At 37.8% G+C, this 60948-nt stretch overlaps 2 protein-coding genes across 2 annotated transcripts; both read right to left on the bottom strand.

Annotated features, from left to right (window-relative positions):
- Positions 1-1653: 1653 nt before the first annotated feature.
- Positions 1654-6420, bottom strand: LOC115927226. The gene is made up of 3 exons (XM_030992767.1): positions 6270-6420; positions 4384-4566; positions 1654-2098 (listed from the first exon to the last, which is right to left on the bottom strand). The coding sequence occupies exons 1-3, from the start codon at positions 6319-6321 to the stop codon at positions 1839-1841; spliced, it is 495 nt and encodes a 164-aa protein (XP_030848627.1). The 5' UTR covers positions 6322-6420; the 3' UTR covers positions 1654-1838.
- Positions 6421-12379: 5959 nt separating this feature from the next.
- Positions 12380-25127, bottom strand: LOC105442143. The gene is made up of 4 exons (XM_030993660.1): positions 24976-25127; positions 15019-15201; positions 13721-13905; positions 12380-12412 (listed from the first exon to the last, which is right to left on the bottom strand). Exons 1-4 carry the CDS (start codon positions 25025-25027, stop codon positions 12380-12382), a joined length of 453 nt encoding a protein of 150 aa, XP_030849520.1. The 5' UTR covers positions 25028-25127.
- Between the last annotated feature and the right edge of the window lie 35821 nt (positions 25128-60948).

Genomic DNA, 60948 nt, shown 5'->3' with positions numbered 1-60948 from the left:
TCACATATATCACTACACGGAACAACAAGCCGTTACTAATGAATTGCATTTTGTTTAAAGAAGATTTGTCTGGACGTCACTCAAGCGGGGTACTTCAAAGTTGCCGATATTTGTTTTTGTTGCGCTCCTATCAATTAATACAAAAGGGGAAAAGCGAAACAGCATTTTTTTGAGATCATGATTAATTTTTGATTTTTTTTTTCTTTCTTATTTACACTGTTACCCAAAAAGTTCGAATTTCTTTTCTTGCTTCTCATGTTTCTTTTCACTTTCATGAAATAACGGTGACAATATGATTTATCATTTTTATCAATAAAGTTTATATCTTTTCGGAAATTGTTTGATCAATCTCTACAAATCTTTTTATTATTCAATACAATTCTGCAAAGATATAGAATTTATCTATCAAGAAGTTCATGTTTTTTCCATTTTCGTCTTGAATTTTATTTAAAAATGAAATTGAGTTCTGGTAATGCGATAACAATGTGGAAAAAATAATTTTGTCGAGACGCTCTTTGAAATTAATTGCACCTTTTTCTTCTTTACTACATGAGGGCATTTGAGTAACATTAAATTCTTTCCTTGAAATTCTTACAAACTAACATAGATACAACAAGATAACTCGCCCCAAAATTCCTCATAGCCGATCATTTCTAACTTTAATGTGAGTTTGGTAAAGTTAAAAACCCAATCCAATGTCTTCATCTTATGTATTTAAACGAGTGTTCACGACATGTATACAGATATTGAAGAAATGAAAAGTACCAATTTACAAGAAACGATTGCATTATTTACGAAAGACACAGTTAACGACTAAATAGCTCTATAAATAGAAGATTTCCAGAGTCTGAGCTGTAGATGAACTTTTATATCTCAGCAAGAACATACCTCGAATAATAATAAAGCTTAAAACTACACAAATTATCCTTTGGAGAATCATGCATACACCATACAGTGTTTTATTTGTTAATTCGCTAAATGTTCTGTGCTATATAGAAAAAAGGTGTAGCAAATCCACGTAGGCCTACATCAAGATTATTAAAAACCATAACACAATTCCTTTCCAATCCAAAATGTGGACCTAAATTAACATTCAAAATTCGAGTTTGTGATACTAAAGTATACATGTATAAATCTTCTGCTAAAGAACAAGTAAATTACATCTACCTTTAATAGCAGTTTTTAATACGATATACATTCTACCATACAAAAAAACATACACCAACTATTACTCTTCTTTTTTAAATCAATTGTTACTTGATTATTTTTTACTTAAAATCCAGGTGGATTTCTCCTTTAATGGATCAGCTTAAATCTGAGGGGCGGTGACATTACTATCGGACAAGCCTCAACAACAAAAACAAAAAAATATTAAATTTGCTGACACGAGGGTGGGGTGTTTTGGAATGGGGATTTCAATTCCGTCACACCTTCCTTTGTATTACAATACTTTACAATACAGTGACAAAACGTATGCCCATAATTTTATTTTCTAACATTTTTATAACGACGCACTTATTTTCTAATTACGAATGTGCCCGTCTGCATCAACTTCTGTTGTAAAGTGATGTTTTATAAACCTGATGATTTTCAGAAATTGATTTATAACAGGTAATAGTACTTTTTGTATGTATTTGTTTATTTGAAGATAATGGAAATATTTTAATCTGTATTTGAATTTGAATTTGAATTTAAATTTGATTGAAACTGAATTCTTACTTAAGCAGTTTTTTAAAAACTTGGTCTGACCCCGCCCCCACCCCCTCCCCCTTCCCAATCCAACCCTAAAGTGACCTATTGATCAAGGCACTAGAATCGGAGTAATGCCAAATATCACTTTACCGTTTCATAGCAAGATAAGACACGAGTAGAGACGCAAGCAGGGCGCCAAGACTAAGCGTTGTTGTGTGGGCCCTGTTGCAGAGATTACCCGAGCACACGCAGGCAGCCCCACTCCCGGAGACGAACTGTATGGTATCGGGAAGCATGGAGTTGATTACGTCTCGTTGTGTGTTGATGGCTGCTCTGCTTGCGGTCTCGCAAACGTCCGCAGCTGCTCCGCAGGTCCGTATGACGAGTTCTGTTTCGACGTTACCCTCTGCAATACAAAATGGGGCATGTATGTATTCATATTCCATGCAAAACTAACAAATGCATAATACAAATTCTACTTACCATTAAAGGGATAGTTGGGTTCTGTTGCAGAGGGCGCTAGACAAAATAATTTCAGAGTCGGCTGAAATATAACGATTTCTAATACTTGTGTACCCCCACAAATTTTAGATATTTTGGAAAATTTGAAAAAAACAGTCGAAAAAAAACGAAATAACGCCTTTTACGTCGTATTTCAGCCAATGCCGATGTTGGCTTTTTTGTTGGCATTTTCATGTAGCTTATATTATTATGTTGCTTAAATAATTAATTAACGTTCATCATGTTTTTTTTTAAAGTGGAGCTGAATTGGTATGATCGTATTGGTGAAATTGTGGGGTCTAAAATTACCTTTATAGCAATTTTAGGTTCTAAAAGGGCACTAGAAATGTCATAGATAAAAATAAGAGCAATAACCATGCACTTTGAAGGCATTTGCGGTCTGAAAACAGAACTCAACTATCCCTTTAACATTTATTTGAGTAACATGGACTTAATTATCCTGAACCAAAGTAAATAATGACACGACAATATGTTCTTTAAATCATTAAAAAGCCTGTTCAAAGAAAATCACAAATATGGCAAATAACGTATCACTAGAAACTGGCAAGCTTACAGATGGCCATCGTATAAGTTTTAAGCCAACTACATATCGGGTGATTTATACAAATACAAATAAAACCACCTCAATTGCATCTGGGATAAGCAATTTACTCTTGAAACGCCTATTAACATACCGCGGTGTATGCAGCTAAAAATACAATGGCGTCTTATTTTGTTTACAAGCGATGGATTCTTTTTGAGTGAGGCAATAGATCATTTAGCCTGACGGTAGTGAAGTAAGAGAAATAACTAAATAGAAGATAACAAAACAGCCACTAAAGATGTGTAGATGTCATGATACATCGTCTGCATGTGCAAATCATGTTCAAGATGTGGCGTCACACATCTCAGAAGCGTTCGGAGGGCTCTTCGAGTGCTATGTCGGGGCTGTATTTAACCGTTTTGTAATTGATAATAATAATTAATTCTAATGTTTCCAAGCATTTAATTTTGATAACCTTGTCCCATCAATGTTTCATCTTTGCAATGATGACAATAAAGTTAGTATTTAAAATCGATGAACCTTCTCTTTAAATACGGAAATGAATACCAAATACACTGTTGAGCATAAAGGTGGAGAAAAAAAGGCAATAGATTATCAATAATTCATTGTATTTTCCCCTGGCCCCAACAGGAAAAAAATCGTCTGTACGGCCATGTGATTTTGTCATTTCTGAATTGGGAAAACTGACAATCCTACTAATTTGGGTGCAGACAATAAGCCAGTTCATAGTTGCAGTCTGAGCATAGGTAGATAAAGGTCATTGCAGACCAAATTATGAAATACACGGATACAAAATGCTGGATACGTCCTCATGAAAGTTATGTAATCATTATTCATTTATTCACTTATGCAAAAACAGTGCAGTCCAAGATACGCGTGTGGAAGTATTCTTTGAAAAGGGGAAACAAAAGCTATTTACTTAGCACCTCCATCGCAGTAGGAGTGATTATTTCACCATTTACAAAGTGAAACCTCTTCATGTTCAAAGATCTGTGGATATTCGGGGTCATTCGGGACATGTGTAAACCGTGAACTGGCCTTATTAGCGAGTTTTCGCTCAGCGACGGACAGACCTTCTACGACGCCGCAGCACTCAGAGTTACGGCCGTCGCACACAGACTGCCCTCGTTACAAAAAGCGGCTTTGCTTTTCGGTGAACGCGTACGTATAGTACGAAGGTATTGCAATGCAATGCCAATAGGCAATTTTCGTAATGTAACCAAATTGAATGCATACGTCTTTGTGAAGTGCTTCGATACAAACTATTTTATTCACCTGATAAGAATAATAGTATTTCAATAGACAGAGTCCAAACTGCATATATTAGTTGTTGCCAGGTTTGACAAACATTAGGGAGTTCTCGCAAGCTGAACGCGGATGGAGAATCTGCGGTTCGTGTGCAAAATTGAGAAGCTACTATAGTAACAGCCGGGTAGGTACTGAAATCCAGAACGGGTTTGGGCCAAATCTACGGGCGTTCATTTTGTGACATATTACAGCATACATTTAAAAGTATTCAAGAAAGGCCATTATTCTACCATTACACCTTTAATTCTTAAGAGTTACGAAAAAGGACAAACACACCACAATTAGCAAGGGGTCATAAGTATTGCTTTTGTACTTACGTCCCTCAATAGCGTATATAAAGTTGTAGTTGGCTTTCAGGCAACCTCCAGCTGCACTACAATCCATGGTACTCTGTTCGTAATTCTCGTCACAAGGAGCGAAGCCTGCCTCCATGCTCGGGAAGGCACTCATGTCACCGTCTGATGTGATGGAAAGACAGTTGTAGCATTGCTGAGCATGAACTGTGAGAAGTGAAAAACGAAGATTTATAAGTTCTTAATGTTTTGGGCCTGCAATTGGGACATGGTATCTTTATTAAAGGCGACTAAGAACAGATTTTTCTCGAATCCCCCCCCCCCCAAGCTCACTCGTATTTTTTCAAAATGAGACTATACTTACAACCCGACCAGGATTGATTTTATTCCTCTTTATATGATCAAATTGGTCACAATGCGACCTCAGAAATATTATTATTTTTCATTATTATTCAGACCATCACACCCAATCGCAAAGTATGATGTTTGAGCAGTATCTTTGGACCACGTAGAGATAGAAATGATTAAAGATGGGAATCATCCCTGATAATGTATTCATCACAATCTAGATGTATATATGAATATGCGAATTGCATAAGTTAATTAATGTCAAGTAGGACAAGCCGTACTGGTTGTCCTTCCTACCAACAACTAATGTAATGAGTATTGCGATACTGTGCAAATCCACTCTCAATGCAATCATTCAGTCACTCAGTTAAGGTATTTTTACCTTGCCGCTCTCTTTATTGCATCGTCATAGCTAATTACAGCAGTATTTGATGTAGTGTTTCATTGAAGTATTTATAGACTAGAGTTAAAAAAGTAACTTTCTTCTTCAAGCTTAAACCTATTAGTAGCTGGAGTGTTAACCCATTAGCCCCCATTTTCGTGTTGTGCCTGTATTAGATCTACAGGCAATATGTGAGTTCAGTGGTCAGCGGGTTAATGAGCTATAGTTTCAATTTGAGTACCGCATTCAAACACTATGAAGCATTTATAATTAACTAGAATTACGAGTGTATTGACACACACAAAAAGCTTATTTCAAGCTTAGATCTTTTAGCTGGAGTGTTAGCACATTACCCCCTGGTACTGGGTTGCTCCTGTATTGAACCTACAAGCAATGTGTGAATAAATGCCTAGATTCCATTTGCCGCGGCGGCCGTACGGTCAAAAAAAATTACGGCCAATAGCAATTTTAGGGGGGCCGCAGCTTTTACACGGTCACATACGGTAGCGGTCACCTATGTTAGGGTAGCCACGCGGCGTATTTTGAATTTGTGGAGACAGAAAATCTGCGACTACCGTAGGGCCGTTAAAGTGATGACGCACGGTCGCCCTAGGGAGTTTCTGCGGCGGCCGTAGCTTTTCGACAAAACAAAAATGCAGACGCAAGTTAGCCCGCAAGAGGCCCGCAAGGCGGCCGGAAGGGGGACCATACGGCGACCGTGCGGCCAAACTGATGCCCCCGCTACACCCTGGAGTATATAAAAACGCTACGGCTTGTCTAATCGCAACGGCCCTAGAAATGACAGCAGTTATCACTCCGCGTTATAATCGCACGGCGAGCCGTACGGCTTGTAAAGATAAGGATGCGCCATAGGGTGACCCTGAGGCGGCCGCCGATTAAATCTTTTTTTTCTCGGCGGCGGATTACCTTGTATCAGAACGAGCCTTCAGAGTAATATGCACTGCAACCAGCCATTTACCACGAAAGTCCCACCTCTATAGAATTGCATGTACTGCCCCTGCCCCTTCTAAATGTATCTCCCTAATTTAGGTAGTTGTCTGCAGGTCGCATTTTCCTTCTTTTAAACGAGATTTGAAACCCATGATTGGCGTGGGGTAAAAACGAATATATAGAAAAGGGGCCTTCGCGTTAGGGTTGATAAAGCTTATTTATAACTTACCCATTCCAAAAACCATCACCGCAACAAGGAGGAAAACTTGGGCCTTCATCATGGTAATAAAATAGACGTCGATCTGCAAATATCAGTCACAATTAGCAGTATATCTTCCACGATCTGAGTTCCAACTACAAGTGAAGTGTTCTATGAGGACTGTGCATATTCATACCAGCTCTGGTCTCTTAACCGTCCACCATCCACCAGCCACACCCATCCATCTTAGCGGTAGCGAATCACAGACTGGATACCGGGTGACGTGGTTGCGTATAGTAGCCAATCACCAAAATTGTACTGTGTCGCGTGACCAAGGCGTGTCGCTATTTTTAGCCGTGACATGCAAAGTGGAAACCTATTTTTTCTTGGCGTACATTCAGTCACGTGACCATACTATCATTTCTCGATTTGTTGTAGCTCAGATACGAATCACAAGCTCTTATTGAAATGTAAGGTAAACGTGTTATTACATCCACTCAAATTATCATGATGTGATAGTCATTTACGTCATATTATAGGAGATTGGGGAGGGCAAAGCCATAATGCCGTTAAAATAAACAGATTAAATCGAATCAGTTATTACTCGCCGAAGAAAAAGGTCTGATTTATGTTTGAACCAGTGCCCTGTTTCATCTAACTTAATATAATAAATAACAAATAAGTATAGCTGATTACAAGGTAATGAAATCATGGCATTTCATTGGCAGGGAGCTAAAATTTCATAGAAATTTAGCATTTATTATCAAAACAAAACAGGGCCCAGTTTAATCTGTATCCATTAGGCCACGTTGTGTAAACCAATTTGCCTGCTTTGTCACCGTTCTTGTTTGATCAGGCTTTCACCCAATATTCGCCATATCATTAATATGAGCGTGTAACACAATCAACTGAACAACACTATGTCTAAATAGGTATAATGTATACAGTTTACCGACAACGATCTTTGCCTGCTATTCCACAGTGCGTATCGAAAAATTAGGCCCGAATTGGGAAGCTTATGATTAAAAATTACAAATTCATGAGACCTTGAAGTCTATGTCATCGTAGTGAGTAAAGTGTTTTCTGTCTAATAAAATGATATTCATATTTTTCTGCCACAAATGAAAGAGCACCAGTATTTTTTTCAAAATGCGACGTCGTAATTTCGTTATAAAATGTTTTGTCAGGTCAGTGCCTTGCCTTGCGTTGCCGTTGGTCTTAAATCCTTTTAAATGTTAAATTCTGCTTTCATGCTTCAGTGTTTCATTGTTCAAAGTAGATCAATGTGTCTAAGCTTTCCACATGTAAGAAAGTCCGGATTTTGTCGTCGTTTATTCTCTCGATTCTGTGATTAAAAGGTCTGTAAGTGTACATGTATTCAGAAGAAAATTGAAAAGTATTATTTGAATACATATTGTCATTCCTGATTCCTGACTATTCTTGTCTCCAAACTGTATACTTTTGTTCATTACAATGAGTAACTAACGGTATGACCATGGAGATATAAGAAGAGACCATAACAACTATATTTATAATATAGTCATATCGAGAACAAATTATGTAGTAATATTGTTTCAATAAGCTGCAGATATATTCCCTTCCCTTTTCCTTGTCTTTTGTAGTTAATTGTGAGTATCGGTTCATGTATCCCTGTAATCTCCCTTTCCCTGTTTTAGCGTGTAGTTGTATTTTATAAACTTTAATTTAGTTAATTATGTCTTTTTTAGTTTAAGGAGCCTTTCCACAACAAGCTCTGCTTTTCCATAGGCTCCGCCACTTTATCTCTTAAGTTAAACTTAATGGACAATATTCTAAATAGTGTATTCCGGTATTGTATGTACATGTATGATGATAACTATACCAAAAGTAACGACAGTGGACTTTCATGAAAAAGATGGGTAAAAAGCACGCTTGTGAGTGTAAAGTTTGTCTATGTTAAATGACTAATGCTTACCTTAAATAAAGCATTCAAGAAAAGTCCGGATTTTGTCGTCGTAAGAAGGATAATATTACAAATGAACTTGTAAATGAGCCTTTTCTTGAGTCTAAATTGACAATATTGCCTTTTCTATTCTTAGGCACTAATTAACGCAAATACGTCTTTAATAGTTTTCGACTGAAAGAACAATGCGTTAGGGCTTTTGACCCACATTCATTGGTGCAGTTCAAAAGAGGCTGCTGCTCAGTCATCCGTGGCAGCAAAGTTGCGAATAAGATATCATTCGGCATAATATTTATTACTCTTAATATAATTCAAACTCATTCAAATTCTAAATATCAAATGGGAATCTTGCAAAGTTGGGTATACTTTTGTTTTTAATATGCATTGTATATATTAAGTATAACGTATATGGCAATTATCACTAGACTGGAATTAGTAATATGAGTTAACCGGCCAAAAAAGTGAGTGCTCAATTTATTTTTCTTCATTTTACCACCCGAATTTTAAAAAAAAGTGCCGGCCAATATTTCGGGGAGGGGGGGGGGGGAGGCGTGTAGAAACACTACAACAACAAATAATGGGCCCTCGACATATTAACAAAAAACAAAGACAAAAACAGAAACAAAACAATTTTTAATCGGGGGGCAGCCCAAGAGGGGGGGGGGGGTGGTTGAACTACCTAACCCCCCCCCCCCCCTATATCCGCCTCTAAGAACGACAACCTGTAAGATCGACGTCAGCAAAAGCTTCATTGGACCATCAACAGCGCGCCAGACCGATATCTATACAAAAGGTTCTTTAGCCCAACAGCCCATGAGATCGACACTTACAACAGGTTCATTAGACCAATACTCCCACGAGACCAATTTCCTACTAGACCAATAGTCCATGAGACCGACAGCCACTGGCGTACTGAGGAAGGGGTAGTTCCCCCCCCCCCCCCTCTTGGCACGATATGAGTAAATACAATTCAAACGTGGTTTATTTCTATTTCAATACCAGTGATTTACCAATGTTGCTGAAATGTCATGATATTTACCTGAGCCCCTGGATGCTCATCTGATTGTAATTTAATGCCTAACACCCCTAAGCTACTGGGGGCTCCCTGCACCCACTCAAATAAGTGACATACCAGTGTCACACAAAAATATCAAAGTATGCTCATCTGAATTATCTGACCGTTACGCTCATAACGCCACTGCCGACAGCCCCACAAGAACGACAAAACAAAGAACATATATTGGAATAAAGACAAATGTCGGCGTCGTGTGCTGCAGATCTTCAGTGACATTGTTCCACCTAATGAATGAGCTAGTGTAATGACATTTTCTCCATATTTGTTCATAAAATATTCCTGAGGACTTAACTTTTGATCAGTACAGGTGAACTAAAAGTGTTCAAATTTACGTCTACCTCGCCTTAACATTTGACCCAGTCCGTGTCAGAAGAGGGCGCTAAAGCTCCTAAAATTAGTCTAGACATTTTATTTTGTTGTCAGTTTAATACCGGCCGTGCACGTGTCCCCGTCTGCTCTGCAACGGTTAATAAACTGTAATAGACGAACTGATTGTAGACCAATCGGCAATTCACCGTTATTTTGAGAATAATATGTACTTGAGATAACATGACTGCATACGTCAGCATGCAGGCTGACATGTTCTGTATTGTTAATAAATCTTCCAATAAGAAATTATAAACAAAAAATACATAAATCAATCAGTTTAGTTTTTGTTCGGTATCATTAATTTCCATCAACGCACTCACCTTTTTCAATACTGTTTTAAAACGATTCCAAACAATACAAATCAATCACAAATGATACAAAAATCCAATCTGCGCGAAAACTTAATGACATCTAAAAAAAAAAGTATAAACAATGATGAAACTCGAGGTTGCTGTGCGGACGAGGGAATAGAAATTTGCAAGTAAGAGGATACTATAACTCATATCCAATCCAACGAACACCCTAGTTCTATGTTAAGTGAAGGAAGTAATTGAAACAAAAATATCATAACACTCACACTTTTAATACTTATTTTTTTAATAATTATATAATATGATTTGTATCAAATTATGCTTGGAAATGGAATATATTCAGAAACATGCCTGCACGAAAATTGTTTTTATTCCCATGGGTCTCAGATAACAGACTGCTCGATCTCTCCCAATTTTCCATGATAGACCAATGTATGTTCATATAATATTTATCTTATTATCTCGTCAGGGCCTCAAAATCTAGGAAGAACAGTTTGTTTGCTTGTATAATACTGTTATATTGAAGGAAAAAAATAGGAACTGGTCGGTGGAATTAGAGCTTAAAGATCAAAAAATTAGTTTTTAAAATAAGTTTTCAGTTTCATTTTGTTTTCGTTGTCCGTAGAATAACTGTACGTTGCCTTGAGATTGCTTTTTAACAAATTATTACGGGTTTGCAGTAGTGACAAGGGATTGTCGCGGAAGTTGTCGCTCATTTTGGCAAAGACAGTTATGTGAAACACTTAGCGGACAAGTAGAGCGACAACGGCGAGATGTCGTTGATCCTGTAGTTATGACGGTTTCTAGACCCCATGTTGTTCGCTCTCGTCTGGAGAATAACGCGTGTTACACTGAAAATAATTCTCGTCGCCTAGTTTCGCTCCTGACGCAGGCGGTACGCTATTGAAACCAATCTGCCGCTGTAAAAGGCCCTAGATGTGAATAACAAATCGTTTGAATAGGGTAGAATATTCATGTAACTAACAAAACATGAGTTATTTTCTTTTAAGTGAAAAATATAAAGAGTTGACTGCACCTTTCTACATATTCAATTTTTGTTTGATGCTTCCTACAGAAAAAAGAAAATTCTAAAACCTTTCAATTATAATGAAATGACGAAGGTCCTTTCTCAAGCGCAACAACCAACAAATCTTTTGAATACAAAAATATTTTTTCATGGGGAAAACCAGAGGTGGGGAAAACCAGATGTGGGGAATTCCAAGGTTTGATCAGTGTATTTTCAATGAAATTCGTGTCCCTTATGAAAGGCGTATTCATGCACAAAGACAAAAAATATCACTGATAAAGAAAGTAGCTGCGCTGTAAAAAATTGATTTAGTTATCATTATCCAATGCATTCGTGTGTGTCGGTGGGTGGTGTGTTATAAGGACTTGTTCTAATATGATGTGGTTAAACACCACAGAAAAAAGTCTTCCAAACAGCTTAGAATAACAATATTCTGTTTCCATATAGCTCATGTAAAATTGTGATACGAATATCCCTACCATGTCTATGTGCTCTCAAACAAAAATGTATTACCTTGTCTTCTGCTCCGACTGCCGGCTTATCAGTGCACAGAGTACTTCAATAAATAACCCCATCATTATCAGGAACAAACTGCTGCCAGGAACACATTTCCCTTACCTGGGTAGAGAGTGGCAAAAGTAGATTAAAGTCTCGCCAGATAATTTTAGTGCTGAGACAGAAATTCGAACCCCGTACCTTCTGACTCACAGTCTGGAGTTTTATCCACTAGTCCTCAACCCTTTAATAATTTGATTTATTTGATTTGATTTATTTATTTCTGTTTGATTTTCTTTTTCTTTTGCATTTTTACAAAATATATATATAACAAACAAACATTGCAAATTTACACATGACAAAATAATATACGTAGAATAAAGTAAGGCTGGCTGTAACTAATTGAGAATTACTGATGTTTTATTATAACTTAATCACATTTATAGCTTCAAGCAGAATTGACAAAAGAATAACTCCGTTTAGTTGACAATCAGCCTTGCATGAAGTCTTTCGTCTACAAAAATTTTCCTCAAATTCATTTCAATCCCTCATATACAAAAATATATGCATCATATGAGTTGCATCAAATGAAAGACGATCTAAGCTTTCCAAATATGTGTCATTTATCAATTATAATTGTGATTAAGTTATTATAAAACATCGATAAATCTCGGTTTCGTTTTTTTCTGGGACGCACTGTATAACAACTACTACTACTACTACTACTACTATTATTATTACTTCTACTACTACTACTACTAATATTTGTGCTCACAAGGAAGCAGCTATAGGACGGAAATAATCTTTTTCAGATTGGACAGCCTTATAAACCCAACATCAACAACTGCTTGAAGTTTTCATTGAAATGAGAACCAATGTCAAATCTACTTGGTTGTGCACCTGGATCAGGGGGCTACGAGGTCACTGCTCCACCACAAGGTCATCGCGCCTTCGCTATAAAAGAGGGGGAATAAAGGGGAAAAGAGAGAGAAAAAACAAACAAAAGAGAGGTGGCAGATTCGTAAAAAACGGACTCCTCTCATCAGCACATGCCGTCCAGTGACTTAGTTTCTCCCAGGCACCCGAAACCTATCACCTCGAAAAACTAATAAACAATTTTGATTTGTAAAAGTATTCAATTTTATTGATTACATTTGTGTACAATTTCCCAAATTTTCAATAATGTCTTTATTTGTATTATTATGTTGGTGATTAAAAAAAGATAACAATTGTATCACTTGCATATATTATTGCCATGAAATTAAAATGTTAAAGCTAATTTCTATTTTGTATCTACATGAGCAATTAAGTTTATTGCTGCAAACAGCGTTGTTCATTAAAACATTTATTTTAATTGAATTGAATATAATTGTTTTTCTCTCTTTTCCCCTATTTGGTCTTCCAATATTATGATATCCTTTACACTCAATATCTGGGACTCGTTTCACAAAGCCTGTTTACAATGACAAATGAAAATCAGTGACATATCTACTAATAAACAATCAGTAGCAAGTATATTACTGCCTTTAAACAAAAACTGTCATTTTTCCATGAAGACAAGTCTTCTTAAATGAGGCCCTGGGGAGTGTTTCACAAAGATCCTAAGTTGAACTTATCTTTAAATTGGACTTAACAATTATGGAAAGCCGATAGCATCTATGAAAATATTTTTGTAATAGTATTTTATAAGGCATAAAATGTTGATTCAAATCATCCATATTTTCTATTATTAAGGAGATTTCATGTTCATGATGTGGAATTTATAAAAAGTCTAAAATGCTTGAATTTCGCTTTTGAATATATTTTATTTCAAGGCTACAAATGGCTCTCCATAATATTTAAGTCCAAGTAAGAGTTAAGTTCACCTTTGGATCTTCGTGAAACACCCCCCAGATGTCAACTCCACTTTTATTCTTCCTCTCCTTCTCCTTTCTCTTCATTTTCTCTCTGTTTTGTCCTTTCCCTACTCCGTTTTTCTTTCATATTTGTTTCCTCCTCACTGATCATCACCTCACGTCTTTTCAGTAAACTTGCTCTTTCACCAGTACGTTTAAAGTCAAATTCAACACATCTTTTTCTTCAAGACTACACCAACAGTCATTTTTAGGACTACAAACCCTCAAGAAAGATTACCGACAGTCCTTTTCAGGACTCCTCTCTCTCACATGGTGCACCCGCAAGCCTACTGTATACATCACATCACATTTCATATTTACCCATTTTCGAGCTATACTGTTTTTTCTTCCCAAGATATAAATACACCATGATACCCGACATCGCATGATTCAAAGGAAAAAAAGAACTCCCGGAGACGAACTGAATGGTATCGGGGAGCGCGTTGTTGATCGCGTCTCGTTGGGCGTTGAGTTGTGATTCGGTGGCGCTCTCGCATGCATCCGCAGCTGCTCCACAGGTCCGTATGACTTGTGAGACGCTCACTCTACCCTCTGCAAATACAGAATGAGACATGTTTAAAGATAGTGGCTTCGTTGCTTTCGTGCATATTCCATGCAAAACTAACAAAGCATAGTAAACAAATGGGCAAGTGGGGCATCAGCAACAAAATACTGTACAAAAGTCCTATCGCAGGGAGATTATCTATCATTGATCATGTGACCTCGTTTAGACCAACCAGATTGCAATATTCTTAGTATGCGGGATAGTATACATTATACACATCATTTCTTTATGAAAGTAATGACTCGATAGAATGTCCTGTTTAATCACTAAATACGGAAATGGAAAATTAGCCTACATTACAGCAAGCTTTTTTGCGTGCAGGTTCACAGAATTAAAAAGAAAATGACCAATTCAAGGCCCAATCAGAATGAGACAAATGAAAGAAAATACCATGAAAATGACTATTAGTGCAAGATAATTAGTGTGGAGACAGGTACATAAACAGAAAGATTGAGAGATAAGTATATAGATAGATAGGTGGGTAGAGAGAGAGGGGAGAGAGAGATGAAGCAAGAAGTAAAACGAAGGAAACAAATAGCATTATAGGATAAGATAAGATGGTAAATTTCCGAAACATGCTAGGTGCGAGCAGAAGAATAATAACAGCAATGTAACAGTAAAAAGACCAAAGTCTTCTTAGGCCTGTACATGGTGTACATGAACAATTATATTAAAAACCTGATCCAGCAAAAGTATTTACAGAGCAAACCATCTTGTTTTCTTTACCCAGTGAAATAGAGTATATATATATATACAGTTTAGTATTAAATTATTCATACCCTTACCAAGTTTTGTAATTTGTAAGTATGTGACAAATGTATAACCGATGTATGTTTTTTTTTTTTTGAGGATGTGGGAAAGCCTACATCTAAAAGTATTCAACAAAGGCCGTAATTCTACCAGTACACCTTTTATTCGTTAGTTACAAAAAAGACCACAAAATCACAATTTAAAATGGGAGAAATTAGTAAACAGTAACTATTGTCAAATCTGACTGAAATGAGCGCTATACAAGAACCCTTTATTATTTATTATTATTATTTTATTGTACCGACGCTATAATATAAATCAATATCATAAGTAATGGCTATTGTACTCACCTCCTTCAACGTCGAATTCAAAGTCGTAGTTTGCTTTCAGGCAACCTCCCGCTACACTGCAATCCGTGGTACTTTCTTCGTAGTTCTCGTCACAAGCCGGGAGCTCTAAAGCCATGCTGTCAAAGGCGCTATTGTCACTTTCTGACGTGTATGAAGAACAGCTGTAGCACCGTTGTGCGTGGACTGTGGGAGGTGAAGAAGGTTAGTTTAAATGTTTTATTGGTTTCTGTTTCTGTTATTCATCAATTCACTTAATCATTACTATTTTTATTCATTAATTAGTTAATTTTTTTAATCATTCATTCATTCATTCATCTATTTTATGTCATAATATTAATAGTAATACTAAGATTAAAGATAATAATAATACTACTAAAAAAAAGTCAATTTTAAACAGAAAAGGTGCCCTTTCACTTTAGATAAGCGCCCGTGTTTAAGCATTACAAATGGCCTTGCCTGATGTTAAGTGACCCGTCCCACATTTTTTAATTTGTTTATATATTTATTAATTTTTTTAGGGGGAGGGGGGGGGGAAATGGATGTGTTGATATTTATATATGCATTTGAACAAAATTCATTTTCTTGAATAACAGTATTTTAAAAAATGCGCAACACTTTTCGATCTTCAATTGGTTATGGAGTAAACTTTTGAAAATACACAGAACAGAGACTTCATGAAACATAAGTTTTCGATTTCCTGCTTGCATAAATGTTAAATAAATTGATTATTTTGAGTGTATAATAAGAAAATTTAAACTTTGGAATATTTTATTTTTCAAGTTATAACTTTTACTTAAAACGAACTTGTCAAAATAAAAACCAACATTGTAAAGTTTTAGATTTATGTCTCCAAATCTTAACCAAAACAATATTGACCCTTACCCTATATCCCCTTTTCATGAATGCCCCCTTTAAACACGGCTGATATATGCCCGTATTACAATCTGAGAAGTGGCCTTTTTACTTCTTGAGCTTGATCAGGTATTAAAAAGTGCCCCTTTTCACCTCTGATAATTGACCTTTTTTTTTTATTCCAGCACGTGCTCATTTCCTTTTCTATTTATTGTCCTTTTCCCTTTTGATAAGTGTCCCCTTTTCCTTACCCTTAAACATGTGCCCCCTAACTTAAAGCGACTATGAACAGTCTTTTTCTCGAAATTCCCCCAATGACTTGCTCGCTTCTCTCGCGTGCATTTAATTCATCATGATCATGTGCTTACAACTCGAACAGGATTGATTTTATTCCTCTTTAAAAGATTTAATTGGTCACGATGCAACCTCACAAAATCTAAATTTCTGACGCTCACAAATGAATATTCAGACCATCACACCCAACTGCAGAGTATGATGCATCTTTAGACTATAAAGAGAGAGGGATGATAACAGATTGAAATCAATCATGATAATGTATTCATCACAAATACGAATATGCGAATTGCATACATGAATTGTTATCAGGTAGAACAAGCCATACTGTTTCTCCTACCTAGCAAACTATACCTAGCAATCAGTATTGTGGTATTGTCCTTGAAACTCCTCTCTCCATGAAAACGTTCAGTAATTGCATTTCAGCTGACACTATGCCATTTTTAATCCAGCATGTATTTATAGACTAGAATTAAAAGAAATATATTTATTCTGCAAGCTTAGACCTAGTAGCTGGAGTGTAAACCCATGAGTTTCTGATATCTGGTTGTTCCTGTATTAAATCTACGGGTGATATTTAAGTTCAGTTGTCGGCGGGCTAAGATGCTATAGTTTCAATTTTAGTACCACATTCAAACACTATGAAGCATTTATAATTAACAGGAATTACGATAAGTGTATTGACACAAAAAAAAGCTTATTTCAAGCTTAGGTCTTGTAGCTGGAGTGTTAACACATTACCCCCTGGTACTGGGTTGCTCCTGTATTGAACCTACAAGCAATGTGTGAATTAATGCCTATATAGATTCCATTTGCCGCGGCGGCCGTGCGGTCTAAAATATTTACGGCCAATAGCAATTGTAGGACCGCCGCAGCGGTCACATATGTTAGGGTAGCAACGGGGCGAATTTTGAATTTGTGGAGACAGAAAATCTACGACTACCGTACGGCTGTTTAAGTGATGACGCAAGGTCGCCTTAGAGAGTCCCTGCGGCCGCCGTAGCTTTTTGACAAAAAAAATAAGGCAGACGCAAGTTAGCCGCAAGAGTCCGGCAATGCGGCCGGAACAGGGACCATACGGCGACCGTGCGGCCAAACTGATGCCCCCGCTACACCGCTGGAGTATATAAAAGGCAACGCTACCGTACGCCCGACGTACGGTCGCCGTGGAACCGCTCTACGGCATGGCTACGGCTTCTCTAATCGCAACGGCCCTAGAAATGACAGCAGTTTAATATCACTCCGCGTTATAATCCCACGGCGAGCCGTACGGCCTGTAAAGATAAGGATACGCCCTAGGGTGACCCGAAGGCCGCATGAATCTCTTTTTTTTTTTTCTTGGCGGCAGATTACCTTGTCGTATCAGAACGAGCCTAAGATTAATATGCAACCAGCCATTTACCACGAAAGTCCCACCTCTATACAATTGCATGTACTGCCCCTGTAGTACAGCGGATTAGCTCCCCATATAACGAGAATTGTGCACTTTTTGATAAAAGCATGAAACTTCTAGCATAGTTAGTTTAGACCATAAGATTCATTTTCAGATGTGGAGGGAAGTCAGATTTGACCTCTGATGACCCTGAGAGGTCAAATTCAAAATGGCCGCCAGTCCGCATGGTCTAATGTACAAACACGCTTAACTTTTGAACCAAATAGTCCAGAAAAAACATTTAAGGTGTCGTTTCCAACTAAATTGAGGATGCCAATGCATTTGGTAATACTTTTGAGATCGCCAGATTTCGGGCTTTGGCATTTAGGTCAAGGTTAAGGTCAAAATTGACTAAAAATAGCAAGTTTTCAATGTTTACAACGAAACAAATCCCATTTATTTGTCATTTGTTCGCTCCTATGTTCTCAAATTTCTTTAAGAGTGGTTCCCCTGCAGACCATGAGATTCATTTTCAGATGTAGAGCGAAATCAGATTTGACCTCTGATGACCCTGAGAGGTCAAATCAAAAATGGCTGCCAGTCCGCCGCATAGTCTAATAATTGTCCAAACACGCTTAACTCTTGAACTAAATAGTCCAGAAAAACGTTTAAGGTGTCATTTCCAACTAAGTTGGGGATGCCAATTCCTTTGGTAATACTTTTGGGTTCGCCAGAACTCTGGGCTTTGCATGAAGTCAAGGTCAAGGTCAAAATTGACTAAAAAAAATAGCAAGTTTTGAATGTTTACAAAAAGTTTTCCCATTTATTTGTCCCCCTATGTTCTCACATTTCTTTAGGAGTGGTTCCCCTGCATAGTCTCCATCGTAATCCCTGTCAGTTAGTTTATTTCACTAATTATAGCACCAAACCAGTAGTTGTCTCGTAACTGACCATATGCATATAGCATGGTCAGTGGGCAGCTAGGCAGTATACGGTACAAACCTCAATTCAAGTCAGGGAAACTGCTCCTTTCCGTTACTGCTCAATAATACTGGTAAGATGTTCTTTAAGTTACTTTGTGTTTTATTTGGTTTAAGTAATTTAAATAATCGCTACAGAGTTTGAGGAACATGCCATAAAGCAAACTAACGTTTCTGCTAATACTATACAAACATCACCTTGACCAGCAACCTGGAGTGCAGGCAGCATTCTTGAGGGATGGGAACTTCTGACAGTACTGAAAGAGATGGGGAATCCATCTCTAGAACAAAGTCAAGACATACTAGTCATTGGCACAAGCGACATATCATGGACATCCAATTGGCTGAAACGGGGAGAAGGATTGAGACCCTAGGTGAGCAGTACACAAAGTTTGTGACAGAAAGGCTAGAGCAGTGTACGACACCTAGCTGTCACACAAACACTTCATACGAACAAGTTGCCATTTTTCAGTCGGCAGCCGGCGAAGGTTATATACCGTGTGTCTCAAAAAAAACGTAACACTTTTGAAATGGTTGCCAAATTGAGCATATATAATTTTATGAAAAAATGTCTATATGTATGGAAAGCTAAAGGACCAACCTTTCATATGATATGAAAAAATTAAAAAAAAAATCATGCTTCGATGGACAGTGTTCACTTAAGTTAGAGGTATGAAAATGGGCCTGCGCAGGATTTTTCCTTCCAATTTTGGACAGGTAAATTACTTGTAACTTACAAAATAAGGTCGATATGAGATATTCATGATCGATGGATCAAAAGGATATTTTGAATACCTCGAATACCATTCCTTTTTCAGTGTTATTTATCAATCCCGAAACACCACCGCCCACCCCCCCCACACACACACACACACACACACACACAACCTTCTTCCCATCCTCTCACCTACTCCTTGCTTTTTTATCAGTTTTCTTCCGAAAGTTTGGTGGATCATTTTTTCCATTAATAATCAAATTAACCAGTCACTCATTTTGATCATTGAAATCAATCGATAAATCACTGAAACATTAATTCCATCAAGCAATTGCTCAAACCAATTATCACACGCACACAAACCACACACACACGCACGTACACACACACACATATACGCGCACACACATACACACACGTGCACACACACACACACACACATTAGGGCAGACATGACAAAAAACAAGTTAAATCTTTTTTTAAAAGATTTTCATGTTTCTTTTATTTCTTTCTTATTTAAAACTGCTTTGTTCATCTTAAAATGAAAGATCTGACAAAAGTAATCAGTTCAGTAGTCCACATGGCTATCTTTTCTTCTTGATTGAATATCAAGGCTTTCAAAGTACCGACTGAGTAAGGGTACCGGTAAAGATAAAAGTCTTTCACATTAATGATCGACGTGTCCACCTTCTCTCTCGATACACGATCTTGCCCGTTTCAGCATGTCCAGAACAGCTCTCCTGACTGTGGCTCTGTCTTGACGAAGGACATCAATCTCATGGGTGATTCTCTCCTTGATATCATCCAGCGTGTCGGGAGGTGTGGTGTAGACCTTGGCCTTGAGCCATCCCCACAAGAAGAAGTCGAGAGGCGTCATGTCAGGTGAACGTGGAGGCCATTCAACTTCGCGGTTGAGGGATATCACTCGATCACCGAAGAGCTGGGTGAGGCGCTCTGTGACATCCCTGGAGCGATGGCAAGGTGCCCCATCTTGCGCCCACCATACGCGTTGAAACCGTCCATTCCTGCCACGGCGATACCTTGCAACTCTATCGAGGGCAGGGACAACATGTCCATCTATCATCTGGAGATAGGCTTCACCGTTGACATTGTTGTCAAAGAAGATGGGCCCAATGATGTCCCCTCTGCCAGTGAGACCGGCCCACACCGTCACCTTGGACCGGTTGTACTTCCTTTGGTAGTCGAACTCTTCTGGAGGATGCCCTTTATCCCGGTATGCCACAAGATTGTGCGTGTTGACCTGGGCATTGAGAGCGAAACCGGACTCGTCCCCTATCAACAAGTCATCTAAGAATCGCGCCGGCCTTCGGAGTAGCCACTCACAAAATCTTGTGCGACGCTGACGATCTCCTGGGAGAAGCTCGTGTCTCTTGATCATCTGGTAAGGGTGGTAGTGAAGATCAAGTAGCGTGATCCTGTTGAAGGTGGCGTGGGGTAGATCTGTAGGGTTTCGCCGACAGCTGATGTCTCCATCCTGATGATCCTGAATGGCTTGACGAACCACTTCAATATTCTCTGCCGATCGTCCAGTCCTGAGGCGTCCTGATCTTCCTCGGTTCAGATTATGGCTCGTCCCCGTTCCCTCGTACTTGGCGACATTGCGGTACACGGTAAGACGCGAAGGGCAGCGTACATCCGGGTAGACTTGTCTGAACCTCTGACAGACTGCTGTAACATTGTTAGTTCGATGATACTCAGTTACCATGAAAGCACGCTGCTGATTTGTGAATTGGGGTCGTTCCATACTGACAACATGGCATAAGATGGACTGTTTGAAGGCTATGTAACAACTTAATGCAGTTATTTTTACTCTTAAACCTGTAATGTGTAATACCATGTTTTTGCCTCTTTGTTTTAGTATTAAACAGTGATTTTGGATAAAGAGGATTATGTAACAGTTTCTGGCTACTCAGTGTTCAGGCCAATGAAGAATAACAATGCAATGTCATACGGTATTCCATGGACAGGTGATAACAAGTTCAAATGTGGGGAAAGAGAAGGGGTCTGGTATTTTCAATGCATAATGAATGATGTACTTAGCTATTACATGTTTGGGTCATTCATAAAACCTGAATAAAATGTGATTGATGATCCACCAAACTTACGGAAGAAAACTGATAAAGAAAAGGCAAGGGGTAGGTGATGGGATGGGAAAAGGTTGTGGGGGGGGGAGGAGAGTGGGTTTCATAATGTCAATTATGATTTTGAATACGGTATTTCAATTTAACATTTTCCCATTCTTCCTTAATCCCGTTCACATCTACCAGATCAATGATACAATGAGATGGGAGTGGGTGGAAGTGTGTGTGTGTGTGTGTGTGTGTGGGGGGGGGGGGTGGGCGGTGGTGTTTCGGGATTGATAAATAACACTGAAAAAGGAATGGTATTCGAGGTATTCAAAATATCCTTTTGATTCAAAATATCCTTTTGATCCATCGATCATGAATATCTCATATCGACCTTATTTTGTAAGTTACAAGTAATTTACCTGTCCAAAATTGGAAGGAAAAATCCTGCGCAGGCCCATTTTCATACCTCTAACTTAAGTGAACACTGTCCATCGAAGCATGATTTTTTTTTTAATTTTTTCATATCATATGAAAGGTTGGTCCTTTAGCTTTCCATACATATCAACATTTTTTCATAAAATTATATATGCTCAATTTGGCAACCATTTCAAAAGTGTTACGTTTTTTTTGAGACACACGGTATATGTTAAAACAGAAGGCACAGCTTGCAGCACTTAAGAGTGACTGTGGTCTCTTTTTGAGGATTTACATCTCGTGTCAGACAAGGGATGGAGATATGGACAATTTCTTCTCTCATGAAAACCAGGCAGTCCCGCCAGCTTTGTTAACTGGAGGTAAATGCGGTTTGGAGTTAAAGCAGATCTACTTCGATGCCTGGAATCAAATCTGCTCGAAAACAATAGTGCACCTGTGGCCCAAGCAATAATTATTGATGGTGAAGCTGTGGTTCAAATGCTCAACCCTGGAACATCAAGAACATTTCAAGAGTATGGAGAAAAAGTGTTTGCCCCATACATCTTTGCTCAACTCGAGAAAAGCATCCGCATCGACCTTGGCTATGGTGTATACTTACCTGCTAGCCTGAAAGCCTCAATAGGGCAGGAAAAGGGAAAGGGCACCAGGAAAAGGGTGACTCCTTCTATTTTGCTGCCAGAAAGCTGGAAGGACTTCCTTCGATTCAATGAGAACAAAACCGAATTGTTTGATTTCATGTCATGCGAAGCCGTTTACCTTCCTCTACCACAGGGCAAGGAACTGTATAATATGCAACAGATTGAAGTGGAGTAGTCTGCTCTGCTGCTGAGTCACACTTGGCAGGCCTTGTCCAATGGGTGTAAAAGGGTATCCATACGTATTGTTGGTACTGATGCGGTTGAACTGGCCGTGGCTTCATTTAGCAAGACAGCTCCTGATGCTGGGGATCGCTTTTGGTGTCAGATCAAGCTTTCGGTACAAGGCTTTTCATAAAATCATGATAGTTGCCACCATGAGTCTGACACCATGTATGACTCTTCCAATCTTTCATGCGTTCACCGGGTGTCACACTGTTTCTACATTCACAGGAAAAACTTAAAAGTCTTTCCCAGAGGTGAATGATTCCTTCAATGAACTCCTGTGCATGCCTAGGGAGGTCAGTGAAGGATCAATGTTACTGCCGGAGCGATTTGTGGTGCTCATATGACCGAACCAGTGAGAGCATGATAGTGAATGATGCCAGGAAACAGCTCTTCGCACAGAAGTCTAGAAACCTGGAGAACTTTCCTCCATCCCAGGCAGCACTCAAGCAGCACCTCAAGCGCACTTGCTACCAGGCCAACTGTTGAAACCAGATATTGGCCAAGAATCCAGAGATGCAGAGCCATCTGACTTGGGCTGGACATACGAAACAACTGGGTGGCAGCCTCTTTGGACCACTCTCCCGGAAGCATAAAAATTGTGGCATGAATAATCCACTGTCGCTGCAAGAAAGGATGCACTGAACTGTGATCTTGTTCTGGAGACTGTTAGATTTTGATCGTTACCATCATTAGGATATGCATAAGTTGTGGACAGTGCTAAATTCATGTAAATATCTATAGCTGTGGTTATGAACAGGTTTTAGGTCGTATTTGGAATAGCTTTTTTTGTCTTCTGGGCCCAATTTCATAAAGCTGCTAACCGGTAAGCAAATTTTCGTGCTATAACTGTAGCAGACAAATTTGGTTAGCAAGAAAACAAGGCGTCCACCTTGTACGTTCACAATGGATTGCATTGTTACAAAATTCATTTTCGTCTAGTAAGCAGCGTAAGGTTAATGCATTTTCGTGTGCTTATGGTTAGCAGTGCTTTGAAGTAGAAATTAATACGTAAGCATAGAACCAGCCGATAAGCAGCTCTATGACATTTGGCCCTGGATAGTCAAAGTGGTGGTACACGGGTCTTTTTATTAATTTTTAAAAGAATGAAACCTTAAGTATCAAAATAGAGGCAAAGTTTATTTTAAAAAAGAAAACAGCACTTTTTTGGCCTAATATGACCTTTAACTTGACCTTATTGCAAATCCCTGAGTTCTGGCGATCTCAATGTATTACGTAATGAATTGGCATCCCCAAGTTAGTTGGAAATGACACCTCAAACGTTTTTCTACACTTTTTGGTTCAAAAGTTACCACGTTTGTACATTAGACCATGCGGACTGGCGGCTATTTTGGATTTGACCTCTTAGAGTCATCAGAGGTCACATTAAACTGTTAAATAAACTAACTGAAAAGGATTAAGGTGGAGAACTCTGCAGGGGAACCATTCCTTAATAAATTTGAGAACATAGCTAGGAAGAACAAATGACAAATAATGGGGATTTAACCTTCTGTAACCATTCAAAACTTGCTATTTTTAGTCAATTTTGACCTCGACCTTGACATAAATGCCACACCCTGAGTTCTGGCGATCTCAAATGTACTACCAGATGAACTGGCATCCCCAATTTAGTTGGAAATGACACCTTAAATGTTTGTCTGGATTATTTGGTTCAAAAGTTACTGCGTTTATACATTAGCCCTTGCGGACTGGCAGCCATTTTGGATTTGACCTCTCAGTTTCATCAGAGGTCAAATCAAACTGAAATAGACTACCTGAAAAGGATTAAGGTGGAGGACTATGCAGGGGAACCATTCCTAAAGAAATTTGAGAACAAATGACAAATAAATGAGATTTAACCATTTGTAACCATTCAAAACTTGCCATTTTTAGTCAATTTTGACCTTGACCTTGACCTAAATGCAAAACCCTGAGTTCAGGCGATCTCAAAAGTATTACCAAATGAATTGGCATCCCCAAGTTAGTTGGAAATGACACCTTAAACGTTTCTCTGGACTATTTGGTTCAAAAGTTACTGCGTTTATACATTAGCCCTTGCGGACTGGCGGCCATTTTGGATTTGACCTCTCAGGGTCATCAGAGGTCAAATCTGACTTCCCTCCACATCTGAAAATAAATCTTATGGTGAAAGCAAACTATGCTAGAAGTTTCATGCTTTTATCAAAAAGTGCACAATTTTCTTGCTAAGCCGCTGCACTACTGCCCCCTCTCAATGTATCTTCCTAATGTAGGTAGTTGTCTGCAGGTAGCGTTTTCCTTCTTTTAAACGAGATTTGAAACCCATGATTGGCGCGGGGTAAAAACGAATAAATAGAAAAGGGGCCTTCGCGTTACTTACCCATTCCAAAAACCATCACCGCAACAAGGAGGAAAACTTGGGCCTTCATCATGGTAATAAAATAGATGTCGATCTGCAAATATCAGTCACAATTAGCAGTATATCTTCCTCGATCTGAGTTCCAACTACAAGTGAAGTGTTCTATGAGGACTGTGCATATTCATACCAGCTCTGGTCTCTTACCCCTTCCACCATCCACCAGCCACACCCATCCATCTTAGCGGTAGCGAATCACAGACTGGATACCGGGTGACGTGGTTGCGTATAGTAGCCAATCACCAAAATTGTACTGTGTCACGTGACCAAGGTGTGTCATTTAGGTGTTATAGTCGTGAGATGCAAAGTGGAAACCTTTTTTTGTTAGTGTTCAGTCACGTAATTCATATAATCATTTTTCGATTTGATGTAGCTAAAATATGATTTACGAGCTCTTACTAAAATGTACAGTATATGATCGCTCAACCGTTCATGGTGCAATAGTCATTTACATCATATTATCGAAAATGAGGGGGGCGGCGCGCAAAGTTGTAATGTCTTGAAAATAAACAGATCAAATTAAATCAGATCGATTCAGAAAAATAGATAGGAAAATAAAACTCACATGGTCGGATGTTTATATCATCAAACTGGACTATTATTACTCGCACAAAAAGTTCCATTTAACGTTTGAACCAGCCAGTGGCGGATCCAGGGGGCGGTGGCTCGGGAGCCTGGGCCCCTCCCTTGGGGGAAAAACAGGTAAAAACACGTTTATTTTACCTTTAATTGGTGCTTAAGAGGGGAGGGGTGCTATTTTCAAATTGCCGGTGGCCAAACAAAAAATCAGTGCTCACTACCCTACTTGAAGTCTATGTCATTGTAGTGAGTAAATTGTTTTCTGTCTAATGTTATTCTATTCATATTTTTCTGCCACGGATGAAAGAGCACCAGTCTTGTTTTCAAAAGGTGACGTCATAATCTCCTTATAAAAATTGGCGCTGAATATTTGTCACGCCAGTGCCGCCCGTTGCGTTGCCGTTGGTCTTAAATCCATTTAAAAGTTAAATTCTGCTTTCATGCTTCAGTGCTTCATTGTTCAGAGTAGTTCAATAAATCTAAACTTTCACAGGACCTCGTTTCAATCCACAGGATAACCTTCAACCGGGCATGGTGGCTCAGTGGTTAGAGCGCCCGCCTCATGAACGGGAGGTCGTGGGTTCGATCCCCGGCCGAGTCATACCAAAGACTTATTACAATAGGACCTTCTGCCTTCTAGCTAGGCGCTCAGGAAATTAGATTTGAGAAGGGTAGTAATAACATATTATGCTATGCAGGGCCCGCTGGAAGAGCAGTGTCACAACTGAAGTGGCTACCCTGGGTAAATAAGACGTTATTATTATTATTCAACCATTTTAAACACGTTTCTTACATCTTGTGTCATGATATCTTTAATTTCATTTCTAACTTGTCCATTGCACCATTTAAGAAAGTCATGATGATAGCTACCAAAGGTTTTGACAGTAGACTTTTAACGCAGATATCATCTATACTGTGTCTGTCACAAATGACTCAGTCTTACCTTATACAAGGAATTTTGTCGTCATAAGAAAGATAATGTCACAAATGAACTTGTAAATGAGCCTTTTCATGAGTCGAAATTGACACATTACCTATTTTAGTCTTAGGCACAAATTAATGCGAATATGTCATTAATAGTTTCCGGTTGAAATAACATTGCGTTAGGGCTTTCGACCCACGTTCATTAAAGCACGCGAAAAAAAGGCTGCTGTTCAGTCATCCGTGGCAGCAAAGTTTCGAAAAAGGTATCATCCGACAGAATATTGAATACCCTTTAAAATGCAATATAATTGACATAGTTCAGAGTCATTCAAATAATAAATATCAATGGGAATCTCGATGGTTGGTTACACTTTTGTTTTATTACGCATCGTAAATATTCAGTGTACATGTACCTTGTTTTTGCAATTATCACTGAACTGGGATAAGTAGTATTAGTTATATACCTCACTTAAGAAATCCAGCCATCTGATTGGTCGAAATTGCAGTCATAAGCTTTAACTATTCCTGTAAAATTCCCGGTAAAATTCCCGGTAAAATTCCAGTCTTGGTGAAATACCCATAGGTTCACATGTTAAAAACTGGTTTGAGCGATCGAGGATACCGTACGTGTGCGAAGAATTGGTCGGTAATTTAAGTACGGCAATCTCGATCGTACTAAATTCCAAACCGAAGGCAAAAATGGCTGAAGAAACTCTCCCAAGGTTTCAACTTCTTGATGATGATCAAATGCATGACTTGCTGACAGTAAGAACACCAAAAAGGGTACGTTAAATTCTCCATAATTTTTTTTCAAAGTAGATCTAGTAGGCCTTGATTCTAATAAGTAGGTCTAGTAGTGCTAAAATCCTTCCCGTAGAAATTGCACACATCCCTATGCATTGGCCATTGCCGTCTCGTGCTAAATTGGTCGATGTTTTAATTACCAGAGATTCAAACTAGTATTGCTTGTGATCCTGAAGGTGATACTCAATAAGTGAGGTGTCATATGAAAGCGCAGGTTTTTTTCCATATTCTCCACAGGGCCGGCTTACCCCCAAAATTGTAAAAATATCTTGCTTAGACTAGGATCTAGATCTAGTCTACTCTCAAAGATACACTCATAAAAAACAACCGTGCAGATAAACTAGAGAAAGGCCAAGGTGGTGTCATAAGTTGACTCTTTTGTTTTCGGCATATAAAAGTATTAATGACTGCTTTAATATTCGAGAAATAGTTGTTTTTATACGCTCTCGGGAAGTTTACAATTGGGCTATTGCCCTCGGCACGCCTCGGGCAATAGCACCATTCTAACTTTCACTTGAGCGTATAAAAACAACTATTTCTCTCAAAGTAGTCAGTAATACTATACTAGTTCATTGGCTAAAAACTGAAATGGCCCCACTCCCACAGACACAATCTTAAATTATTTTTCTGTTGTTTTAACTCCCTTCGCTATCAGAACGCACACCTCTGCCTCAAACTTGGCGGTGGGTATTACCAATGGGCTATTACCATGGTTATAGATCAAGAACATTACATTGATAGAAAACATCATGAAATTGACATTTAAATAAATAAAATAAATCGTAGGCATGTCTTTATAATGCTCTTTAACTTTCTCGTTAGATTACAACCCAAATGTGTCGATCATGTTTGAATAAGGCTGTAAATGTGGAAACATAACGGTAAAGAAGTTGAAAACTGTGAACCCTTCAATAAATAAATGTAACTAATCAATAGAACAATATAAAACAAGCATTATAACAATGTCAAACAAAACATAAATGCTTTCTAGTACCCTCAGCTTTCAAAACAATTATTTTACCATCAAATTGTAAGGGATGACACCGTCATGATCGTTACTAATTATAACTTTACCAAAATAGACCACATATTTATAATCAAACAACATATTCAAATTTAAGCATCTAAATATATATGATTTTTAGATATTCTGGATACCACATATTTATGATTGAACAAAATATTCAAATTTAAGCATCAAAATAAATATAATTTCTAGAATTGATATTGCCCTCATGTGCTCTAGATTAGGAGCACATGCAAGCGATCACAATGACGAATAGTTTGCTCTTAGGGCAGAATGGTTCCTGGTACTGGTAAACAATTTGTAATTTGTCGTAGTTACACACTTCTCCTTTAATGATATGTGTAATGTACATGATCTTGAAGTGATGTAAGAAGGGCAATTTCAATTACACATTGAATATAGAAAAAAATTGTGCTTGTATCACGTCATAAGTCATCATATTTGACGCCCTGGTCAAAAGTTGGTAGACAGTCTGTTTAAAGCTTATCAGTATAGTTTACAGGAGGGATAAGACCACCCTGCAAGGTCACTGGACAGGTGGTTATCTCATCAACTCAGCTCTCAGTTAACATAACAAAAAAAGGATCATGGGGTACCAATGGTCACCGATTAGGCATTGTTTGTTATATAGAGGGCGCAAGTAGCTACAAATAGTGCACTGGGCATTTAATTTCGAGAGTCTTTGCGATCGTGGCAGAGAGAAAATCTGCACCTTGGCATACATTGGACGATTATATTATATCATAGATTTATATGATTGAAAAATGTCAATTGCTGTTTTGCTCTCCAGTGGTTTAGCGCCCTCACTTGTTCGTAACATACACACACACGCGTGGTAGGCACTATTTATAATAGTCCTGTAGAAGTTTTTCAGACCTGGGAAGTTGTTAAGTACAAGTTTGTTTGTTTTTATTTGTGTTCTAGATGGGTATTGAAGTAAATTCAGCTTGGATGCCAGCTTGGCAACCTTGGGCAACTTTTTTTAATAGCCATATTAGCATAATCGTCTAATTAGCATATGTGCAATATGTAATAATGTTGCTAATCTCAATCCAGGTAGCCTTAAAACATGGATAATACGACTTTTAAAGAGTTTTCTATGACAAGGAATTCATTTATGACATCAATTTTTATTTTTAAGTAATACAATTGTCTTATATAACTTGGAAATATACCTTGGAAGTAGGCATTTAAAGTTAAAAACTTATTTGCCTCTCGTTGACATTCGGATGAAGAATCCATATTTTGACACATGTTTAGTGGCGCTATACAGCAATTGACGAACATGGACAATCGAAGGACTCCTCTGGGTCAAATTGATCTTTTCTTGACGACCAACATTTCAACAAATTGGATTTAAAGCTGTTTAGTGACGTGCACAACACAACTACAGAGGAGAGGTTGTTCCATTCATTGATACATCTCTGTGAAAATGATCCATGTCGAAGCTTTGAGTAGACTTTCTTCTTAACGATCTTGTATCGATGGCCACGGGTTCTATTATCGGTTGGATGGTCAAAGAAGTGTGCTAGATCCAGTTCATCTAGGCCATGCATTATTTTGTATATCTGTATCATGTCTGCTCTATGGCGTCTGTAGGCAAGAGATGGCAAGTTGAGATGTTTTAGTCTCTTCTCGTAACTCAAGTGTTGTAGCATGTGTATTTGGCGAGTTGCTCTACGCTGTACCTTTTCTATTTTCGTGCTGTCTTTTTTTCCATACAGAATGCCACACCGTTGAGCAGTACTCGAGTCTTGGTCTTATAATTGATTTGTATAGATGTATAAAGCCCGTTTTGTCCAAATTAGAAAATGTCCGCTTGATAATCCCTAGCTTGCGATTTGCAGCAGCACATACCCCATCCACATGACGTGAAAACTTCAATTGCTGGTCAAAGGTTACTCCAAGGTCTGTTTCTAGTTCAACGGCAGAAATAGGTGTATCTTCGTCTGACATGAAATAATCATAACAAGGATTACTTCGACCATGGTGGATTACCTTGCACTTCTCCTGATTAAATGGTAGTCGCCACTGATGGGACCATTTTGAGAGCTTTGTTAGATCTGCTTGTAGATTTTTGCCATCCAATGAAGAGTGAATTGGTGAGAAGATTTTGTTGTCATCTGCAAATAGTTTGACTTCTGATGCAGTGTTACATATAATATCTGGAATGTCATTAACATACAACAAGAACAATGTCGGCCCCAGCACGCTTCCTTCAGCTACGCCGCTGACAACTTCTGATGTACTCGATGGGGTACCGTTTATGACTACCCGCTGAGTTCTTCCAGTCAGGAAAGACTTGATCCATCTATGCATATTACCTGTTATACCGTAGGCCTCTACTTTTTTCAGAAGTCTAGCCTGTGGGACACTGTCAAAGGCCTTGCTGTAATCCAAGTAGATACAGTCAATACTTCCCTTGTTGTCTAATTCCTTTGTCCAGGTTTCAGAAACATTAAGCAACTGTGTAGCACAAGATCTACTTCTTCTAAATCCGTACTGCTCCTCCGTGAACAGTGAGTTCTCTTTCATATATTTGACAATTTCATCACGTACAATGGTCTCCATCAATTTGGAAAGAGAACTGGTTAGACTGACTGGACGAAAATTTCCTGGTTTCTTTTTATCTCCTTTCTTAAAAATAGGAGTCACATTGGCTTCTTTCCATGAGTCACATACCACACCACTCGACATAGATTTGTTAAAAAGATGGGCAAGTGGCCGGGAAATGTCGTCCCCTAATTCCTTAAGGATGCGATTGTGGATGTTGTCTGGTCCAGGAGATTTGATTGGTCCAATCTCATGATAGCTTTTTTGACATTTGCATAATTAAAACAGGCCGTATCCAGTTGCTTGTCACATTTCCATGGATCAAGGGCTGGTACAAGAGATAAATCCTCCTTATTAAAGACTGATGCAAAGAACAAGTTCAGTGTTTCTGCTTTATCTGCATCATCGTTTGCAATGGTTCCATCTGTCTTTTCCAAGTCACCAATACCCTGTCTAAATTTGTTTTGACTTTGAACATATCTCAAAAAACTTTTAGGATTGGATTTTATTTCTGAGGTCAGCTTACATTCAAATGACTTCTTTGCTATCTTTACTTTATTGGTTGCCTCATTTCTTGCTATATTGTAGGATACTCTATCGGACTCACTTCTAGACTTTTGAAAACGGTTCCAAGCTTTATGTTTACATTTGATTGCTTGACGTACATCGTTGTTCATCCATAGTGGCTGCTGATTATTCCTGGCTTTGACCTTTGGTATAAATTTGGCTGTTAACTCTTCCAAGCAATGCACAAGAATGTCATTATCCGTATTAACATCACCGTCCTGCACCATTTCTGAAACAAACATATCTTTTACTTTCCCATGCTTCCTCATACTCTCATAATCTCCTTTGAAGAATGCAAAGCGTTCTGTTACAGGTACACTTGTTACCCCACCAGGCAGAAAAAGTCTGAAGTCTAGCATCATGTGGTCACTTTTACCAATCGGTGGTGATATCACTAAACAGTCGACCATGTCTACTTGGTTTGTAATGACGAGGTCTAGAACGTTGGACTTCTGTCCGTCTCTCATCCTAGTGGGCTCTTCCACAAGTTGTGAAAGATATAGATTTTGTAGAACTTCCACAAAGTCTCTGGCAAATTTATTTCCAGTTCCAGATACGGACGGAATATCCCAATCTATCTTTGGTAAGTTAAAGTCTCCAACAATGAATATATTTGTGTGAGGAGAATTTTCGATCTCATTAAAGAGTTTCAAGAGAGCCTCATTATTTGGGTCCGAACTATTTGGGCTTCTGTAGACACATCCAAAGAGAAAATACTCTGATCCTGATGAAATTGCACACCATTCACTTTCCATGAATTCACTGTCCTTGAAAACTACTTGCTTTGATTGCAAGTTCTTTTTGCAGTAATTTATAACTCCTCTCTGACTTTCTGCTCGCAAAAACATATTGTATCCACCAATATGAAGTTCACAGTCATCAACTGGGTGAAAAAAGTTCTTTGGAAATATTTCCACTAAGGCTATGATGTCTGGGTTCCTCACAGAGATTCTTGCTTCTAGTTCTGATTTCTTGTTGAGTAAAGAATCTACATTGCTGTACATACAAGTTAAATGTCTATTATGAATAATACTATTTACATCTGAAGAGTTTCCTAGGTTGACTGCTGTGTTAGGCATCCTGAAAAGGCTGTGGGCCTTTTTGTTTTGTTGCTTGGCTGAGATGGGGGATCCTTTCTCTTCACAAGTTTTTTCACCCCGAATCATCCAGTTGTCGTCACCCTCACTCTTCCTCCTTTTCATTTCCTTGACGAGTTCGTTCCTTGCTGCACGTTCTGTTTTTGTGAGATCTGCTTGGATATATAGCTCTTTAAAGTCTTTTGGTCCTAAGCGAAGTTTACTAGCTTTCCTCTTTGCTTCCGCACTGGAGTCAGTATTTGAGAATTCCACAAGCACCGGTCTTGGTCTCGAGCTAGTTTCGCTTGCATCCAGTTGCCTTCTTCCCAATCTAATCACACGTTTCACCTCTCCTTCGATTTCCAGGTAATCAAGCATCCCTCGGGTAGAGGCTGTATCATAGTACTGCCTCTCTTTACCATCCTCGGAATCATTTTCTGCCAATCCATAGACAACTATGTTATGTTTTCTTTTATCTTTTTCACTTTCTTCCTTAACACAATCGTGGAAGATTGACTGGACAGATGAGGCCAGAACATCTTGAGCTATGTCACTTGGTTTCATTCTCTGCTTATCTGTAAGGGAACTCTTGATTTCTTTGACGTCAGATTCAAGCCGCGTGCATAACTCTTCCACCTTAGACCAACCGTTGCTCATTTGTTCAAGTTTTTCAAGTCTTTTCTGTGTTTCTGTGTTTTCTGTGTTTCTCCGAGAAATTTCTTGTCTTAAATAGCATATTAGCATAATATGTACAATATATGGACTTCATTGTCATTGTTTATCTATAAAGCCTAAAATGGTGCATTGAACATTGTAAATCACTTTTGAAAGATTAATCATTAATTCATGAGAAGATATTCCATGTATAATGTATAGTTAGCCTAATTTAACATAATAATATAATTAGCATATATGTGTAGTATGTAATAATGTTGCTAATCTCAATCCAGGCAGCCTGAAAACATGGATAATACGACTTTTCAAGGGTTTTCTATGACGAAAAATTATTCATTTATGACACCAGTTTTTTTATTCTAAGTAATGCAATTGTCTTAAATAGCACAATGAGCATAATGAGCTAATAAGCATGTATACACAGTTAGAATGGTGTTTAAAATATCACTGTTTAAAATAATGTTGTTTAAAAACGTAAACAACGTTGTTCAAAATCGAAAAATCAGTGCTCGATTGGCTTAAACAACTATGTATTGAAAAACAAAAAGATTTAGTAAAACAGAGTTGTTTAAAAAGTCCCGGGGGGAAAATCACGTGATAGATTTAACCAATCATGACTTCACTTTGACATTTTCTCGATACGCGATTGAAATTTGGGCGCACACATGCGATATGCACAAAGTACGTACATATGCATAGCGGATGCAGCATGCAATGCTAGTGCTAGTACAGTGCAGTGCAGATGAAAATGGCGGAACAAGGACAAGGCGACGACTTGGTTCTTTTCGGCTTCGCCGATAGGGTTTAGGTGAAGTTATAGAGACAAATAATAATATTGTCTGTCACTGTTAAATGAATATGATGAACAAATGTTGAAGTTAATTGGCAACAAGCTCTACGTGTTACAGTGTAATCTTTGTGATTATTGCAGGAGTGGTTCCGGTAGGTCATTTCACAAATTTAAACAAATGAGGTAATAACCATTAAACAGCTCTGTTTAAAATTTAAGCAACTCCTTTTAAACAACCCAGTTGTGCAGTAATATTGAATAAACAACAGTTGCTTAGTAATTTAAACATTATTGTTTAACATTTACACAACTTGCTTTAAACAACCGAGTTGTGCAATTTCATTACTAAACAACTGTTGTTTAAAAGTTTTTCTAATTTTTAAACAACTAAGTGTTCAAAACGTAAACAACCTTAAGTTGTTTAATTTTTAAACAACAGTTGAGCGATTCACCGGTTAACTTGTGGTTGTTTAAAATTTTAAACAACTTGTTTATTTTTTTCTAACAGTGTACAATATATGGACTTTATTGTCATTGTTTATCTATAAAGCCTAAAATGGTACAATGCAACATTGTAAATCTCTTTTGAAAGACTAATCATTAATTCATGAGTAGATATTCCATGTGTAGTATAATTAGCCGAGTTAGCAGATATGTGCAATACATGTATGTGATAATGTTGATAATCTTAATCCAGGAAGCCTGAAAACATGGATAATATGATATTCTACATAATTATATGCTAATTAGGCTTATTAGTACAATAATTACATATTAAGCCACAATAGAATACCCATCTGGAACACAAATCAACACAAAAACCTTGTACTTATTAACTTTTCCAGGTCATGTACATGGTATATGGTACCGTCTACTCGACTATAATGTCTATATTCTTTTTAGAAGATTCACACGACTGTTATCAAGTCAATTCCTGTTTTGCTCGCCAATGGTTTAGCGCCCCCAACTGTTCGTAAAAGACACACACCTGCATGCTAGGCATTATTCAATAAGTTTTAGAGGCATGTTACTAAAATTAGCCACAACACTAACCCTAAGCAAAACCCAAACCTTCCCTGATGCACACGGTACTGTATGCAACTGGATGCAAATTATCTAACTCAGCTACATAAAGTTTTGAATATTCTTAAAAAACATGCCTCGATCTATAACTTATTAAATGATACTTACCACAGAGGCATTCACTCACACGAACAAAAAACGACTCATGCCTGTCAATAGATGTTGAAAATCAGGGAAAGCCCCTTTCAGCTAACAAATGTGTCGTGATGAATCAAAAGAATAATCACATCAAGAATCGTCAAATATCATCATTTTAACAAGTGGATGAAAGATAATGACCGTTGCTCCTGATTAACCCTCTTAAAGTAAGAATAACTTTCTTACTTCTTTTAATGAAATCATTGTGACAATATGATTTGTTCTTGATATATCATATCTTTATGACTCATTAGATTAGTAACCAAAGATATGTGAACATAAAACCTTAGGCCTTTTCTCACAATTACTTCAAGAAAAGAGGTTAATAAATATATCATAACGTTAAATATGGACAATTTATTGGTTCCAAAGATGAAGTACAATGTTGCCCATGAACTTGGACTTTTTTTTTGTTCATTTTTATTTATTATTATTATTTATTTATTTTTTTTATTTTATTTTTTTTTTTTTTTTTTTGGGGGGGGGGGGGTCATTCACTTCACTCTCAATCCAAGAAAATGAGGGCTCAAATCCTTATTGTCCTCGGGAGGGAGTTGTCCTTAGGGGATTGTCCTCGGGGGGGGGGTTGTCCTGGGGGTAGTTGTCCTCGGGTAATTGTCCTCGGGGATAGTTGTCCTCGAGGGGAGTTGTCCTTAATTAGGGGATAATTGTCCTCGGGGGGGGGTTGTCCTGGGAGTAATATTCATCGGGGGGATTGTCCTGAGGGGTAATTGTCCTGGGGATAGTTTTCCTTGAGTAATTGTCCTCGGGGGTAGTTGTCCTCGGATGTACTTGACCTTGGGGGGGGGGGGTAATTGAACTTTGGGGCTTATTGTCCTGGGGTGGAATTTTCCGGGGGGTAATTTTCCGGGCGTGATTGCCCAGGGGGTACTAATCCTAGAACCGTTTAAATCCAATCCGAGAATTAACGTCTTTTGAAAAGACGTCAATCTACGTTTTTCACTCTCCACCCAGGTGTTCATTGGTACCCGATATGCCATAGCGCTTCCTTTTTAACATACATCTATATATTGAGCGGGGTAATAGGACTGGTATGCTATGAGAGTCCCAGCATAAGGACATGCGAACTATATCGGGTAGCAATATATCTTCTTCTTTTTTGTGGGGGGGGGGATGCGTGGGACGGTATTTTTCATCAGTAAAGGGGAAGAAATAGTTTTAGTGTTTGGGAATGATATAGCCTTACAAAGAAAAAACGCTTAAAATTCGACCATATGAGCTTCAATGTTGACTTTGGACTATCTATTCTGCATCAAGAAGGTATTTTTCTTTTAGTCGTTTTAATCGTATTTCGGTCTAAATCTAGACCTCTAGTGCATCTAATCTTTAGGATGTTCTGAATGTTTTGACATCATAATATTAATAGACTAGCCTAGACCTCATAGGCCTAGGGTATAGACTAGATCAAGTAGGACTTAGGAGTAGGGCAGAAATTGTAGAATTACTCAATTAGATCTAGATTCTACCCAAAACTGCTAGGTCTAGAGTTCCGACTTAATACGCTCGTTGGCTTTTTAATTAGAGTAATCCAAGATTGTCTTATAAATATAAATTTAGCTCTAGATCTACATTATTGATTAATTTACTCTTCACTCTAATCCAACTTACAATTTTATTTTAACTTGCAATTGTTTACATCGTTGGGACGCAATTAGAAAATTTGTATTGCACTCACGGTTTCAAAAGTACGTGAGCATAACGTCAAACTAAAGGTATGGGGCTACTATATTTGTTTTCCTCTGCAACAAAGTGATACGCGTTGATTTACTTTGGCAATTTTTTAGTTTCAAGGATTGTCGTACTATACAAATCACACATTCTTATATAAAATGTAAAATCGTAAGACTTACAAAATATGAGGCATAAAGATTCAATAAGCAAATGAAGTATCCAAATTAATGTTCAAACTTGCCGAAGGCATAAAATCGCAAGGCCCACTTTCATTCGCGATGTGTGTCTCTCTCTAGTGTTGGAGTCAGCTAGCTAGGAAGTGCAAATCGCTGTTTGTTTGGTATTTAAAAACGACAGCGATGCAAAAAAAATCATATTCGCCATGATTGTGAAAGGTTTTTTTATTCCACGAGAGGTCTCTCCGGTCTCATTATTTGCAATAATTCGTCGTAATATACCTTTTAACGGTGTATTCTTCTTCTCTGAGTATCCAACAAATATTAAGACCTGACTTAAGCCAAACTTAAACTAGGTGTCACCTAGATTTAAATATGTGTTCAATTTCCACAGAGTTAGACCAAGCTTAAACCTAGGTTTAAGTTAAACCTGACTTCAGAAACGCAAAATTAAACCTAGGTTTAAATCTGAGAGTTAGGCTAGGCTTAGACTAGACTTAAACCTTGTTTTAAAGTTAAACTTGACTTCAGAATACGGGCCTATGTGTTTTTCAAAATTTGGCAAGTTCAGATGAATGTCCACCGGTGTCCACTTCTTTAATAATCAGTCTCATATCACAAAATTGTCATAACTTGGGGTTCACTGCTCCTTTAACTGGTCTTAAATCACGATACTTTTCCTGAAACTACACTCTGGGCCCTGGCCCAGCGAAAAGGTAAGAGGATACTTCTTCTTTTTTTTTCGAAATTTGAAAATTAGACATTTTGCTCCGTTGGGGGGGGGGGGAGGGGTTCCTCCAAAATACACACATAACAAATACCAAAGGGGGGGACATGCATTTGAACCCCTTTACTGATAAAAATACAGTACTCAGGAATATTTCATGACCAAATATGGAGAAATCTCATTACACTAACTCGTTTTATAGTAAAGTTAATCCAAATTCCTTTACCTAAATTAAAATTGTGGACAATTCCATTGTTTTATCAGTGTATTTTCAATGACATTCGTGCCCTTATTTAACGTCAAAAACAACAAATATCACTGACAAAAAAGTAGCTGCGCTGTAAAAAAAAATGTCTAATTAGCATTATTAAATGTGTGCGTGTGTGTTGGAGTGTGGTGTGTTTTAAAGACTTGTTCGATTATGATGTGTTAAAAAACCATGGAAAAGAAGAAAACATGTTTGTCAAACGGCTAAGAATTAATAAATTATGTTCCGATATAGCGCATGTAAAATTATCATACGAATATGTGCTTTCGAAGAGCTCTGAAAATAATTACCCTAGCTTTAACTCCGGCTGCCGATTACCAGTGATCCGGGTACTGCAATAAATAATCCCACCAATATCAAGGAATAATCCTGCTACCTACCAGATTTTTCCTTACCTGGGTAGAGAGTGGAAAAAGTAGATTTACGTCTAACCCCGTACCTTGTGACTCATAGGTTGGTTTGTTATCCGCTATTCCTCAACGCATGTATAACTACTACTACTACTACTACTACTACTTCTTCTTCTTTTACTACTACTACTACTACCACTACTACTACTGCTGCTGCTGCTGCTACTACTACTACTACTACTACTACTACTACTCTTAATAATAATAATAACAGCGTTACTCATAAAGCGCTTACCACCGAAGTCTCTATTAAAGCGCTAGAGCAAACAAAAAAGACTGATAAACAATTACATATAAAGCAAATAAACCTACAAATTACAATACATATGAAATATACATCAATGTGAACAGAGTAAGTTGATCATCAAAAGCAATTTTGAATAATTGTGTCTTTAATGACATGTTTTGAATTGGTTAACAGTTTGAAAGTTTGACAGTTTTACTACTACTACTACTACTACTATTACTACTACTACCCGCTTGTGTATGCTTACAAGGAAGCAGCTAAAGGACGGCTTGAAATCGTCATCGAGGGACTTTCAAATGTGAACTAATGTCAAATTGACTTGGTTGTGAATTTGATCTCGGGGTACGAGGTTACTGTTCCATTGCTAGATAATTGCGCATTTGCAATTAAAGAGAGAAAAGAAAGAGAAAACAAAAAAAGGTAGAAATTCTTTAAACTAGCCTTGGGGCACAAGGAGTGATGATGTCTATTTGTATTGTTATTTTTCGGGCATATACAATTGCATATTCTAAGAGTTTTACCGAGGGACCCCTTGTTTTCTTTTTTCTTTTCTCGCAATTCCTTAAAAAAAATAAGGCTCCTCTCAGCACCCCTGATTCAGCCGCTTCCAGTCACCCATAACTTAAAAACTCGGTCACAGATACCCGAGCACAATGACTTCTGTTTATGCATAGAAACCTTGTAACTGCTGAGCAAATACGTGTTTCACCTCCATGACAAAGGCCTTCATTTTTGTGTTGTTTGGCTCAATATTGCTCTAAAATATATTTGGCACATGGCCATTAATTGAGAGAGTAACTCGACCTGTCAACTGATGTTTCATAGCAGTTGACATATGGTGAAAGAAACTGTCTAACAATTATAAACATTGAAGTCGGAAGACTGGCAAGATACTCAATGACTCAATATCACAATTTTCCCTTACAAACAATCTGAGAACAAAAATATTAATAAAAATGGCGACTTCTCAACTATTCCCATAACTTTTACTCATTATCTAACTTTCGTTTCTGTGCTAGTTTGGATTCTTCTTATGCCGTTGAATATTTCTCAGATGCAAGACTTATGATTTTAAAATAAATACCGATAGGAATTACAACAAAAAAAGTATGATTCAAATGTGAAAAGCCTGACGAATATAATTTTTAAAAGGTTGAACATTGATTGATATTATTTTGTTCGTTTGAGCATCACTAATTTTCAACTCTTCTCCCATTCTAAACGATATCGTTGCATGTACATCCTGGAAACTTATATCTAGCCATATGTTATTTCCTTTTTCCTCATTTGTACCATATCCGAATGCATTAATTTGATGGGTTTCTGTTGTTCTTTATCACATATACAGCCTTACAATTTGATTTAATAGAGTAATTGGTCTCAATAAACTCTGATTTGTATAGGTAACCAATGTTATTGATTATATTTGTATAAAACTTGTCCAGTTTTTTAAAGCAATGTCTTTATCTGTATCATTATATTGGCGGTTGAAGTAAGACAAGGATTGTATAACTTGCATTATATTGCCATAGAATTTGAATTTTAAATTCAATTTTCATCTCGTATATTATTGCTGGAAACCATGGTGTTTTATAAGCCATTTTTGAATTAATTAAATTGAATTGAACTGTTTGTCTCTCCATTCCCTTATTTGGTATTTCAATATAACTTCATCATTACATTGAACTTCTGATATCAATTCCACTTCTATTCTTCCTCTCTTTCTGCTTTCTCTTCATTCTCTATTGTCTACCCGTACTGCCCTTTCCCTTCTTCGTTTGTCCTTTTACTTTTTTTCCTCCTCACTGATCAGCGCCTCGCACCTTTTCAGCAAACTTTTTTTTTCACAATTACGTTTATTTATATTCATACTTGAATTTAATCATGATGTGATTCAGAATTGTATATATTTTAAATTCTTGCTATGTATACGTCATATAACTGTCTTCTGTTTTGTGCTGAAAGCCGGAGGACCGTACCTGCTCATAGACTTTTTAATTATAGAGTCTTGACGCCCTTCTGGCTTTCAGCACACGGCATCATGTGTTGGTCTTATGTTTTACATATTACATGTTACACCAATGGAAAAAAAAATCTGTATTATATATGGACAATAAAATCTTAAATCTTGAATCTTGAATCATAAAAGTCAAATTCAAGACCCCTGTGTTTATCACATTTTAAATTTACCAACATTCGAGCTTTACTGTTTTGTCTTCCCCATGATATAAATACACCATGATACACGACATCGCATCATTCAAAGGAAAACAGAGAACCCTTGTGCGGCTTATTCTCATATAAAAAAAGACATTGGAACTAAGTTGATTTAGTACGCTAAAATGTTTTATTCAATAAGTTGCAAAATTGCAGTTACAAAATACAATCGTAGATTTCTATCACATGCATATATCACTACACAGAACAACAAGCCGTTTTTAATAAATTGCATTTTGTTTAAAGAAGATTGGTCTGGACGTCACTCAAGCGGGGTACTTCAAAGTTGCCGATATTTGTTTTTGTTACGCTCCCATCAATTAATACAAAAGGGAAAAATCGACACTGCATTTTTTGAGATCTTGATTAATTTTATTTTATTTCATTTTATTTTTATTTACCTGATGCCCAAAAAGTTCAAATTTCTTGTCTTGCTTCTCATGTTTCTTTTCACTTTCATTAAATAACGGTGACAATATGATTTATCATCTTTATCAATAAAGTTAATATCTTCTCGGAAATTGTTTGATCAATCTCTATAAATCTTTAAATTATTCAATACAGTACTGCAAAAATATAGAATTTATCTATCAAGAAGTTCAATTTTTCACATTTTTGTCATGAAGTTTATTTAACAATGAAATTGAGTTCTGGTAATGCGATAACAATGTGGAAAAAACTAATTTTGTCGAGACGCACTTTGAAATTAATTGCAGCTTTTTCTTCTATACTACATGAGGGCATGTGAGTAACACTAAATTTTTCCTTGATATTCTTACAAACTAACATAGATACAGCGAGAGAATTCGCCCCCAAATTCCTCAAAGCCGATCATTTCTAACTTTAGTGTGAGTTTGGTAAAGGTGACAACCCAATCCAATGTCTTCATTTTATGTAACGAGTGTTTACGACATGTATACAGAAATTGAAGAAATGAAAAGTACCAATTAATAAGAAACGATTACATTATTTACGATTATTTTATATTTCAGCAAGAACATACCTCGAATAATAATATAGTTTAAAACTACACAAATTATCCTTGTGAGAATCGTGCATACACCATACAGCGTTTTATCTGTTAATTCGCTAAATATTATGTGCTACATAGAAAAGGGTGAAGCAAATCCGAGTAGGCCTACAAGAATATTCAAAACCATAAAACAATTCTTTTCCAATCCAAAATGTTGACCTAAATTAACATGCAACATTCGAGTTTGTGATACTAAAGTATACATGTATACATCTTCAGCTAAATGATAAGTAAATTACATCTACCTTCAATAGCAGTTTTAAATATGATATACAATCTACCATCTAAAAAACATACACCAAATATTACTCTTCTTTTTAAATCAATTGTTACTTGATTATATTTAACTTAAAGTCCAGGTGGATTTCCCATTTAATGGATGAGCTTAAATCTGAGGGCGGTGACATTATTTATTTATTTATTGTGGTATAAAAAACATTGTACATGGCAGCCTTTCGGCTGAATTGAGTGCGATTTACATAAGTATTAACACAAGGGTACTGCACAAAATACAATAGTATTACAAAGTCATTAAAAATAGTACATTCATAACAAACAATTATAGGTACACCTTAGATCAAAGAATATTGATGGTGGGATAACGGAAGTGGGTAATGGATGTGGGAAAATAAGTGTTTTATGATATGACTTTAAAAGCAAATTCATAGGAGGCATATAACAGTTAAATAAATTATGATCAGGGCTAGGAAAAATTATCTGTTTTGCATGCTTCAAAGTAGGCCTATTGTCATGTGGGTGCAAGGTACATGTATATGGAGAACAAAACGATCTGTCTTTACATTATTATATACTATCGGACAAGCCTCAACATATTTAATTTGCTGACACGAGTGTGGGTTGATTGGGAATGGGGATTTCAATTACCCCCCCCCCCCTCCCCCCCCCCACCAGCCTTCATTTTTATTAGAATACTTTACAATACAGTGACAAAACGTATGCCCATAATTTTCTTTTCTAACAATTTTATAACGACGCACTTCTTTTCTTGTCACGAATGTGCACGTTTGCATCCATTCCTGTTTTATAGTGATGTTTTATATACCTGACGATTTCATAAATTGATTTATAACATGTTATATTAATTTTTGAATGTATTTGTTTATTTGAAGATCATGGAAATATATTAATCTGTATTTAAATTTGAATTTAAATTTGAATCTCAATTTGATTGAAACTGAATTCTTACTTAAAGGTGAAATTCAAAGAAGAACACAAATATGTCAACTAATGTATCACTAGAAACTGGTAAGCTAACAGATGGCCATCGAACAAGTTTTAGGTCAACTACATATCGGGTGATTTATAAAAATACAAATACAACCACCTCCATAGCAGCTGGGATATACGAGAGATTCGCCGGAAAATAACGATGTTTTAATGACGTCACTATATGGACCAACACTGCCCAAGCAGACGACATTCCATAGAGAATGAACATATTTGCAAAGCTATTATTTCTCAAATTATAATGAGTTTAGTGTGTATAAATGTAATGGCATGTCAAACCATTCAAAAGGGGATATGACCCGATTCTGATAACTAAAATCTTTTGGTTGTAAATACACAGGATAGGGGTTAATTAACAATCAAAGAAACCAGACTTTTAAATTGAAAAAAACCCGGAATGATATTAAGGATGGCATTTGTTCCCTCTTGAAACGCCGAACATACCCCGGTGCGTGCAGCTGAATATACTATGGCGTCTTATTTTGTTTACAAGCGACATATTCCTTTATTTTTGTATCGATGCATGTGTCATCAAAATAAAAACATGCGCGGGGTTTAGAATGAGGCAATAGATTATACATTTAGCCTGACGGTAGTGAAGTAAGAGAAAGAACTCAAGAGAAGATGAAAACACAGGCACTGAAAATGTGTGAGATGTCATGGGACATCGTCTGCTTGTGCATGTCATGTCCATACTGTGATCTCACACATCTCAGCTGCGTTCGGAGAGCTCTTCAGGTGCTATGCCCGGGCTGTATTTAAGCGTTTTGTAATTTATAATAATCATTACTTCGAATGTTTCCAAGCATTGAATTTTGATAATCTTGTCGAATCAAAGTTTCACCTTTGAAATAATGAAAATAAAGTTAGTTTTTAAAATCAATGAATATCTACTTTAAACTTTTTTTAAAAACTTGGTCTTGGTCCCCCCCCCCTTTCCCCCACCCTATCAAACCCTAAAATGATATATTGATCAAGGCACCATACCAGCACCGGAGAAATTTTAATTCTCATTTTACCGTTTCATAGCGAGGTAAGACACGAGTAGAGACGCAAGCAGGGCGCCAAAACTAAGCGTTGTTGTGTGGGCCCTGTTGCAGAGATTGCCCGAGCACTCGCACACAGCTCCGCTCCCGGAGACGAACTGAATGGTAGAGGGGAGCATGGTATTGAAGGCATCTATTAATTCCTTGATGTCTGCACTGCTGACGGTCTCGCATTGGTCCAAAGCTGCTCCGCAAGTCCGTACGACGTATTCGGTTTCGACGTTACCCTCTGCAATAAAAAATGGGGCATGTATGTAGATTATTGCTTGGGTGCTTTTATTCATATTCCATGCAAAACTAACAAAAGCATAATCACTATGAAAATTGCGGACAATGAAAGAGTACAAAATATACAATTCCTCATTCTACCCTCGACAATTGCTGTGGTAGACAAAGGAACATCCCTTCACTGCTATTATGTAAAAATGTGTAGAACAGGTGTCACATGCATATTCACCTGTTCTACACATTTTTATATTTAGCAGTGAAGGGACGTTCCTTCGTCTACCACAATTGTTGAGGAAAGAATGAGGAACTGTATATGTTGTCCTCTTTCTTTGTCCGCCATATTCATAGTGAAGACAATTACTACAAACCATTAACATTTATTTGAGTAACATGGACTTAAATATCCTGGACCAAAGTAAATAATGAAACGACAGCATGTTATGTAAATCATTAAAGTGCCTGTTCAAAGAAAATCACAAATATGGCAAATAACGTATCCCTAGAAACTGGTAAGCTGACAGAAGGACATCGTACACGTTTTAAGTCAACTACATATCGGGTGATTTATACAAATACAAATAAAACCACCTCAATTGCATCGGGGATAAGCTAGACATTCGCCAGAAAAGTAACGATGTTTTTTAATGACGTCACAATATGAACCAATCTTGCCCAAACAGACGATATCCCATAAAGAATGAACATAATTGCAATGCTATTATTTCCCAAATTATAATGAGTTTAGTGTATATGAATGAGATGGCATTTTCACCATTCAAAAAGGGACATGAAACCTATACTGATAACTAAACTATTTTGTTTGTAAATACACAGGATACGGGTTAATGAACAATCAACGAAACCAAACTTTCAAAATGAAAACAAAAACGAGGAATGATAGCATGGACGGCATGTGTTCACTCTTTAAACGCCTAACATACCGCGGTGTATGCAGCTAAAAATACAATGGCGTCTTATTTGTTTACAAGCGATGGATTATTTTTTAGTTAGGCAATAGATCATTTAGCCTGACGGTAGTGAAGTAAGAGAAATAACTGAAGGGAAGATAACAAAACAGCCGCTAAAGATGTGTAGATGTCATCAAGGGTGTCGATTTGTATCCGTGGTTGGGGGGGGGGGAATGATAGGTGCTAAAATATTTTCGGCAATGGATCAAAGCAACCAAGAGATAGAAGCGTGTGGCAGGTTGCACCCCCCCCCCCCCCCAAGCGCGTAGCCAGGATTTCATTTTAGACCATTCTCGACTGAGAGAGTTCAAATGCAGAACGGAAAGGTTCAGAAACAGTGCTCTACCTTTTCTTGTTAGGCTGATAAATCGTCATTCCGAGTGAAACGTTATTTGATGAAAGACTCAGGCGCGTACGCAGGGGGGGGGGGGGTGGGGGGTTGAACCCCCCCCCCCTTTGGTATTTGTATGTGTGTAAACCCCCCTAAAACCCCCTAAACCCCACACCCTTTGTTTTGTTGTTGTTGTTGTTGTTGTTGTTGTTTTTGTTTTTCTGTTTTTTTATTATTAAAAAAATTATTAAAAAATTAAAAAATTATGACAATGACTGACCTAAACGAAGAGAAATGTCAAATTTTCTAATTTCGAGATCAAAAACAAAAACAAAATATCCAAAAAAAATGCAACCAAGAGATAGAAGCGTGTGGCAGGCTGCACCCCCCCCCCCCCCTCCCACCCAAGCGCGTAGCCAGGATTTCATTTTAGACCGTTCTCGACTCTTAATCCTTGTTTGAATCAAGTTCCCCTTCCCCCGCGCATAGCGCGGAAGCTCTGACGTTTCATTAGATTATTAACGAAAGAAGACGATTCGATGTACCATTCTCGACTCATTGTCCTTGTCTGACTTCATTTCCCTCTTCGCGCGGAAGCTTTGACGTTTCATTAAACTATTAGAGAAAGAAGACGATTCGTTGTACCGTTCTCGACTCTAAATCCTTGTCTGAATTCAGTTTTCCCGCTCCCGCGCGAAGCGCGGAAGCTTCGACGTTTCATTAGATTATTAAAGAAAGAAAGTGATTCGTTGTACCATTGTCGACTCTTAATCCTTGTCTGAATTCAGTTTTCCTCCCCCCCCCCTTCCCACGCGAAGCGTGGAAGCTCTGACGTTTCATTAAATTATTAGAGAGAGAAGACGATTCGTTGTACCGTTCTCAACTCTAAAGCCTTGTCTGAATTCAGTTTCCCCGCTCCCGCGCAAAGCGCGGAAGCTTTGACGTTTCATTAAATTATTAGAGAAAGAAGACGATTCGTTGTACCGTTCTAGACTCTAAATCCTTGTCTGAATTCTGTTTTCCCGCTCCCGCGCGGAAGCTTTGACGTTTCATTAGATTATTAAAGAAAGAAAACGATTCGTTGTACCATTTTCGACTCTTAATCCTTGTCCGAATTCAGTTCCCCCCCCCCCCCGGAAGCTCTGACGTTTCATTAGATTATTAAAGAAAGAAGACGATTCGATGCACCATTCTCGACTCTTAATCCTTGTCTGAATTTAGTTTTTCCACCACGCAAAGCGCGGAAGCTTTGACGTTTCATTAAATTATTGGAGAAAGAAGACCATCCATTGGACCGTTCTCGACTCTTAATCCTTGTCTAAATCAAGTTCCCCTTCCTCCGCGCGTAGAGTGGAAGCTCTGACGTTTCATTAGATTATTAAAGAAAGAAGACGATTCGTTTTACCGTTCTTGTCTGAATTCAGTTTCCCCGCTCCCGCGCAAAGCGCGAAAGCTTTCTCCTTGTCTCCGATCTCATCACGAATTCGTCACAGAGTTCATCTATGTTTACACTGTCCAGGATTGTCTGATGTGCATTGCAGATTGCTACTTTTGCGCTTCGTGCTTAACATTTAGCTCGTTTCTTTTTACCGCTGCGTCTTTGCATTTGGCGCACTGCATTTCTTTGATGCTGTTGATTGAACAAATTGAATAAATTAATCAATTCCTGATGAAACCGTAATATGAGCGAGAATTCAATTTATTCTTGTCTCATATACGATTGTCTCATTTACTTCGAATATAATTATGTACGTATAATGAAAATGAGATAGCAAAATGTGTATATTGATGGTCATCTTGCGAGTAATAACCATTAGCTACTCTCATCGGGCTCTTATCATTAATTTGTCTCTTGATTTTTTTTTTGATGGTGAATTATTGGGGAGGGGGATGATTGTACAGGCCACCCCCCCCCCACCTGAAATATAGGGGGGGGTATATCCCCCATCCCCCCCCCCCCCCGGGATCGACACCCATGGATGTCATGATACATCGTCTGCGTGTGCAAATCATGTTCAAGATGTGACGTCACATATCTCAGAAGCGTTCGGAGGGCTCTTCAGGTGCTATGCCGGGGCTATATTTAACCGTTTTGTAATTGATAATAACAATTAATTATAATGTTTCCAAGCATTTAATTTTGATAACCTTGTCGCATCAATGTTTCATCTTTGCAATGATGACAATAATGTTAATTTTTAAAATCGATGAACCTTCTCTTTAAATACGGAAATGAATACGAACTACACTGTTGAGCATGTATTATGTGGAAGAAAAAAAAAATGCAATAAATTATCAATAATTCATTGTATTTTTCCCTGGCCCCAACAGGAAAAAAATCGTCTTTACGACCAAGTGATTTTGTCATTTCTGAATTTGGAAAACTGAAAATCCTAATCCAATGTGGAAGTATTCTTTGAAAAGGGGAAACACAAGCTATTTATGTAGCACCTCCATCGCTGTAGGAGTGATTATTTCAAAATTTACAAAGTGAAACCTCTTCATGTTTAAAGATCTGCGGATATTCGGGACGTGTGTTAACCGTGAACTGGCCTTATTAGCGATTTTTCGCTCAGCGACGGACAGACCTTTTACGACGCTGCAGCACTCAGAGTTACGGCCGTCGCACACAGACTGCCCTCGTTACAAAAAGCGGTTTCTCTTTTCGGTGAACGCGTACGTATAGTACGGAGGTATTGCAATGCAATGCCAAAAGGCAATTTTCGTAATGTAACCAAATTTAATGCATACGTCTTTGTGAAGTGCCTCAATACAAACTATTGTATTCACCTGATAAGAATAATAGTATTTCAATAATTGAGAAGCTACTATAGTATTATTGAAGGATTTTATTGATAATTATCCATTCTCGCAGTCCAAAGACTGAATTGCAATGGTTACAAAAAGCGGGGTGACCGCTGAGGTACTGAAATCCAAAACGGGTTTGGGCCAAATTTACGGGCGTTCATTTTGTGACATATTACAGCATATATTTAAAAGTATTCAAGAAAGGCCATTATTCTACCATTACACCTTTAATTCTTAAGAGTTGCGAAAAAGGAAAGAAACACCACAATTAGCAAGGGGTACGAATAATTTAGTTTGTAACTACATGTATAATAGCTACGCTATGATATACATCATAATTATTGCTATTGTACTTACGCCCTTGAACGTGGTATATAAAGTTGTAGCTTGCTTTCTTACAACCTCCAAGTCCGCTGCAATCCGCGGTAAATTCGTTATTGTTCGCGTCACAAGCCTGGAGCCCTGGCTTGCTGTCTGAGAAGTCAAACGGGTTAGTGAACTTCAGACAGTTGTAGCATTGTTGAGCTTGAACTGTGAAAAGTATAACAAAAGTAGATGTATTAGTTCTTTATTTCATGTGTTGCTTTATTCATTCATCCATGTATTTATTCATTCATCAATCTATTTATTCATGAATCTACTTATCTTTTTGTTTTGCATGTCTTGTTAATTTTTAATTTGTGTTTATTTCTTATTTAATAATTCATTCATTTATCTATATATTTAATGATAATGATTTTTAAACTACTAATCAAGATAGTATTAATAATAATAATAATAATCGATATTTTCATAGCAAACATATCCACCAATCAAGTTCTAAAAGCGAAGGTATATGGGTTTTCCCGTTTAATTTGGAAGTTTGGTCATTCGGTTTTAATATTGACAGCGATTAAATTCACGATAGTTGTGATCGCCATGGCAAATTGTAATTTTGGTTCTCTTTATTGCATCGTCATAGCTAATTACAGCAGTATTTGATGCAGTGTTTCATTGAAGTATTTATAGACTAGAATTAAAAGAAATATATTTATTCTGCAAGCTTAGACCTAGTAGCTGGAGTATTAACCCATGAGTTTCTGATATCTGGTTGTTCCTGTATTAAATCTACGGGTGATATTTAAGTTCAGTTGTCGGCGGGCTAAGATGCTATAGTTTCAATTTTAGTACCACTTTCAAACACTATGAAGCATTTATAATTAACAGGAATTACGATAAGTGTATTGACACAAAAAAAGCTTATTTCAAGCTTAGGTCTTGTAGCTGGAGTGTTAACACATTACCCCCTGGTACTGGGTTGCTCCTGTATTGAACCTACAAGCAATGTGTGAATTAATGCCTATATAGATTCCATTTGCCGCGGCGGCCATGCGGTCTAAAATATTTACGGCCAATAGCAATTGTAGGACCGCCGCAGCGGTCACATATGTTAGGGTAGCAACGGGGCGAATTTTGAATTTGTGGAGACAGAAAATCTACGACTACCGTACGGCTGTTTAAGTGATGACGCAAGGTCGCCTTAGAGAGTCCCTGCGGCCGCCGTAGCTTTTTGACCAAAAAAATAAGGCAGACGCAAGTTAGCCGCAAGAGTCCGGCAATGCGGCCGGAACAGGGACCATACGGCGACCGTGCGGCCAAACTGATGCCCCCGCTACACCGCTGGAGTATATAAAAGGCAACGCTACCGTACGCCCGACGTACGGTCGCCGTGGAACCGCTCTACGGCATGGCTACGGCTTCTCTAATCGCAACGGCCCTAGAAATGACAGCAGTTTAATATCACTCCGCGTTATAATCCCACGGCGAGCCGTACGGCCTGTAAAGATAAGGATACGCCCTAGGGTGACCCGAAGGCCGCATGAATCTCTTTTTTTTTCTTGGCGGCAGATTACCTTGTCGTATCAGAACGAGCCTAAGATTAATATGCAACCAGCCATTTACCACGAAAGTCCCACCTCTATACAATTGCATGTACTGCCCCTGCCCCCTCTCAATGTATCTTCCTAATGTACACTGTTGGTCATAATGGTGGAATATTTATTTTTACCCCAGTTTAGGGAAGGATTTTTAAAAATTATTTATTTCTAATAGATCTAAATAATGGCATACATTCTCAGATTTTATTGAATATTAATTTGCGAGTGTTTGTTTTGCGTGACTGCTTAATCATATGTGTGCTACTATGCTAATCAGCTAAGGGACCTACGTCCTTAAGTCATAATTGACAGTAATGAGGATTAATGCCTCACAAAAGGGCACTAATATATAGCTGATCGATACGATTTTTATCCTGGGGCCTCACAGTAACGAGGCCACTGCTTAGCCCCTGAATCATGACTGTACGCAGTGTTTGCTAGGGTACGCGGCCCCTTCCACAAATCCCCCAAAACGAAGAAAATGCAATAAATTGTCAAAAATTCATTGCATTTTCCCCCGGCCCCCTACAGGAAAAATTCCTCTGTAGGGCCATGCATTATGGTTCAAGGCATGGCCACACAGAGGAATTTTTCCTGTAGGGGGCCGGGGGGGAATGCAATGAATTTTTGAAAATTTATTGCATTTTCTTCGTTTTGGGGGATTTGTGGAAGGGGCCGCGTACCCTAGCAAACACTGCGTACAGTCATGATTCAGGGGTTAAGCAATAGCCTCGTTACTGTGAGGCCCCAGGATAAAAATCGTGCTGATCAGCTATATTAGTGCCCTTTTGTGAGGCATTAATCCTCATTACTGTCAATTATGATTTAAGGACGTAGGTTCCCTAGCTGTTTAGCATAGTAGCACACATATGATATAGCAGTCACGCAAAACAAACACTCACAATTTAATATTCAATAAAATCTGAGAATGTATGCCATTATTTAGATCTATTAGAAATAAATAATTTTTAAAAATCCTTCCCTAAACTGGGGTAAAAATAAATATTCCACCATTATGACCAACAGTGTAGGTAGTTGTCTGCAGGTAGCGTTTTCCTTCTTTTAAACGAGATTTGAAACCCATGATTGGCGCGGGGTAAAAACAAATAAATAGAAAAGGGGCCTTCGCGTTAGGGTTGATAAAGCTTATTTACAACTTACCCATTCCAAAAACCATCACCGCAACAAGGAGGAAAACTTGGGCCTTCATCATGGTAAAAAAATAGATGTCGATCTGCAAATATCAGTCACAATTAGCAGTATATCTTCCTCGATCCGAGTTCCAACTACAAGTGAGCTGTTCTATGAGGACTGTGCATATTCATACCAGCTCTGGTCTCTTACCCCTTCCACCATCCACCAGCCACACCCATCCATCTTAGCGGTAGCGAATCACCGACTGGATACCGGGTGACGTGGTTGCGTATAGTAGCCAATCACCAAAATTGTACTGTGTCGCGTGACCAAGGCGTGTCGCTATTTTTAGCCGTGAGATGCAAAGTGGGAACCTATTTATTGTTGGCGTACGTTCAGTCACGTGATCATACTATCATTTCTCGATTTGTTGTAGCTCAGATACGAATCACAAGCTCTTATTGAAATGTAAGGTAAACATGTTATTACATCCACTCAAATTATCATGATGTGATAGTCATTTACGTCATATTATAGGAGATTGGGGAGGGCAAAGCGATAATGCCGTTAAAATAAACAGATCAAATCGAATCGGTTATTACTCGCCGAAGAAAAAGGTCTGATTTATGTTTGAACCAGTGCCCTGTTTCATCTATCTTAATATAATAAATTACAAATAAGTATAGCTGATAACAAGCTAATGAAATCATGGCATTTCATTGGCAGGGAGCTAAAATTTCATAGAAATTTAGCATTTATTATCAAAACAAAACAGGGCCCAGTTTAATCTGTATCCATTAGGCCAAGTTGTGTAAACCAATTTGCCTGCTTGTCACCGTTCTTGTTTGATCAGGCTTTCACCCAATATTCGCCATATCATTAATATGAGCGTGTAACACAATCAACTGAACAACACTATGTCTAAATAGGTATAATGTATACAGTTTACCGACAACGATCTTGGCCTGCAATTCCACAGTGCGTATCGAAAAATTAGGCCCGAATTGGGAAGCTTATGATTAAAAATTACAAATTCATGAGACCTTGAAGTCTATGTCATCGTAGTGAGTAAAGTGTTTTCTGTCTAATAAAATGATATTCATATTTTTCTGCCACAAATGAAAGAGCACCAGTATTTTTTTCAAAATGCGACGTCGTAATTTGAATACATATTGTCATTCCTGATTCCTGACTATTCTTGTCTCCAAACTGTATACTTTTGTTCATTACAATGAGTAACTAACGGTATGACCATGGAGATATAAGAAGAGACCATAACAACTATATTTATAATATACTCATATCGAGAACAAATTATGTAGTATTATATACCTCACTTAAGAAATCCAGCCATCTGATTGGTCGAATTGCATTCATAAACTTCAACTGTTCCTGTAAAATTCTCGGTAACCATGCATAAAACATTTCAATATTTTTAATAACCATGGTTATTAAAAAAAGTTGGTCAGCCTCCATGGTTACCCCATAGGTTTACATGTTAAAAAATGGTTTGAGCGATGGAGGATGCCGTATGTGTGCGAAGGATTGGTCGGTAATTTCAATACAATTGAATCTCGATCGATCTTACCGACAATTTTATCTTGCATTGTTGACATGAAGACGAAAATAAACTTCCAAAAACAAAAAAACAACATCTGCCGATAGATCTTGATCTAAGTTCGTGCCAATATGCATTGCAAAAGTAAAAGAAGAGTCCGTATATGGAGCTTTTGCGAAGCATTCATCACACGCGAAGCCGGTTTCAATCCATTTTAATGTATATATTGGAGAAAACTGCCAAGAATGTTAACGGCGGGCCATAGCCGAGTGGTCTAAGCGTTGGTTTTCGGTACACCTCTTGTTGTACGCAAGAGTTCGAATCCCGTCTTCGACAAAAAATGAGAAATATTTTTAATTTTTCATTTTTTAGTCTATTTTTTTTCGGCATATAAAAGTATTAATGACTGCTTTAATATTCGAGAAATAGTTGTTTTCATACGCTCTCGGGAAGGTTACAATTGGGCTATTCCCCTCGGCAAGCCTCGGGGAATAGCACAATTCTAACCTTCCCTTGAGCGTAATAAAACAACTATTTCTCTCAAAGCAGTCATTAATACTATAATATTGTTTCAATAAGCTGCAGATATATTCCCTTCCCTTTTCCTTTTTCTTTTACCAATGTGTTATAAGGACTTGTTATGATATGATGTGGTTAAACACCACAGAAAAAAAGTCTTCCAAACAGCTTAGAATAATATTCTGTTTCCATATAGCTCATGTAAAATTGTGAAACGAATATCCCTACCATGTCTATGTGCTCTCAAACAACTCTGCAAATGGTTACCTTACCTTCTGCTCCGGCTGCCGGTTTATCAGTGCACAGAGTACTTCAATAAATACCCCACCATTATCAGGAACAAACTGCTGCCACGAACACATTTCCCTTACCTGGATAGAGAGTGGCAAAAGTAGATTAACGTCTCGCCAGATAATTTTAGTGCTGAGATAAGAATTCGAACCCCGTACCTTGTCACTCACAGTCTGAATTCGTATCTGCTACTCCTCAATACATTTATAATTAATTCTTTACTATACTACTACCACTACTACTACTTTACTCCTTTACTACTACTACTTCTACTACTTCTACTACTACTAATACTACTACTACTACTACTACTACTACTACTACTACTACTACTTCGTATACTACTACCCTTACTACTACTACTACTACTACAACTACTATTATGACTATAACTACTGCTACTACTTATACTACTACTACTACTACTACTACTACAACTACTACTACTACTACTTATACTACTACTATTACTATAACTACTACTAATTATACTACTACTACTACTACTTCTACTACTGCCACTACTACTACTACTACTTCTATTTTACTTCTATTACTACTACTACTACTTCTTTTTCTTCTACTACTACTACTACTACTACTTTACTCCTTTACTACTACTAATACTACTACAACTACTTCTACTACTACTAGTTCTACTACTACTACTTTACTACTTGATTCTTTTATTTGTTTATATTCTTTATAAGTATTTTCTCTTTTTCATGTTGGTCTAACAGTTTTAATTCATAGTTAATTCGTTACAAATCAAAATTTGGACAAGTCATTGAAATGAGAACTAATGTCAAATCTACTTGGTTGTGCACCTGGATCACGGGGCTCCGAGGTCACTGCTCCACCACAAGGTCATCGCGCCTTCGCTATAAAAGAGGGGGAATAAAGGGGAAAAGAGAGAGAGAGAAAAAAGAACGAAACAAAAGAGAGGTGGCAGATTCGTAAAAAAAACGGCTCCTCTCATCAGCACATGCCGTCCAGTGACTTAGTTGCTCCCAGGCACCCGAAACCTATCACCTCGAAAACTAATAAACAATTTTGATTTGTAAATATAAGATATAAGAGATATAAGAAGAGACCATGAAAACTATATTTATAATATACTCATATCGAGAACAAATTATGTAGTAATATTGTTTCAATAAGCTGCAGATATATTCCCTTCCCTTTTCCTTGTCTTTTGTAGTTAATTGTGAGTATCGGTTCATGTATCCCTGTAATCTCCCTTTCCCTGTTTAAGCGTGTATTTGTATTTTATAAACTTTAATTTAGTTAATTATTTAGTTTAGGGAGCCTTTCCACAACAAGCTCTGCTTTTCCATAGGCTCCGCCACTTTATCTCTTAAGTTAAACTTAATGGACAATATTCTAAATAGTGTATACCGGTATTGTATGTACATGTATGATGATAACTATACCAAAGGTAACGACAGTGGACTTTCATGAAAAAGATGGGTAAAAAGCATGCTTGTGAGTAAAGTTTGTCTATGTTAAATGACTGGTGCTTACCTTAAAGAGGCATGTTCCCCGTATTCCAGAGGGCGTTCAAAATACGTACCCGCTGGCGGACGGTGCTAGCTGCCTATTGACACCAACAGAATACGGCTCTTACGCAGATGGCATGTTCCGAATGCCCGGACAATACCGATTATCGCATACATGTGCCGAAGTAATGCCAATCGCAGTTCGGCTCTAAGATTCGGCTGCTGTTTCCGCCCACTTTTGTGACGTCGCGATCGTCAGCGATCAGCTGGCTTGGCGAAGGCAGGCCAGGCCGCGCGTACTTTGATTGACAGCTGTATGCAAATTAGAAGTCGATCTTCGGAACCAAGATGGCGATGACTAGAGCAGCGATAACTACACTGGCGGGAACGTGCCACTTTAAATAAAGCATTCAAGAAAAGTCCGGATTTTGTCGTCGTAAGAAGGATAATATTACAAATGAACTTGTAAATGAGCCTTTTCTTAAGTCTAAATTGACAATATTGCCTTTTCTATTCTTAGGCACTAATTAACGCAAATACGTCTTTAATAGTTCTCGACTGAAATAACAATGCGTTAGGGCTTTTGACCCACATTCATTGGTGCAGTTCAAAAGAGGCTGCTGCTCAGTCATCCGTGGCAGCAAAGTGGCGAATAAGATATCATTCGGCATAATATGTATTACTCTTAATATAATTCAAACTCATTCAAATTCTAAATATCAAATGGGAATCTTGCAAAGTTGGGTATACTTTTGTTTTTAATATGCATTGTATATATTAAGTATAACGTATATGGCAATTATCACTAGACTGGAATTAGTAATATGAGTTCACCGGCCAAAAAAGTGAGTGCTCAAATTTATTTTTCTTCATTTTGCCACCCGAATTTTAAAAAAAGTGCCGGCCAATATTTCGGGGAGGGGGGAGGCGTGTAGAAACACTACAACACAAATTTATGGGCCCTCGACATATAAACAAAAACAAAGAAAAAAACTTTTAAAAAAATCTTTTTTGGGGGAAACCCAATGGGGGGGGTTGAACTCCCTAACCCCCCCCCCCCCCCCCTATAACCGCCTCTAAGAACAACAACCTGTAAGATCGAAATCAGCAAAAGCTTCATTGGACCAGCAACAGCGCGCCAGACCGATATCTACAAAAGGTTTACAAGCCCAACAGCCTACGAAACCGACATCTACAAAAGGTTCTTTAGCCCAACAGCCCATGAGATCGACATTTACAACAGGTTCATTAGACCAATACCCCCACGAGACCAATTTCCCACTAGACCGATAGTCCATGAGACCGACACCCACTGGCGAACTGAGGGAGGGGGTAGTTGACCCCCCTTGGTACGAAATGAGTTAATAAAATTCAAACGTGGTATTTTTCTATTTCAATACCAGTGATTACCAATGTTGCTAAAATGACATGAATTTAACCTGAGCCCCTGGATGCTTATCTGATTGTAATTTAATGCCTAAAACCCCTGAGCTACTGGGGGATCTGCCCCCTGCACCCACTCCAATAAGTGACCTGCCAGTTTCACACAAAAATATCTAAGTATGCTCATCTGAATTATCTGACCGTTACGCTCATAACGCCACTGCCGACAGCCCCACAAGAACGACAAAACAAAGAAAATATATTGGAATAAAGACAAATGTCGGCGTCATGTGCTGCAGATCTTTAGTGCCATTGTTCCACCCAATGAATGACTAGTGTAATGACATTTTCTTCATGTTTGTTCATAAAATATTCCTGAGGACTTAACTTTTGATCAGTACAGGTGAACTAAAAGTGTTCAAATTTACGTCTACCTCGCCTCAACATTTGACCCAGTCCGTGTCAGAAGAGGGCGCTAAAGCTCCTAAAATTAGTCTGGACATTTTGTTTTGTTGTCAGTTACCGGCCGTGCACGTGTCTGCGTCTGCTCTGAAACGGTTAATAAACTGTAATAGACGAACTGATTGTAGACCAATCGTCAATTCACCGTTATTTTGACACTGATATGTACTTGAGATAACATGACTGCATACGTCAGCATGCAGGCTGATATGTTCTGTATTGTTAATAAATCTTCCAATAAGACATTATAAACCCAAAATACATAAATCAATCAGTTTATTTTTTGTTCGGTATCATTCATTTCAATCAACGCACTCACCTTTTTCAATACTTTTTTAAAACGATTCCAAACAATACAAATCAATCACAAATGATACCAAAATCCAATCTGCGCGAAAACTTAATGACATCTAAAAAAAAGTATAAACAATGATGAAACTCTAGGTTGCTGTGCGGACGAGGGAATGGAAATTTGTAAGTAAGAGGATACTATAACTCTTTTCCAATTCAACGAACACCCTAATTCTATGTTAAGTGAAGGAAGTAATTGAAACAGAAATTTCATAACACTCACACTTTTAATGCTTATTTTTTTAATAATTATATAATATGATTTGTATCAAAGTATGCTTGGAAATGGAATATATTCAGAAACATGCCTGCACAAAAATTGTTTTTATTCCCATGGGTCTGAGATAACAGACTGCTCGATCTTCTTCAATTTTCCATGATAGACCGATGTATGTTCATATAATATTTATCTTATTATCTCGTCAGGGCCTTAAAATCTTAGAAGAACAGTTTGTTTGTTTGTATAATACTGTTATATTGAACATTTTAGGAACTGGTCGGTGGAATTAGAGCTTAAAGATAAAAAAAATTAGTTTTTAAGATAAGTTTTCAGTTTCATTTTTTTTTTCGTTGTCCGTAGACTAACTGTACGTTGCCTTGAAAAGGCGTTCTAACAAATTATTACGGGTTTGTAGTAGTGACAAGGGATTGTCGCGGAAGTTGTCGCTCATCTTGGCAAAGACAGTTATGTGAAACACTTAGCGGACAAGTAGAGCGACAACGGCGAGATGTCGGTTGATCTTGTAGTTATGACGGTTTCTAGACCCCATGTTGTTCGCTCTCGTCTGGAGAATAACGCGTGCTAGTGTTACACTGAAGCCGGTACGCTATGAAACCAATCTGCCCCGGTAAAAGGTCCTAGATGAGAATAACAAATCGGTAGAAAAGGGTAGAATATTCATGTAACTAACAAAACATGAGTTATTTTCTTTTAAGTGAAAATATAAAGAGTTGACTGCACTTTTCTACATATTCAATTTAATTTTTTCTGTTTTCTCCAAAAAAAAAAAAAATCTGCAACCTTTCAAATATAATGAAATGATGAAGGTCTTTTTCTCAAGCGCATCAAGCAAAACAAAATTGAATAGAAAATCATTTTATATGGGGAAAACCAGAGGTGGGGAAAACCAGAGGTTGGGGAATTCCACTGATTGATCAGTGTATTTTCAATGAAATTCGTGTCCTTATGAAAAGCGGATTCATCCATAAAGACAAAAATATCACTGACAAAGAAAGTAGCTGCGCTGTAAAAAAAAATGATCTAGTTATCATTATCCAATGTATGCGTGCGTGTCGGTGGGTGGTGTGTTATAAGGACTTGTTCTAATTATGATGTGGTTAAAGATCACAGAAAAAAAAAGTCTTCCAAACAGCTTAGAATAACAATATTCTGTTTCCATATAGCTCATGTAAAATTGTGATAGGAATATCCCTACCATGTCTATGTGCTCTCAAACAACTCTGCAAATGATTACCTTACCTTGTGCTCCGACTGCCGGCTGATCAGTGCACAGAGTACTTCAATAAATAACCCCACCATTATCAGGAAAAACAGCTGCCAGGAACACATTTCAATAAAACTCACATGGTCGGATGTTTATATCATCAAACTGGACTATTATTACTCGCACAAAAAGTTCCATTTAACGTTTGAACCAGCCAGTGGCGGATCCAGGGGGCGGTGGCTCGGGAGCCTGGGCCCCCTCCCTTGGGGGAAAAACAGGTAAAAACACGTTTATTTTACCTTTAATTAGTGCTTGAGAGGGGAGGGGTGCTATTTTCAATTTGCCGGTGGCCAAAAACAAAATCGGTGCTCACTACCCTACTTGAAGTATATTTCATCGTAATGAGTAAATTTTGTTATGTCTAATGTTATTATAATCATATTCTTCTGCCACAGATGAAAGAGCACCAGTCTTGTTTTCAAAAGGTGACGTCATAATCTCCTTATAAAAATTGGCGCTGAATATTTGTCACGTCAGTGCCGCCCGTTGCGTTGCCGTTGGTCTTAAATCCATTTAAAAGTTAAATTCTGCTTTCATGCTTCAGTGCTTCATTGTTCAGAGTAGTTCAATAAATCTAAACTTTCACAGGACCTCGTTTCAATCCACAGGATAACCTTCAACCGGGCATGGTGGCTCAGTGGTTAGAGCGCCCGCCTCATGAACGGGAGGTCGTGGGTTCGATCCCCGGCCGAGTCATACCAAAGACTTATAACAATGGGACCTTCTGCCTTCTAGCTAGGCGCTCAGCATATTAGATTGGAGAACGGTAATAATAACATATTATGCTATGCAGGGCCCGCTGGAAGAGCAGTTTCATAACTGAAGTGGCTACTCTGGGTAAATAGGACGTTATTATTAATATTATTCAACCATTTTTAACACGCTTCTAACATCCTGTCTCATGATATCTTTAATTTCACTTCTAACTTGTCCATTGCACTATTTCACATTTAAGAAAGTCATGATGATAAATACCACAGGTAAAGGCAGTAGACTTTCATGAAAAAGATGGGTAGAAAGCATCCATGTGAGTAAACTTTGTCAATTTTAAAAGACTGAGGCTTACCTTTAAGTTGATACCTATATGAAATAAAATCAATTAAATATAGTTTATTTTATAATTGAATGAGTTATTAAAGCAATTTAAGCAACTAACATGCCATGAAAGTGTGCAATTTATAAAAATCAAATTTCACTATAAAGTTGACACTCTCCGGACCTATGAAATCCGCTTAAAGGTACTATGTCCCATTTGCAGGCCAAAAAAATAAATTAAATTCCAACTGCATTTGAAAGATAATACCTATTTAGAACTTCCCTAAAAAAGGTGGGTCTTGAAAATGTCTGGAAGTGGGAAAATAACGACTATTAGTTGTCAAATCGACTTTAAGGCTATAGAGCCCAAAAGTAATAGTCTTGATTTTCAGACAATTGTACCGAATGGTCATACGTTTTATGCTGCGCAAAGATTCAATCAGTTTAATCTTGGCCATCACAAGAAGTGGGTTGTTGATGTAGATAAATGCTTATGTACCCTTTACAACTCTTTTCATGTATGTTATTACCAAAGAAGAAAAAAGCCAGTAAGTCACTCAATAGTGTCTGACAGTGAGGTCTAGAAAGTAAACGGGTTTCCTTGCTTAATTTGAATATGAGTACACTGCCAACGTTTAAATTTCACAGATAGGACATACATGACATATT

This window comes from Strongylocentrotus purpuratus, unplaced genomic scaffold, assembly GCF_000002235.5.
Source record: "Strongylocentrotus purpuratus isolate Spur 01 unplaced genomic scaffold, Spur_5.0 spur5_scaffold_20, whole genome shotgun sequence".
Classification (NCBI taxonomy): Eukaryota; Metazoa; Echinodermata; class Echinoidea; order Camarodonta; family Strongylocentrotidae; genus Strongylocentrotus; species Strongylocentrotus purpuratus.
The sequence above is the reverse complement of the archived record's forward strand: the minus strand, read 5'-3'. Positions and strand labels throughout refer to the sequence as shown.

What these genes read in the sequence shown, in the direction of transcription:
- LOC115927226 (XM_030992767.1), bottom strand. Translation starts at nt 6,321, where the DNA reads ATGATGAAGGCCCAAGTTTTCCTCCTTGTTGCGGTGATGGTTTTTGGA. An exon ending in GGTGATGGTTTTTGGAATGG is followed by an intron (nt 4,567 to 6,269) that starts GTAAGTTATAAA and finishes CACTTCTCACAG; the next exon opens with TTCATGCTCAGCAATGCTAC. An exon ending in TATATACGCTATTGAGGGAC is followed by an intron (nt 2,099 to 4,383) that starts GTAAGTACAAAA and finishes TTTGTATTGCAG; the next exon opens with AGGGTAACGTCGAAACAGAA.
- LOC105442143 (XM_030993660.1), bottom strand. Translation starts at nt 25,027, where the DNA reads ATGATGAAGGCCCAAGTTTTCCTCCTTGTTGCGGTGATGGTTTTTGGA. An exon ending in GGTGATGGTTTTTGGAATGG is followed by an intron (nt 15,202 to 24,975) that starts GTAAGTAACGCG and finishes CACCTCCCACAG; the next exon opens with TCCACGCACAACGGTGCTAC. An exon ending in ATGCGATGTCGGGTATCATG is followed by an intron (nt 12,413 to 13,720) that starts GTGTATTTATAT and finishes CCTCTTTTATAG; the next exon opens with CGAAGGCGCGATGACCTTGT.